Raw genomic sequence first — 70187 nt, 5'->3', positions numbered from 1 at the left:
AAGACTCAACCATGGCAGCCTCCTGGCATCTGTGCTGGTTATTTTGCATATTTAGTCTCAGATATAGCAGGGCTCAGTCCTTCATTTCTGTCATCTCCTCGCCCACCTCCGCCACAGATAAGAATGCGCTGCGCAAGGAGATGGAGGAGGAGTTGCGGGCTCAGATGCAGGAGAATGACCGCGAGCAGGAGGAGATGAAGAAGTCGTACGAGGAGAAGCTGAAGGCGGCCAGACAGGCTGCCGCCGCGGTACGGCGTCTGGGATGACTCTTCCATACAGCTGTGCTGTCACGCCAGCTTAGCTTCAGCGACGTTTGTGCATGTGAACGTGACGCTTCAAAAGCAAGGCTTGCGATGCGGAGATGGCCACGTGGGATACGCTAGCGATTTGCTGGGAAACCAGGGTGTTCACTAGGATGCGGAATCGACGAGCCTTCGGAAAAGTTTGCAGTCTGTTGCAGTGGTAGGAAAGAACTAAAGTTGGTGCGATCATGAATAAATCGCTGCGATTGCTACGCACCAGTGGCCCTGTCCCTGTATGGAGGACGGACTTGTCTATACTGGACCTCACTGTGGACAATGTTCGACCTCCAGGGAGGTCAAGCGGCGATCAACAAGGACAAGGAGACGAAACCACATATTTTCAACCTCAACATGGACCCCATGCTGTCGGGCCGCATCGTGAACGTGTTGAAGAAGAAGCAGACGGAGGTGGGCAACCGCAAGGGTGGCGAGAGCGACATCACCATGATCGGACCGGGGTAAGTCTGGATGACGGGTAAGGCCCTGGAGGGGGAGGGCTGTGGGAGGGGCTGGGGGAGGGGGATAGAGACCATACCGTACTGGACTAAGGATGTTGTTAGGCTAGGACGACTGGGACGCAGATTATCAGAATATCCCCGGGTTCATGTCGTTAATCTCTAATTTGAGCTTAAGACAAGAACAGAAAAAGTTAAGGTCATGGCAGTTTCGGTTGAATGGCTGGTTACAAAACGTAGATAGACATGTTATGCAATAACTCTAAATAGGTGAACATTGTACCTAATTTAGGTGTTTATAATATGGCTTCCTTCCCTTTACATATGCGCCGTAAAACCAAAAGATAATTGCGTAGCGGGTTTAACCGAAATGGAACAATGCGTTAAATTGCAAGGAAGTAATTGACCACTAAAGGACTAAAAGTTGTTCGGTCGGTTCTGTTTTTTTTGAGCGACGAGTCTGTTAGCACGTTGCTTAAAAGTTTCGCTACGTAATGGAAGAGCGAATAGCGGACCGTGCTCACCTATTCTAGGCCCTTCTGAAACAACACACTCAGCTAGATGGCCATAAGTCGTTCGTCGTTCGCTAGACCGGTCGGGGAATCGACTAATTATATTCACATGTCACGGTATCAACATTCCTTTACGTACGTGCGGAACTGATGGGGATATTCATCAGCGGCTGTCAGCCAAGCTGCCGCTGCCGCAGCGGCCGGGTTGGCGCCGCTTGATATCAACGTCTCCATGGCAACGTCGACCGGTCGGCAAATGCACTGTGTACGTGGAGTGTGCACACTCCGCCGCCGCGCTGCTGACTGTGCATCGATCCACCTCCGCATGTGGATCAAGGATCATCCTTGTGACCTTGTTTCTACTGCCCTGCGTGTGAAGCTGATGTCAGGCCGGCTTTGTTGGATTTCCTTTCAGTGTATCTTGAATGTGATTCCCTTGTTCCACTTGATAAAAGAAAAAGGAGCGTTCAGCTGTCGGTCTGTCAGCATTATGAGTTAAGAGTTATTTTACTGAATTAACGACCATAAATATACCAGGAGGTGCTGGTTAAACGAGGTGGTAATGCTAAATAGCGATCATATGGACGGTACTCAATATAAATCTTATTTAGCGTTGCATTTATGTTTACTGTTAAGCATGATATTAACTACCAAGGACAATGAGTACCGTCAATATAATCGTTATTTTAGCATTACAGCGTCGTTTAATCGTACGTACTGGTTTATTGAATGCTGTTAACTTATTTGCTACATTAATATCTGTTCACAACATGGTTTGAATGCCTGAATATTATAGCCATGCTAGCAAATTTCATCACGTTATCTCTTGCTTGGCCTGAGTAGCCGGCGCGCCCGTAAAGCCCCAAGCATCGTCAGCATCACAACCGGGAACCGTTTCCCAATGCTGTAGCGTAAGTGTACGGGATCGCAGCGGTTCATCCCGCTGTGCGCTGTGTGCCCCCTCCCCCCTCCCCCAGGCCATGCTCCCTAGTAGCTGAAGCTCTACTGTCTGGCCAGGCAGTGCAGTTGGTACGTCGGCAAGGTCACACAGCATCCCCTGGGCGGCTCCTTCCCGCCGCCCTCCTTTCCCCCCGGCTGTTCACAGCGCGTTCTCGCCATACGCCAGCCTCTTCCCGCCATTATTTGTATTTATTTCCCGCCGTCCTCCTTCAACATGCCCCGCGGCAGATCCCCAGCGGGGCCCCGTCCGTCCCCCGCCGTGCCGCTGCCCCTCCCCTGGCGATCGCCGTGGCCCCGCCCCGACCCCGGCCGGCCGCGACGGGCTCGCGGCCACACGGCAGTTGCCCGGCCTGCGGCGGCCCGTTGGCTCGCGACCATGCTAACACTGCCGGGAACGGCGCGGCCGCCCGGTTCGAATCAATGACTCGCCCGGCCGACCGGTCAATGCCAATGGCGCGACCACAACGCCACCCCTGCCCCTCCCCCCAGAGTTTGGGACTGGCGCCGCGCCACCGGTGTCAATGGATTTAATTTAGGTAACGGGGAGTTGCGAATGTCGGTGTTATGACCGCGGTGATGTTCGGACTGTCCTAGCTGTTGTGGGTTGGAAGGTCGTTTGGGTGATTCATGACGTTGGTTTGCAGTTAGCAGTTGTTGAGGGTTTGATAATAGTATCATCCACGTAAAATGTAATATTGTCCGGTTGAACTTCAACCTTTCCTTCCCTCCCATATGTATCCATGGCTCTTGATGATCATTTTACCGCGGATTTCCCGTGACTGAGTCAAAAATGGAAAGGTCGAGGTCGACATAAGCTACATTTCGACCACTGGTATTTTCCACTAGTCTAAAAACTTTACCACTAACAGCTGAGAACGTACTTCCGAATGCTCTCGAGTTTTCGAAATGTCGCGTGCTTAAACCGTTTTCGGACCTCTCTAAGCCAAATAATTTTTTGGACAGGCATGTGAATGCGTATTTAACTACATAGAACACACCATACTCTGTGCTTAGATGCGTGTTTGCACGCTAGCCAAAATATGGCATTTGGCTTAGCTTTTTGCCTGGCAACTTATCGGCTTGATAGTGTAGCCAGAGCGAGCTTGAAAAGTAAATCATGCGCCCACATTGCCCTGTGGTTAATCTGGAGTTAGTGTCACACCTGGTCATTTACGAGCTAGGGGCGTATAAGCCAACCCGATGTTTTTACATTCAGTGCATAACTTATTTTGGTAACCGATGCTTTTACAATTAGCTCAAAATTTGCTTTGGAAGCCGATGATTTCAGAATCAGTGCAAACTTTGTGTTTATGCATATCGAATGATGTTATTTGTGGTGACGTGGCATTTCGATGGGGGTATCATGAACGCCACGCGCAACGATAGTGTCCGGCAATAAACCGGAAGAGGTTTCTATGTTCTAGCCGAGTGGGTATTCCCCAGCTGACGGTCTCCGGTGTTCTGATAACGGGAATACGTTATATATTTTTACTCGGCTTTTCTCTGGTCCAGGTGCAGGTCTAGTAAGGTTACCTTATAATTCATGTATGATGTTTGACAATCACCTCTTGAATTATTGATGCATTTTGTAGTGCAATCCAGGCCAGCAACTGTCATTCTGAACGGAACGTTGTTGGCGCTGTTGAAAACGTAATGAATGGTCTGAACCTGTTCTGAGAAATGCGACAATGGTCAGTGGCGGCTTGTGATGCACGGGTAGCACATCAGCGATTGTGTATTGTTAAGTTAGCTGACCACAAATGCCACTTTTCGCCAGCATCCGGGTCGTGGTGGTTGGCTGCGCCCCCGGGCTTGCAATTGATCAGACGTGACACTAAGACCAGTAACTTTGCAAAGAATTACGCAATATTTCGTCGAAGCTTCTCTTCGCTACAAAACCAGCCCAACAGCATGGGCGTCAATTGTCGTTGCAAGTGCTACACGACGAAACCAGCCGTTTGAAAGAGCGCAAACAGGCCGTTTTCCGTTTCATCGCCAGGATCCAGGAGAAGCACGCGATCGTCGTGCTAGACGAGAAGGCCAACAAGGTGAACATCAAGCCGTGCAACACCGAGTGCCGCGTGCTGGTCAACGGCACCCCGATCCAGGGCGAGACGACGCTGTGCCACAACGACAGGTCCGTGCTGGTCGCCAAGGAGGGCGCGCGGCCGCGCCACCGTGCGATCCAGTGGGCGCTGCTGGTGGCGGGGGCTCCAAATGAGACACATTCGGGACGGGCACACTTCCTCCAGGGTGTCTCGAGCATACGCCATCAGTCGCCATCAACGGTGGGCACCTATTAGGTGTGGCGTTGTTACTGCTGTCTAGGCGATCGGTTTCTTTCATGCAACGTTACTGATGTGCATTCGGAAGCGTTCGAGTTTGTCACGAAACATGACCGGAGGCACTACTGCTACTCTGTTCAGTAAATGCATTTTTAAGTGTCATGACGTATAACCACGTCCCATTTGTCAGTCACTGGGCACCAAGTACAGGACGGTTTTAAGTGAGTCTTCGGAACAGCCCGTATTCTTCATTTCCTTTATTTATTTATTAGGCAGCTACAAGGCACTGACAGCGAGCTGCAGCTTTAATAGTGACACAACGGTTCGATTGTGACAGTGTCGCATGCGTTATGACTCATGTATTTCAGACTGGTGTTCGGTGGCACTCAAATTTGGGTGTTTGCAAATCCGCTGGAGGCTAAGCAAAGCAAGAAGAAGTACCCGTCTATCACCTACGAGTATGCTCAGGAGGAAATCGCCTCGAAGAACGGTCTCAAGATGGATAACACCGGGAATACCGGTAAGCTGGCTTTGGTTATCGTGCCGGGGGGGGGGGGGGGGGGTAAGCTGTGCTAAATAAAATTGTTGGCTTCAGATGAGGTAATTCGCTCAGTAGCTGCATCGTGACCCCGTGCCCAACGAGGCACTGTGGCTGCGCTCGTCGGACAGCCTGTGAAGCCGTCGGACAGCCGTCGGACACCCCGTGCCCAACGAGGCACTGTGGCTGCGCTCGTCGGACAGCCTGTGAAGTACGGTTGAGTTTGCTGAGATTTGTTCGGGACCATTTCAGCTCAACGGGATTAATTTAACAGCAGACCGTGCCAAAGCGGTGCTCTACGGTGGCTCAGATTTGTTGTAGGTACTTCAAAACCCGCCCTAACCTAGCTTCCCAGTAGTCCCGACGTGGTGTGCGGTGTTCCAGACCAGGTGGCGCTGCAGGAGGACCTGCTGGAGCTGATGCCGGGCGTGGAGGAGGCCAACAGCATCTCGGAGGAGCTGGACAAGCGTGTCAAGTTCGAAATCCTGCTGGTGTCGCCACAGATGATGGGCAAGACGACCGGCAGGACCGAGGTTGGTGCCCTGGCCGGACCGACGGCGAGGTCTGCAGGGTCTGCGGGGTCTGCGAGATTTGCGTAGTCTGCGGAGTCTGCGGGGTCTGCCGCATCTGCCGGGTCGGCAGGGTCTGCGGGATCTGCCGGGCGGGCCGGGTCTGCCCGGTCTGACGGGTCTGACGGGTTTGCGGCTGATGCCTGGCTGCTTGACAACCCACGCCTGTGATGGCTTGCGCTGTTTCTCCCACCAGGCCAGAGGTGATCACAGTGGCTATTTCAAAAGAACGTCAGAAGTCGCCCAGAGCTCTCGTGATTACATGACGCTGCCAGATGGAACGTCAGCAGCCACGGATGATTGCAGCATTGGCGATGGGTTCGGCTATTGCCCTCCCCCAATTGGTATGATGTCATCAGGAAAGACTGGAAGATGTGTTAGCTGATTCCTGCCATCTGCTCCCTCGTTTCCAAGTTTTGCCAGCCTGTATATGCGACATTACCACTCTAACGGCCTCATCGCCAGGTTTGCGTCAAGATGCGGAATCTGGCCAACAACGCCGAGTACGTCTGGCCCAAGGACAAGTTCCGCAACCGGCTGTACCTGATGCAGGAGATGTACGGCAACTTCGAGGACGATGACGACTGGGACCTGCCCGAGGTCAGAGACCCGACGGGTGGCGATGCCGTCGAGATGCATGGCTTCATGTGCACACCTCCGGCCGTGCGATCTGTGGAGAGACACGACATGTTAAAGCGGCATAAGTGATGGGGAATGGTTCGTGTTGTTCATATTGTTACTGAAAGATTTTCCTTGACGTGTCGGCTCGGCAATCGGCTCATCTCTGTAAGGACATTTATGCGCCATCTGCCAAACCCGAGTCTCCGTCGATAACGTTTTTGATGCAGATAAGCATGCCATGTTATGAGCTTGCACAAACTGCACCACACATGTTAGCAACCAAACCACAGACAAAAGCTCAGATGAAGCCAGACCGCTGAAGTACTTCAGGTAGCGCCCAGCACCGCTAGCCCCATCTGACACCGACAGCTGCGGCGTGACAGGGGACCGTGCGGCCTGTTGCAGAGCCAGGATCCGTTCCGCGAGTCTCCGGACACGGAGGTGCTGCTCGGCACGTGCCAAGTGTTCCTGCAGCCGATCGCCTTCCAGGTGGAGCTCAAAGACCAGTTGGAGATCGCCAACTACAAGGGCTCCGAAGTCGGCGTCATGAACGTAAGGCAACAGTCGGATGTATGATGATGATTGTTATTTATCATTTTGTTTGTTTTTTTTTTTTGGCACTCAGGAAGCCGTGTCCTCTGTATGGTGCTCACGACACGCACGATGCTACATGCTCTCGTCTTGCTGCCGTTTCTCATCCAGTTAGTGCATAAGCATATAACTGTCGATGTCATGTAAGGTGTGGCATTGTTTATAAGACAATATGCAGCTCTGTGACCACCAGCTTGCTTGGAGATATGCGCGCAGCGACGGCTTTCGCATCTGTTTTTGCGGGCCATCGCAGGCGTTTCAAAGAGCGTACGCCGCCTCCTCCCTTTCCGCCGGTTCTCGTACAGTTCCTTGGTAACAGACACGCCAGTTCATTTTGAGCTGCAAAGATGTGTTCATCTGCCTAACATTCAAGGTCGCGATGTTATTGTTATGTATGGTGGACAGATCGAGGTCATTCCGTGCGCCGCCAACGGGAAGGAGTACAAGGAAGAGGACGACCGGTTCGTGGACAGTCCGGACATGCTGATCGGCAAGGACGTCAACTTTGTGGTCAAGCTGCTCAACATCAGGGGACTGCCCAACAAGTATACGGTAATCAGGGGTCGGGAAATATTTCACTTCACCTTCAGGGAAACCGACGAATTATGCGTCCTGAACCACGTGGTACCTGCGCACACATTTCGACGGGATGAGAAACGCAATGTCTTCGGTGGTAATGGCCAGTAATGCTAAATGTTCACGGAATTAGAATTATGTCCTCTTAAGGCGGACAGAACACAGCTGCCTCCGCTGAACTGGCTGACTGACTGACGGCTCTAATGTGGCACCGTCTGCAGGACGTCTTCTGCAAGTACAAGATGTACTTGGAGGATGAGCACGCGACCAAGCACGTGCCTGACACCAACAACCCCGACTTCAACGACGCGAAGGTGTTCAAGTTCCCCACGGCCACCAAGCAGCTGGTCGACTACCTGCACAACAGCAGCATGAGCATCCAGGTCTGGGGCAAGCACCGGCTGCGGAACCTGTCCGGCTCCATCAAGCACCTCACCACCAAGGACATCATGAAGACTGACAGGGGCGTTTTCTCGAGGTACTTTTTGTGCGTCAGCTCTTTTTCCACGCAGACTGCTTATGTCACTCCTCAGCCTCAACGCCCTTGGTTTACACAGGACTGGGTAAATCCGACCGTGTTCATAAAAATTAAACGCATTTCATTACCATAGTTACTGACATATCACGTAGATGCTGGTGGTTGCTCATTTTGGTCAGTGCCCTTCTCACGTTAAGTTACAAACGGCCATGTTTGCGTGCTAGCGTCGTACAACGAGCCACTTCCTGCGAAAGTACCATCGCGCCGAAAGGCAAGCCGCATCTTTTGTCGCCACTGCGCCACGACCGCCTCAAACTCTGACACTAGCGCCACCGCCTCCCTGCGGCAGGACGGCGAACCTGATGAACGGATTCCAGATGAATGGTCGAGTGGTGGACCCGCAGAAGCAGTCCATCATCGTTGAGCTCCTGCTGATGAAGAAGACCCAGGCGCGCCTGCAGCAGCGAGTGGTAAGAAGGGGAGATATCACTGTTGAGCTGCCTGCGCGAACAGGACTGATAAAATCCGGTGGCGTCAATGAGAGTAGGATCTGCTTGGCAAGTCGTTTGGAAAGGAGAGGGGAGTGTTGTGTCGATCATAGGCATAGGAACGCCTCAGTATGGGAGGGGATCAACGCAAAATTTTGAAGTCGATGTTTTCAATGCATTTCTGTGGGCTTCATACCTGACGTCTTGGAGCAATGTGTGGGGGAAAGGAAGCATTGTTCCCTGCCCCCACCCCACCCCCCTTTTTCCTTCGCCTGCGGTGGAAATATATGCTTATGGGTAGATTTACCGATAGGTTAAGCTAATGAACAGGCTATCTATCGAATCAGCCGGCACCCTTTCCTATTGCAACCATTGCCTTGCATGTGGTGGCTCATCGTTGGTTTTGTTACTGGCTTGACGTTATAGTTACGGTATACAATGGTGTAGAAACTATTAAGCAGCTGGTTTGCATCACAGCAACATACTCGGCTCCTGTGAGGACTGCTGCCCCAGCGGCGGGCCGAGGGTTACACTCGGCTCCTGTGAGGACTGCTGCTCAAGCGTCGGGCCGGGGATTACACTCGGCTCCTGTAAGGGTTGCTTCCCCAGCGGCGGGCCGAGGGTTACACTCGGCTCGTGTGAGGGTGCTCCCAGCGGCGGGCCGAGGTTACACTCGGCTCGTGTGAGGACTGCTGCTCAAGCGGCGGGCCAAGGATTACACCCGGCTTCTGTGAGGACTGCTGCCCCAGCGGCGGGCCGGGGATTACACTCGGCTTCTGTGAGGACTGCTGCCCCAGCGGCGGGCCGAGGGTTACACTCGGCTCCTGTGAGGACTGCCCCAGCGGCAGGCCGAGGGTTACACTCGGCTCCTGTGAGGACTGCTGCCCCAGCGGCGGTCCGAGGGTTACACTCGGCTCCTGTGAGGACTGCTTCCCCAGCGGCGGGCCGAGCGTTACATTCGGCTCCTGTGAGTCCGCTGCCCAGCGGCGGGCCTAGGGTTACACTCGGCTCCTGTAAGGACTGCTTCCCCAGCGGCGGGCCTAGGGTTACACTCGGCTCGTGTGAGGACTGCTGCTCAAGCGGCAGGCCAAGGATTACACTCGGCTCCTGTGGGGACTGCTGCCCCAGCGGCGGTCCGAGGGTTACACTCGGCTCCTGTGAGGACTGCTTCCCCAGCGGCGGGCCGAGCGTTACATTCGGCTCCTGTGAGTCCGCTGCCCAGCGGCGGGCCTAGGGTTACACTCGGCTTCTGTGAGGACTGCTGCCCCAGCGGCGGTCCGAGGGTTACACTCGGCTCCTGTGAGGACCGCTGCCCCAGCGGCGGGCCGAGCGTTACATTCGGCTCCTGTGAGTCCGCTGCCCAGCGGCGGGCCGAGGGTTACACTCTGCTCCTGTGAGGACCGCTGCCCCAGCGGCGGTCCGAGGGTTACACTCGGCTCCTGTGAGGACCGCTGCCCCAGCGGCGGGCCGAGCGTTACATTCGGCTCCTGTGAGTCCGCTGCCCAGCGGCGGGCCTAGGGTTACACTCGGCTCCTGTGAGGACTGCTGCCCCAGCGGCGGTCCGAGGGTTACACTCGGCTCCTGTGAGGACTGCTGCCCCAGCGGCGGTCCGAGGGTTACACTCGGCTCCTGTGAGGACTGCTTCCCCAGCGGCGGGCCGAGCGTTACATTCGGCTCCTGTGAGTCCGCTGCCCAGCGGCGGGCCTAGGGTTACACTCGGCTCCTGTGAGGACCGCTGCCCCAGCGGCGGTCCGAGGGTTACACTCGGCTCCTGTGAGGACCGCTGCCCCAGCGACGGGCCGAGCGTTACATTCGGCTCCTGTGAGTCCGCTGCCCCAGCGGCGGGCCGAGCGTTACACTCGGCCCCTGTGAGGACTGCTGCCCCAGCGGAGGGCCGAGGGTTACACTCGGCTCCTGTGAGGACCGCTGCCCCAGCGGAGGGCCTAGGGTAACACTCGGCTCCTGTGAGGACCACTGGCCAGCGGCGGCCCGGGCGTGTTTGTGGCGACACCGTCCGTGAGTCCTGCCCTCCCGGCCGGCAGGACGGCATTCGCAAGCTGCTGCAGCACGCCGACAAGATGGCGCGCCACCGCGTGCCCGTCGACCTGCTGAAGCGGGCCATGGACGCCCAGAGCCCCGCCCAGGTCGACAAGTGCATCCGGGAGCTCGAAGGTAAATAGGTAAATACCTGCACTCCGACGTAGACGTGCGGTGGTGCAGTGGTTTGGCTGCATGTACGGATGAATTTGCACTGCACTTTCAAATTTTTGTCGGAATACAGAGCATTGGAACATGCTGTGACGACTGTCACTGGTCTTGATCCTGCTGAGACGCACAGGACCTGAGAAGGACTGGTCATAGTCGTATATGAGTTAATGCGTGGGTACTGATGACAGTCATGAAGCATGTTATCGCCTCTGATCAAGCGCATCGACAGGGATCAATCCACCTGAGCAGAGCTGTAACGGGGATTCATTAGAATTATGATGGAGATTTATTAGAATCATGGTGGGGACTCGACTACAGGCACCGTGTCTTGTGATGTGCGTTATTGTGACTGCAATCAACTGTTGAAAGGTCTACTGATCCTTGTATGCATTCATGTTTGCCGAGCTCCTCTCCGTCATGCATGAACAATAAAAGCACCATCAGGGCTCAGCTTATTCTACATCCAACAACGTGGGCTACCAGGAGCGCCGCTACTTTTGGTCATCGCCCATCGAGCTGTACGTAAATACTTAATTAGCAGCTGATGCTGCAAACACACGATACTCCAAGCTAATGGATGAGAAAGAACCTTAGGCAACAAAGAATGCGGTAAGCTCAATAGAGGGCCTTGAGCAGGGGTTAAGGGTATGTGGTAGCGTCTCGGTTAGTAGCCCTGGTAAAAAAATTAATGCAATTGAGAAATAATTCAAAACAGCTAGGCCCAAACATGGCTTCTAAAACATCTCCAACTCGGCCCCAGGACTGCCTACATCACTCTTGTTCCAGAGTGCTGAAAATAGGCATTTGGCTAGTGGATTGTGATGCCTTGGGGGCCGAGCTAGGTCGTTATACTTTAGCGCAAGCACGCGCTCAAAAGTCGAAACCACGCCAGGGTTCTTGCTTGAAGGCTATCTGTAGTCCTGATTTAATCATCGCTTTCGATGACATCCCGTTCCAGAAGAAACTTCCCTTTCCTTATCATGCAGTTGTTGTTTAGTTGGTTTCAATTACCCACAACACCAGACTTCTGCATTTTTCACGACAATGCTGGCATGCATTTGGGTTGTCTAAGTTTCTCTTTGCTGGGATCAAATGGTACGCAGTATTTTCTACACAACTAAAAAACATCGGAAACGTCTCTTTACAAGACTACGCCACCTTCCTTAAGATCAGACATCACTCTATATTCGTTCCACATCTCCTTCACCATGGCGGCCTGTTTTCAGACGACCGGGACGACGACAGCGGCCGCGGCAGTCGCTCCAGCAATGGCTCCAGCAGCTCCGTGTGCACAGTCATGTAGCGGCTCGGCTGGCACCGTCGTCACACAGCACGCACGAGACTCCGTCGCTTTGAAGCCTCCTCTGGCGTCAAGGCTGAAGGGTCTGCGTAAATGGTGCCCGTATCGCTCTCGGTTTCCTGTTGGAATGCTGTCTATGTCAAGACTCAGCATGCTTAAGTTCGTAAGTGGTGTGGCTGTCTGAAGCATGCTCCCAAAGTTCCACGTACGCCACTGTATGTGGTGCAGGTTTAGCAACCACGTAGTGCGCCGTTAAACATACGCATGACCCATTGAATGATGGCGCATCGAAGAAGAGAAGGAAGGGGTTAACTCCAGAACTGAAAGGTCGGGCACGATGCATTCGCATCAGATAAGTCGAGATGCCTTAAACCGATCAGGGAGGGACGCGAAGTGAGAGGGAGACGCGACACGCGACGGCCGTTGCTGGGGGCTGAGCGCGACCCCTGGAGGTCTTGTTAATGCACGACCATGTATATACGAGTGGCGTTTGTTCAGTTCCTAGTCACCGTGACCCATGCACTCACTGAAGACGACGTCGAATGCGACTCAGTGGCTCTGATCCCTTCAGGATACTGAGATGTGTAGTTGGACCTTTTCGTCTGCAGCCAGCCTGTTTGTGTTCTGAACCTGTTTGGTGCACCAAATGTGGCGAGTAATATTGAACAAAGCTGTCTTAAATGTCATCTTTTGACATTGGCGCGGTCTATTTTCCCAAATGTCGCCGCAAATGGTGCCTTCTCATCTCGGACGCATCCACAATGTTGCAAGTTGGCGTCCACGTTCCGTAGGACGTGCGGGTATCAATTCAAGTTCTGGTGCCTTAGGTCGGTATAGGCTGCTGGTGTTCTGATCTCCCACGGCAGCCCGTGCCAGTCATGTCACGCAATGTTGTTGAAAAGCCTGAGATCAGCTATGTTCTGCCTTTTTGAACCCCAGCTCTAGCATATTTGGTCCGTGTTCGATGGAGGCGAACGCTAGTCTCGGTCAAAATTGCAGATGCTCTATGACAGTGTTTGTAATGAGCTTCGGCAGTCTCGAAATTCCGCCTTCATTGAAAAACAAATAGACCCATGGCACCTGAGCAACAGCCCGTGAATGTATGCGCAACTTTGGAGACGTAACTTGTGGTGCCTCACAAACGCGTGCATACTTAACTAGCATTCGGACGTCTGTGGTGTATTTTCTGTCTGTGATACGATTACCCGAAAAAGAGTAGCACCGACAGTCTAGACAAATGTTGCTGATATCCCCATCGGTCAGTTTTCGTTGGATGTAGTCTTCTCCTGTGTGTAGCTATCAATATATTGAAGTTTTTCGGAAATATAACATCGGCTGTGTTTTTTGGTGCCAATGTGCCGACGGCCTGGCATCGAGATCAGTATGCAGGTTACCGAAGACTGCATCACACGACAGTAGAAGCTCACAGCAACGTGGAGGGTAATTCCGGCATAACCTTAAACCCTCATGTCATGTAAGACCTGAAGGGCCTTGCTTACATGCCTCCACTCCTTTGCATTGTTCACCAGGCCCTCCCGGGCTGCTGTTTTCATTAAACGCTCTCGTGATGGCTGGAGTGTTGCGCCTGACAACCCTAAAGATGTCGCTGCTGTACCCCACCGCATCCTGCAGGTGCCGCCATATGCGCTAACAGCAGCCTTCTGCTATGCAGATATCGCCTCGTTAGAGCACCACGGAACATACATACATACGTGAGCATCAGTGGCATTGCTCTGCATATTTCACCTTTGTTGGTGTAGGTCCGTGCTTTACCATATCACATGGGCCCATGCACGTCCGCTGATGCCGCGCGTCCACGCCTCCTCGGTGTGTGCGCCGGTCAACAGCGGCAGGTGGCGCCACTGTCGAGCTGCCGAGCGGTAGGCCACGGATCAGAAACGGATCGTCATCACAGCGTCGTTCTGCTGCAGTTAGTCGTCATGTCTGGGGGGGCAACGACACCAGCACCAGCGCTAAAGGGAGTTTCACAGGAGCATACTCAGTGGTGCGGAGCGGCGCACGAGGTGCGCGACGGCCGCATGTGCATCTTCACAAAACGATTATGGATGCTCAAGCAGTCACAGATGCTTAAATACTTAGGGCTGCTCCCTAGCCAGGTAGCCCATAGTTTACAGAACTTTGAGCCCGTGAAGGCTTTTGCCGTTTGCATGATTTTTGTGATGTTTGAAGACAGGTGGAGCTGGCCCGCTCGGTGCGCTTCTATTACTGCAGGTGCTTATGTTCCTTCGCCTAGCCCCGTTCCCGTCCTCTCCAGCCATTCATCACTATGTGTGATGAATCTAAGAGTTGTGGGTGCACAAGCTGAGCTGTGGGTGCCAATTCTAACATTGTGAGTGCCATGGGATGGCACCCACAAATGAATGGGTAAGCACATCCCTGTGCCGGTAATTCTCATGTTCGTGGATATCCGTGGTGGCGCATATGGTAGATGCGTAGCCCGCAGAAGCGCCCAATTAGCCCATGACATCGCGGAGCATCGTTGTTTACAAATTACCAAGGGATACAGACGGAAAGCGGCCATTGGCTGTCGTTTTCTCCAGGTGGTCTACGTCCGTTATCTCAATGGAATATGACCTATGAATTTTGTGCTTTCTAGCTTTAATGTATCGACCTAAGATTGTTTCCACATAGACAAGGGTTTAAGTGATAGTCAGCGATTTGTTTATCAATCCAAGCATGAGTGTTGAATTACAGCTCTTCTGATCGCCACCGAAGGCAGCCGCGTGGCGTCGGTCAGCCAGCCGCAGCCCAGGCGGCCGCCCACAGTGGCGGACCGTGACCGACCACGGCTGGTCGGCGGGTCGCGGGTGGGCGCCCTGGGCGGTGCCCTGGGCGGCGCCGCCCGCGTGACGAGGACAGCCCGGGCGCGCCGCGCCGCCGCCGTCGCCGCCGCTGCCGCTCAGTGCCGGCCGCGAGCCAGTGACGGTGGGGCGCGCCGGCCGCGCACCAGCACGACCGGCGGAGGCGGCCAGGCAGCGGGAGCGGTGCGGGGTTACTGCAGCAGAGCAGTGATACCGGAGCTGTCTGTGAACTCTGAAAAAGGTATGTGGTGAAGAAGCTGTCACATCTGAAGAAACCGCGCCAGAGTCGTCGCAGGATGACTAGCTGCGGATCAAGGGATCGTAGGAATGGAAATGGGGCGGGGTCAATAGTTGTGCTAACAAGGAAACTCAGCAATTGTCACCAAAAATATCCCAACGAATCAGGCATACATTGAAACAGAAACAGTATTAGATGAATCACCCATTACACGCAGAACATCCGGACAACTATATTGGCACGGTATGTTGGCTTCTGACCAGATGAACTTACAGCAGTAACTGAATTAGCTGATCAAGCGCTTGGCACGTCGTATGCATATTGGCCGTGTTCTCAACATCGGTAGATCAGTCAGCTAGCTCAGAATCTGCGATGGTCCGCGCGGTCGTCGCGGTCGGAACGTCAGGCGACCGAGCGTTCGTCATAGTTTAAACGAGACTGATGACGCCGTCGGCTGCGAAGAGAGTGAGACTCGCGCATCAGATCAGCAGAGGAGCAGGAGCAGTGGCAGAGCGGCCGACTGTGGCAGCTGCGGTAGCGCCTGTGATTCACCGTACACAGACGAGCCCGCAGAATCGTCGATGGCACCCTGTGTCAAGCATCGGCACGGCTTAGCATTCCTAAGATTACGCAAGAATGTCGGTTTATCGGCAGACCCTTCCCGCAATTTGTGGATGGCTGTCCTTAAGGCCAGACCATGTGACGTTTTAGCTGCAATCTGTACGAAACTGTTGACAGAGCGGAACCCCCCACCTCAGCAAACGGCCGCCTACCACATGGCCAGCGTTACACATACGGTGGTCATGGAAATGACAGTGCGTTCGCCTCCGTCTTCTGAGATTCAGAGTGCTGTCCCGCATCGAGAGCAGGTCTTCTCATGAAGACGAGCTTGTCGGCATCACTTACCACTGGAAAGTAAGCTGGCTGCATAAAAACTCGTCTGTCAGACAATGTGCACGACCCGAGGCACAGCGGTGGCTGCATTGTAATAGAAGAGTTGTTCGCGTAAAAACGCTGAAATGGTCTGTTATGAAATCACAACTTTCGCCAACTCCGACTCTCCACCCTGCGCTCTTGGGTTCGCCTAGTTCTGACTTCCCTTTGCTAAAACCGCTCCATGCCATCTGACCAGGTATTACCATATACAGTTCAGCATGTCTTGCCTATGGGATAAGGGTGAACCCACGAACATACATTTAGCTGCAAGAAGCTCACAGCAGGCGAACTTCGTCTGACAGCGGTGTGAAAGGAACTTAGTCTACCACAAATGTCAACCTCGAAATATGTCTGCAGACAGTTCATCTAACAGCGGCGTTAAAGGAACTTAGCCTTCGAGAAATATCAACTCGAATTATGTATGCAAACAGCTCATCTAACAGCGTCGTTAAAGAAATTTAGCCCTCCTAAAACCTCAACCTCGAATTACGCATGCATACACTTTTACTACCCGCGCGTCTCATTGCATCGCAAGATGGGGGATTTAGACGTGTTGCATCCGACATGTTTCCCTTTGTTTCGCAGGGGCCGAAAAGGGTTGATTGTTCACCTCAAGATGTGAATGAAGGCTATAAACGTGCACAGTGGGATAGCCAAGAGGCGGAAGCTTTTGAAAGCTCGATTTCTCCCGCATGGCTGACTGCGAGCTGATCGTGTGACTACTTTGTTGCATACTTTTGGATCAGCGTTACTTCTACATGGTGTATGAAGCATGTGTTGGACACCTGCAACAGTATTTTCCCGAATTATATTCGCTTATACCACACCATCGAAAAGAATTAGCCTCCGGGAAGCTGTCTACCTTAGGTATGGATTGGCCCAACGGACACTTGCCCATCATGCAACGTACGCGACTTGATCCGCTTTTGTGCGTAGGCAGGAGCGTGGAGAGCTAGAGTCTTGCCAAGGGGGAACACGGGGTTGACAAAAGCCCATCTTATCGTGCCCCTCCCCCCCAAATCCCCGGATATGGCTTACTTGTTAACAGGTATCACGGTTTTCTTTGCTTTATCATTATTTTTGCCTCGTAACCAGAACAGAAACCAGGAGCTATCGCAAGCTCAATTCGGTTTGCATTTTGAGGTCAATAAGCTGCAGAAATCAGGTGTTGAACGACGGCATGTAAGAAATCACCGGCGCTCTTAATTTACATTGGTTAGCTGACTTTAGACCGATAGAATTCAGAAGCTTTGTCAATTTTTTATCTGGGTTCTACAGACAATGAGGATATCGCGAAGGTAGATTGTAGATCGATATGTTTGATCCAAATTCGAAGACGAAAATTTGATTGATCGCAGATCGAGTGGTCCACAATGTGTATTAACAGGCCAAGTCATGTTTATCTGAAAATGTTCATCATTCAGTCAGGATCGATTAGTGGTGCAATTCATGTAACGTGTTTTTAACATGCCCGCTCGCAAATCTTAGCAACAAAAACCTCGACACCAGGCGTTGCAGTCTCCATAGTCCGCGGAACGTCAACCCAGCAGCTAGCATTTAGCCGTGGCTCACCGGTGGACGAAAAGGACGACGCTTCTGAAATGATTACATTCAAACACTTTCATCAACTAGTTATGCAAATTATATGGCGTAATTTTGAGCATGCGCGTGCAGTCTCCGTAGGCCGCGCAGCGTCGGCCTAGCAGCCAATATTCAGTTGTGGCCAACGGGTGGACGAAAATGACGACGCTTCTGAGAAATATCCTTGGACGCTTCATGACATCAGATCAGATCTTAAGGGAGATGGCTGGTGAACTAGGTAAATCGGCATGCATGTTTAATGCAGTGCAAAAGTAAGCCAAATGCAACCTTAATCTGAAAAGTGTGGGGGGGGGGGGAGAAGCCAGTTAACATTGCTGGCCCCCCATCTTGAGAAGTGAGGGGCATGGTCCCCCTGGCCCCCCTGCTCCTACGCCCATGAAAATGGGCTAACTAGCCTAAAGGTGCACCCGAATTACAAAACAGGGTTCTGTAGAGACAAGCGATGGAGCCCCCCTGGCTAAGAGGTCCCTCTTGGGTGAATCCCAGGCTTCACCACTGACTGTAGATGTGTGGCGCATGGAAAATAAAATCACTTAATTATTGTCAATATATAAAATTTTGAGAAACATATACAAACCCAAAGCCTTGTACTATTTCCTTACTGAGTACTTAAGCTGCACAGTATAGCGGCCTATGTGCTGTCGGTTTTTTATCCGTGCTTGCCTTCATTACATCTCACACGTCATGTCAAAGCTGCGACATTAAGAAACGGTCAAGACACGGAAGTGGCATCAGTGACGTAAATGTTTGTCACCACCGGCCGCCGGTAGTGTGGTATCAAAAGCCGGCGTCTCGTATCTGGGTGCATTTAAACATCTTTCCTGGTGAGCATGCATTTCTGTCGGCCAGACCGAACCGCGTCTCACTGTCAGGGAAGCGACCAAGAGGGAGCACTGTGCAAAATTTCTATTTCAGCGCAGTGTTCACCCTGCACTTAAAGTAGCTGCTACATCTGGCCAATCGCTGACACCCCCCATATCCCCGAGGACCACCCGGCATGTGTAAGGAACAGATTATGCAGGAGTTCACTAGTTATGGCGTTTTCAAACCAGGCCCCATGTCCTCCATCGATCTGTCGCATCCAAGGTGAATGAATCAGAACATTAGGACGGCGAATTCGTAAACTAGTCATCGAAACTACTATCAGTCTCACGTGCGAGCCTTCGATTTGTTCGCGCCTTTGTCAACGGTAACGCTGCGTCAAATTGAACTTCAGAAATGATCTGTACGCGTTGAAAATGGTGTGGCACCATTACCTGTGGAATGGTTTCATTCGCAGCCCATATCCGTGTGAACCGCATTTTGGCTACCTCTACAGTGATTCCTCCGTCGGGCCGTTCTAAAATGCATTAGCGTCACCCGCCCAAATCGCTTTAATTAGTCACCCATAACGGGGTCGTCGGTCGGCACGCGGCTACTGCTCGGGCGCCACGCTAGCGGTCTGGCCTGGTCAGGCCTGGTCTGGCCTGGCCTGATCTGGTTCACTGGTCACCAGGAGCGTAACGTTGATTGCTGACTGTGGCGTCGGGTGCTGGCTACCGCCGACAGTGACGCATAACGAGCCGCCCGCCCCCGGCCGACGCCAGGCTTGGTGCGGCTACCTGACACCGCCCAGCTGGCTGAGGGTGTGTTCGGGAGGACTGCTCGGCTCGGACGCCAGGCTTGGTGCGGCTACCTGACGCCCCCCAGCCGGCTGAGGGTGTGTTCGGGGACCGCTCGGCTCCGACGCCAGGCTTGGTGCGGCTACCTGACGCCGCCCAACTGGCTGAGGGTGTGGTTGGAGGGACTGCTCGGCTCGGACGCCAGGCTTGGGGTGCGGCTACCTGACGCCCCCCAGCTGGCTGAGGGTGTGTTCGGGAGGACTGTTCGGCTCGGACGCCAGGCTTGGTGCGGCTACCTGACGCCCCCCAGCCGGCTGAGGGTGTGTTCGGGTACCGCTCGGCTCCGACGCACAGGCTTGGTGTGCCTGACGTGCTCGGAGGACGGCTCGGCTTCCACGCCAGGCTTGGTGTGCCTGACGTGCTCGGAGGACTGCTCGGCTTCCACGCCAGGCTTGGTGTGCCTGACGTGCTCGGAGGACTGCTCGGCTTCCACGCCAGGCTTGGTGTGCCTGACGTGCTCGGAGGACTGCTCGGCTTCCACGCCAGGCTTGGTGTGCCTGATGTGCTCGGAGGACTGTTCGGCTCCGATGGTGGTTCACAATTCGGGTTACCTCACATCTAGGCTGAGGATGTACATATGCAAGCGAACACTCCTATCCAATGTCAGCCAGTTGTTAACCTCGCTAGATGTGCCAATCGCAGCCTTTTGTTGACCATACCATAGAAGCGATCCAGAGCTCATGGCCTCCGGGGCATCCAAGTGATATGTATGTTACGAAGGTCACTACCGTCAGCTGTGCTGAACGTCGACAGGTTCGTCTGCCGCACTTTTTGACTTAAGGTAAAATGTTACTGGACACAAATTATTTACGGGACGATGTTGTACCCTGTTTGGGTAAGGGCATGAATCCAGCTACATGACGCCTTTGCTCTAGTTTCTATATGGCACGGGTTATTAGCAAAGCATTGACACAGATAAGCCTTATGTAAGCATTTTTCGCAACCTCATTGTGCATCAGATCGTCATCATCATCAGCAGCATCAGCATCATCGTCATCATCATCATCATCACCATCGTCATGTTTATTAAACAAGCATACAGTAAAAGTCCAACGTAGATCAGAAAGGAGCAAAAGCAAAAACTAAGTCGAAGCGCCTTGTCCGAAACAAACAAACATCCTAAAGTTGCATCGAAGATCTCCGCACAGAGGAAACGTAAAGGCCGAGTGGTTAGCATGTCGGACAACCACGTCGGGCGTCGGTTCGTGGCCGTAAACCTCACTTACGGCCGTCCGATCTACGATACAGCGTGATGAACACACGGCTAACCTCCGTTGACCTCGACTGACCCCGACTGACCTCGATTGATCCCGAATGACTTTGATGTCCTGGGATGCGCCGCTTACTTTTGAAGTGTCGTCCAGTTGATGACGGCACTGCATGCGTGTGGACCGTTCTGGGGGCGATGAGATCCAGATGTCTTCGCAACTAGCACGGTGCTTGGATCCAGGTCGCTCCAAGCAGACTATTGGGTAATTGGAGGGCTATCTAAGCCGGTGGACGTGATGAACGACGCTCTTACTAAAGGTGCAGACGCGTGAATAGTGCAGCGTCGCATTGAAGGTCTATGCCGACCCCGGTGTGAGCTTAACTTACCCGATGTTTCCGCACGCCCAATAAATTATATGATATGAATGATATGATGATATCGATTGGCGTACTAAAATTTACGAACGATATCGTTATTTTCCCATCCGTGTAATTACTGAGAAAAGATAGTATCGCCGGTAAATGGCCTGTCCAGCTGACGGTTGGTGTTGCCTGTCCCGTCCAGCGGACAGTTAGCACGGCCCGTGTCGTTGCCGGGGCGGGGGCAGCCGTGGCGGACCAGCAGCGTGTGCGGGCGGTGGCGGAGCGCGTCGTTCCAGAACAGCACTGCGTCACGACCAGCCGCCCCGGCAGACGAAATTCTCAACGGAAACGGTACCGGCGGTGGCCGACCACCGCGCCGCAAGCGCCCGACCTACTTAGCAGACGTCACAGGCCTCCACCGGAACGCCGCCGGCTCCGCCCGGGGCGCGGTGCCGTCCGCGCCTGCGGCGGGGTTCCCGGGGCAGGCGCCGGGACGGGCGCTGCCTGCGATGGACAGCACGCGGAGGGAGTCGCCGGCGCGTGCCACGCGCGGTGAAGGCCGCGCGCCGGGCGCCTTGGTCCCGTGCCTCTCTCGCCGAAGTCTGCGCTGGCTTATCCCGCTGTCAGGGTCTGTGGTAGCAGCGTCCATCAGCGCTGCAGCGACTCCTGATGGTGTGTGTGCACAGTCCAGCCCCGGGCGCGTGATGACCACCCCCGGGTGTGATATAAGCACGGGTGTGATGACCGCCACGGAACAGCGGGCGCGCTGCGTGGCCGCGGCGGCCGCTCGCCGTAAACTGAGGCCATTACAGCGATGACCGTTTTCGTTGGACACGCCGCCGGCGAGGTGCGACCCGCAAACAAAGCATGAACTTGCGACCCATTTTGCTCCGATTTTTGACAAATGAAGGCGCGTGTTCCCGCGTTTAGAACGTGGCTCCCACGGACGGCGGCCGTTCCTCACTGGCGGCACTCGCACCTCGCGGAACGCCGCCGCCGCTACCGGCGGTCCCCACGCTGGGTCAACAAAGCTGAAGGGACGACTGCGTGCCAGCGCCGCCCCGTGCAGCCTCCGATTAGCGAGCCGGCGCTGCTCGGCCTGAGTAAAGGGCTCTGCTCTCCCATGACCGCGGTTATCACAGTCTGCTGCAGCTGGGTGACCGCTATGTCCGCATTAACCCCACGTATCCTCTGGCAGTAGCTGTCCATAACCCTAGCTAGCGTTCCATCTGCACGGCATTCCCACTGCACTGCCCAGCCGCGCGGTCTCGGTGCACTCCGGCCTCGTCCGCTACGTGGACGCAGCCGACTTCGGTCCCGACCAAGGCCTGTAGGGTGTGTCAGGCCTCTGGTCCCAGCCGCGGCCTGTGGGGCCTATCATGCCTTTGGTCGCGGCCGAGGCCGGCAGGGCCCGTTAGGCTTCTGGTCCCGACCGCGGCCTGAAGGACCCGTCAGCCGTGCGGCACTCTCCACGTCTCCCCAGGCCTTGCAAACGCATGTTAACTTCGGCGCGATCAGACTGGCTATTAAAGGCACGCAAACACACGGTGTACATGCCGAAGGGTGAACTTCAAGACCAGCATAGCTGCGTCACCATTGAAATGGTTCAGAGGTGGGCAGCGCTCGCCCAAACAAAGCTCGGACAGGGTGCAGGCGACTGGTTAAGGTTGGAGACATTTGGGGAGGGAGGAGCAAATATGATGGTCCTTTGAGGCATCCTTTGCGTCCAGCAGACGCAGAACAGCGGAAGTGCTGCTCCTTTCTCCTCATTTTGCATGAGTGACCTCCTGAAAAGCTTTCATCAGTAACAGATCTATACGCCGCTATTAAAGAGCTGCGACTGACTTTATGGTCAATGCTGACAACAACGTAAAAAGGTCAGGTAAATGGGTCAAATCAATAGGTCCGACCATTGGTCACGCGTACCAGCGCTTTAGATAACTTGGCAAGAGCCGAACGAAAAGGAACGGAGTTTGGTCAATGATGAATCTTAAGTAGTGACGGAATTTGTGTATAATGTATCAGGGTTCGCTACAACTGGTTCAACTGCTGACTGACTGATGACTTCAGTCATGCTTACACTGCCGCGGTAGGGGGAAGAGATCAATATCATTAAGAAAAACATCAAAATTTCCTTATCATTTTGCCAGCGGTTTGTGCTCATCTCACCAGGGCTTTTTAACAAGTACCCTCACTGTCTCACCACACACAACTTGGTCGATGTGCAAGCGTGGGCCAAAAGTCATCAATACCGACTGCATGTGGGCACACGAACGAGCGTTTGGTGACTTGCACCTTGTAAGCATGATGCTACGCCTTTTGTGACACGAAAACTAGCGAATTACTCCGTCATATGTTGATGCATACGGAAATGTGCATCCAGAAAGTAACTGATTAATCAGGGAGGCTTGCCTGTGCAGGCAAGCGGCAGTTGCCTCGTTCATTATCGCATTCCACATCGCCTTTCCGCGTGGTGATTGGGCGGAAAGGGATTGTGGATTGCAGTAATTGGAATGGTCATCAGAGTACAGCAAGCTGCAAGCACCCGTCTGAAACTTAGAGTACAACAGGCTGCAAGCATCCGTCTGGAACTCAGAGTACAAGCTGCAAGCACCCATCTGGAACTCAGAGTACAACAGGCTGCAAGCATCCGTCTGGAACTCAGAGTACAACAAGTTGCAAGCACCCGTCTGGAACTCAGAGTACATCAGGCTGCAAGCATCCGTCTGGAACTCAGAGTACAACAGGCTGCAAGCACCCGTCTGGAACTCAGAGTACAACAAGCTGCAAGCACCCGTCTGGAACTCAGAGTACAACAGGCTGCAAGCACCCGTCTGGAACTCAGAGTACAACAGGCTGCAACCACTCGTCTGTCATCGGAGTACAACAGACTGCAAGCACTCGTCCGATACGCATACTTCCCAACGGTGACTATCTGAAGCGAACGTTTATGCGTGATAACCTGCCTTTACAACATACTTTTTACGGCACTTTGAACTACACCCCAGTGCAGTGGAAGACCATAATATCATAACACGCTGTAGTTATATCGATTTCTCTTTACGTTAAGTTGTCTTCTTGCAAGAGGATCATGGCGGGGAGGTGTAAAAGTGTCGTTCTTATGCGTCGTCAGTAAATCGCAGAGCATTTCGTGGTTATTACATAGACATTTGACGATCCACGTTTGGAAGCCTCTACGTGAAAGATCAATATTTGCATGCAAGTTTATCTACTTCCTTGTTCCCAGCGTGCAAAGCAGTTTACGCAAACAGCCTATCGATATTCACGAATCTTTTCATCATCGGTCTAAAATGAGCAATCTCACCGATTTGCCCATAATTTTCCGCACCGTTAGCTTTCCGTTTTCCGCACATGCGGCGCGCCAGAACCGGAGTAGGTCTGGCCTGCGGCAGTGCGGCTTTTATTTGCACAGAAAACGCCTGGTGTTTGGGCTTACGAGTCAACTTCCACAGCGCAGCAAATCGTTCTTCTCTTGCCCTCGGAATGAAACAAAAGCCATCGATTGTACCACGTGGACAGAGGATTAAGGTGCAAAAAGCTAACTCTGCTCGGCGTGAACTACGATCCCAAAGCTGCCAATCTAAAACATTCGATCACTGGGACATTTGTTTTGACACAATGAAACTTCACGGATGACGTTTCTCAAGCAACTTAGATATCGTCGCGGGTCCTAATGATGAACCGTCTTCCAGACGTCTAAGGTTTTATATCGGCCGTTGAAGGGCTTTATGCTGATTAAATGGATCCGTCTACTGCTGGAACAGACACGTTTTAACTGGTCTGTATTCCACGCTACTCGCAGTCCACGTTACCGGCGACTTTTCTCCTTGTTGGGTTGGCTCGCCGGACCATTTAGTTACCGGCCCGTCTCTGATAAGACCCAAGGCCATAATTACCGCTGATTACAACTTTAAAATATCGGTGTTTTATCCTTTATCTAAATCGTAACGGAAGCCCCGCGATTAGCCCCGATACGGGACTCGATCAATCCAGAAAGAGAAATGCCTTTTGACGATTCCGGTCATGCGTCCTGCGGCCCTCACCGTGAAAGCGGCGCCCGGCCTGGCGCGGCGCGATTACGGACATTGTCTGCTGACTCCGGAATCCACCGTCTATACGGCGCCCTGGACACCGGCCGGCCCACGGCACCCAGCCGGAAAGCGCCGCCGACCTTTGTCCGGGGAGCGCCGGACCGGTGCTGAGCCCGACACCTGCGGAGGCCGCAGGCTGGCTCCGAGCGCCGCCCGCGGAGCCCCCCCCCCCCCCTCCCCTCTCCCTCCTCCCGCCACCGGTGACGGTCGGCGCGGTGTGATTGCGCACGGGTCGGCGACTGGCACGTCGTTTGGGCAGCGGCGTGGACAGTTACGGGCCCGGCTGAGACAGTTAGTCCTGCACTGTCGTACGCGCCGGTCGTTACGGGAGGGCGCTTTGCTCCGCTCTGTGGACACACACTTTCCCTGCACGTGCCGCGCGGTGTGACCTGTGCGGTGACACTTCTGTTCAAACCTGCTACTGGATCAATTGTTCCATACATATAGATGAAAACGCGCACCGGGTTTCAGCCAAAATAATTGGCAAATAGTCATGTTGGCTCATTGCGTCCAGACAACACGGAAGCCGAACCGCTGCAGCATAACCATGTTCACCAATAACCATCAACTGATACACTGCTGGCTTGTCTCACTTATCATGTACTGGACTAGGTGTTTATCAGAATATATATATATATATATATATATATATATATATATATATATATAGCATTGAACCTGGTAACCGCCATATTCTTCAGTGACACCAAAGTCTAGCGTCTGAAGAAGTCGTAAACTCGACTGACGTGTCCATGTTAGCCGGACGCCGGGACGGACTTCCGAGCCGCGCCTGCGGACCGCCTGCGTACCGCCTGCCCGCCTCCCGTCTATATTTACTCTCACCGCGGCTCACTCGTCCGCAGGCCACCGGCAGAGACCGGCGGAGGAGACCGCTGCGAGCGCATCGAGTGAAGCCACCTGAGGAGACCGGAGCTGCTGAAGGAGACCGCAGCTGGCCGGAGATTGTGACTCGTGGTGGAGACCGGGGCTGACTCTCGTGCTGGTACGACCTCGAGCGTGACGCCGGGAGGACGCCGGACCCACGTCCCGCCGATTGATCAAACGCCCTCCGCGCGGCGGCGGCGACGACGACGGAGGCGGCAGTGTGAGACCATGTCGGCTCAGGCTGGCAGCGTGGAGGGTCTGGTGGTGGCCCTGGGACAGCCAGGCCGTTACCAGGTGCTGGTGATGGTGCTGCTCTGCTTCAACTACGTGCCCGTGTCGGTGAACCACCTGCTGATGGCCTTCCACGGCTTCACGCCGGAGCACAACTGCCGTGTGAGTCGGACGGAGGGGAGAGCGGAGGGAAGGGAAGAGGGACTGAAAGGGAGGGAGAGCGGAGCAGGAGTGACACAGGGGGATGTGAACGCTTTGGGATGGACTGTAAAAGGAGGAGGAGTGGGGCATTAGTCCGAACTGGCGTGTAGGTGTGGGGGAAGCGGGGTGAGAGAGTTTAAGTTTGAGAGAGGAAAATGCACGAGTTTCCTCTCAATTAAAACCTTCCGCCTAACGTACAACCTGTATCTCCTACTGTTAAGTTTTCCTCGTTGTCATCAGGGCCGACCGTCACGTATTTCCGATTGAGCGTGTCCACGGCGTCCTTTTGTTAAGGGTCCTTCTCCAGGCATAGGAGTTTTGGTAAAAAGGGTCCACTCCAGTCTGCAATTTTGTATAACGTATACTTCTACCATATCCGTCTTTCTCGTTCCCGCACACATTACCACTTCCTTGTAATTGAACTCGACATAATGCATATAGAACACCACAGCCTTCCTTTCAAGTTTGGTATAGTTTTATTAAGTGGCTTTACCTATCCAGCTAATAGATACTCACGATTAAACACAAAGGGCATAAAGCTCGCAAAACACTTAGGTAGCACCTGATTTAAATCATTCGTCAATTAACGTCGTATCGTGCTCCCACTTGCATGCACGCCATTTTCGTCTAGTGTTCCAGAATCTGCTGACATAACATTACAGCAGTCACACATCTTTACGGGCTGCTCCATGACAGCGCGGCAAACAGCTGCTTGTCGAGGTTCTCCTGGTGAGGTGTGCCCACCGCGAAACAGTCACGGGGACGCGTGGATCCGAGCTCGCGACCCTGACACCGCCGACCGCCTGAAGGCTGGTCAGGTCAGGAGGGGAGGTCCTCGGTTAGGGTGGAGGGTCCTGGTCCTTCAGTTGGCTTGAGAAGAGAGACCCTCGGTCAGCCTGACGATGACCTCTATCCTGACCGAGTAGCTTTTCCTTCGGTCTGACTCACGGGCCCTCGTTCGGCCGGAGGGACTCTCGGTTATCCCCGAGGTTATCCGGTTAGCCCTAAGGCCCTTGGCTCGGCGCAGCGGATCTCGGTTGTACTGAGATATCCCTCGGTCGCGCGGAGGGACCCTCAGTTACGTGATTGGGCAATTGACCGTTTCGGTGACAGTGTCCATATGCGATCTTTCTGGTGCTCTGGGACATCCAGAACCGCCGAATAAGGGACCCGGTGGTGATAGTGGGTCCCGGTAGTGGGGCCATGGGCTTGGTGATGGCGGGCCCGATCAACCTCCCGACGGGGCTCGGTAGGCTCCCTCAACATTCACGAGTCTTTTCGGGACCCAAAGGGGGCATGACCCTGCGCCTCCTCTGGATCTGGCACAGCTCGGCTGACCCTAGAAGCCACTCCACCGGCCTGAGGGTCAGCCGGCCGCCAGTATAAGAGGACCTTCATCAGAGATGGACAGTCTGATCTAGCGTAACAGGGTCCTCATTCGGCCTGAAAGGAGCCGCGCGTAGTCTAGGGAGGCTCTTGCCTAGCCTGAGATGGTCCCGGGATGGACTGAGAGAAACTTCGATTCGTCCACCAGCCGGGCTGGCCGGAATGGACCCAGCTGGCGGTCAAGGAGAGGTAGCTGCCCCTACGACGCCTGCCCTGGTTGCCATGTAGCTACAGTCATGAACGCTGGTGTTGAACATGCATATTTGACGTAATGTTTACCATGGCTGACATCAGCCAAGTTAAGGAGAAGGAAATGGTTACAGAGGAGAGACACTATGCAGACATGGATGCAACGTCGGTGGCAGTGTTTTCGATTTTGTTGGAAGTCCAAGTAAACAGATATCTTTCGATTGTGTAAATGCTACTCACTTCTACTCCCTCCTGCGTCTATCGCCCCCCCCCCGCATACACATACACACACACACACACACACACAACACACACACACACACACACACACACACACACACACACACACACACACACACACACACACACCCACACACACACACACACACACAACACACACACACCACACACACACACACACCACACACACACCACACACACCACACACACACACACACACACACACACACACCCACACACACACCACACACACACACACACACACACACACACACACACACACACACACACACACACACACACACACATGCGTAGCAACCGACAACAAGCAGTCATTATCCCCCTCATACGACGGATAAACAGGTGAGCCATGTGCCCCATTTCGGACACAAACAAGCCCTCAGAAGCAGCTAGATAATGCCCGCCTGCCTCGTGGCCGACCGTGGGACAAAAACGCGCGGCACGCGATCCACTTCCGCGCGGCGGGTACCATTCTCTCTGGGCGCACGCCGCCACGGAAAAACGCTTATTGGATCTTCACTGTCACATAAATTCATCGCCCGGTCAAATGTAACAGCTCATTGTTCACGAAGTTAATGACAGCGGTCGGGCGTTAAGTATGACCTGCATGGAGGCCCCTGGCCGCGGGTGGAAGGAGTGATGACCCCGGCCGATAAACGCCCCTCGGACTGTCCGAGCACGCGGTCACTCATCGCGCTCAAGGCTCGTGGATGTCTGCTAAGGTGCACCTAACGGAATACAAATACAGGAGTCTTCGACGTCGCTTTCTTCGTTAGCATTCACTCGTTCGCTACTTTGCCTGCTCTCTCTCTCTCTCTCTCTCTCTCTCTCTCTCTCTCTTCTCTCTCTCTCTCCTCTCTCTCTCTCTCTCTCTCTCTCTCTCTCTCTCTCTCTCTCTCTCTCTCTCTCTCTCTCTCTCTCTCTCTCTCTCTCTCTCTCTCTCTCTCTCTCTCTCTCTCTCTCTCTCTCTCTCTCTCTCTCTCTCTCTCTCTCTCTCTCTCTCTCCTCTCTCTCTCTCTCTCTCTCTCTCTCTCTCTCTCTCTCTCTCTCTCTCTCTCTCTCTCTCTCTCTCTCTCTCTCTCTCTCTCTCTCTCTCTCTCTCTCTCTCTCTCTCTCTCTCTCTCTCTCTCTCTCTCTCTCTCTCTCTCTCTCTCTCTCTCTCTCTCTCTCTCTCTCTCTCTCTCTCTCTCTCTCTCTCTCTCTCTCTCTCTCTCTCTCTCTCTCTCTCTCTCTCTCTCTCTCTCTCTCTCTCTCTCTCTCTCTCTCTCTCTCTCTCTCTCTCTCTCTCTCTCTCTCTCTCTCTCTCTCTCTCTCTCTCTCTCTCTCTCTCTCTCTCTCTCTCTCTCTCTCTCTCTCTCTCTCTCTCTCTCTCTCTCTCTCTCTCTCTCTCTCTCTCTCTCTCTCTCTCTCTCTCTCTCTCTCTCTCTCTCTCTCTCTCTCTCTCTCTCTCTCTCTCTCTCTCTCTCTCTCTCTCTCTCTCTCTCTCTCTCTCTCTCTCTCTCTCTCTCTCTCTCTCTCTCTCTCTCTCTCTCTCTCTCTCTCTCTCTCTCTCTCTCTCTCTCTCTCTCTCTCTTTTCCACCTTTCTCCTCTCCCCTCTCTCTCTCCCTCCCTCTTTCTGCATCACATTGAACCGCTGACAGGCGCTTTCATGATCGGCTGATATGCACGCGCTTATTCTTGGCATGGTGCCTTTGTTGACAGCTGCCGGACAATTGGCCTAGGAACGTCAGCCTGCCGACGTCGGCTCCCTCTCAGCGCAGGCACCACGCAGTACCAGCAGTGCACCATGTATATTGAGCCGACCAATCACAGCTGGGGAACGAAAGAGTGCATCTATGGCTACGAGTTCCACGTCGATGGTCTGGAATGGACAGTTGTGTCCGAGGTAAGTGGGTCTCTGATCAGTGTGTTTGCCACTTTGTGAACATGCCTTTATCCACTCTGCCAATGTTGCATTGTTTTCTTTCACGCCACACCCTTGATCATTGTGTTTCGTGGTTCATTCGCTTTCAAGCGACCCTTTTCATAATACCAAGACTTCCGGTTCTGAGTATCGCACGGTGTAGTGCGCGCTAGAATGGGTGGGGCCGAGTTGACTCATCCCAAGATTGCCTTTCAAAAGGTGCAGCATAGCGATGTCAAACCCTCAAAAACTGTCTACGGTTTCATTGTGCATCTTGTGGGGCAGCAAGATAATGTGCACCTTCCAAGTTCACAAATCTGCAGAGGTTCACATTCATGCCATGATTGTTACTATGGGTGTAACTACTGGAGCAGGGCGTTGGGAGACAAATCTCCTCCAATGGCTCCAAGCTTCGAACATGCTTTCCAGGTAGTAAGCAATGGTCTCTCATCGCTTCAGACACCTCGTCACTTGAATGTAACTCAGGATATGGGTCTTATATCAGCAGACGTTTGCCGCCAATGCCCACGGTTTGCGACGTTCCTTGGGTTAAATAAGAGACGCTATGCCCAAGGGTCCGTGAAACTTACTGGCTCCGTTTACATGTTGGGTTAAACAGATGTGTTGTGCGCTCATGACTTTGTTTGCACTGAGACGTGATATCATTTAGATTCCACGCCATTTCATTTATTTTTCACGCCATTTTGTTTGTTATGCACGTCATTTTATTTGCATTGAGATTTAGCATAGCACAGAAACCTTTTTGGACGTCAAGTAAGTGTTACAAGAGTGTTACGAGGTACCAGAGACGAGAGCGCTTACGATTACGATTAGTTACAACATGAGGGCAGCTGCTCAACTCGTGAATTAAAATTGTAATATAGCTCAATACTAGTTTCATGATGAATTAATATATTCATCGTTTAAGCTTTCACTATTTCTGTGAGTTTTAGAATATACTAAACACTTTGACAAGGAAATTATCGTCTTCATGCGGTGTTATCTTTTTAAACATAATCAGGCATTCAGCAGCCAAAGCACATCTGTCCAGTTTAGAAGAACTTTATTACATGAAATCGGATTTTTATCGACATTTTTTCTTCAGCTTATGCTTTAAGTTCATCTGAACTCTAGGATAATACCAGGCTAGGGCGATCAGTCGTATGCATCGGTCAAGGGCGTTGGATCCTGGCTGTGTCAGCGTTGTTTACATCGGTGCTATCTGGAGCAAGGCGGGCTCTGAGATGATTGCATTAAGGATCGCTCATTGTAGATCTTGTTGAGGTATATGAGCCGTGTAAGCACTGCATATGTATGGCAGGAGACGTGGCCATGATAAAGGCGTTTGTTTTGTCGAGTCTACGTCAAACGTACAGCCGAATGTTGTTTTCTTTAAGTTTAGGGAGAAATAGATCCGGCATCATGCCCGCCATTGATCTTACTTGTAGCGAGCCAGCTGCGATTCTATAGAAATATGCGTCTTGACATGATTTTATAAAAACAATTTCAACGCATTTCTAGCCGAGATCTGCTCATTAAAATTCGTCCTTAGAAAATAATGATTAAACCCGTTAAAATAATTATTTGCATTTGCTAATGACAATACCCAAAACATATCGCGGTCAAACCGGATGATAACAGGTCCGACGGCATGCCTTGCAATGACAGCCCTTTATTCAACAGCACACAGTGTCGCAATCGATTTCAGACGGCCCTGTGCACTCTAAATCTTCGAACACGCCGTAGTTGAGCAAGTTTTCTCCCACACCGCGGTGTAGCCTGACTCATACGTCTTTTACATAAACACTGTGCAGCACATGCACATGTTTTCCACGAGCGAGCCGCCTGGCTGGGTGCATCAGTTACCGTCCGCTTGCTGCCCGACAGCGCCCGTCTGGTCCCGCCATGAGGGCGGCGATGCGGGAGGCCGAGGGGACGAAGGCGACACCCCACCGTCGGGATGCAGAACAGGCGGTGGTATGCGTCATGATGCAAGCAGGCATGCCTGAAGAAACCCGGCGCCGTGCGGGTGTCTTGCTTCACTCGAGCCGCTTCTGACACTCTCACCGCTATTGGTTACACATGTTGAGCCCGCCTAACTGGGCGTGCATTGGTGCCATGATGCAAATCACACGGCGCAGTGCTGGTTATGCAGCGCTGGCGCGACGCGTATTTACAATCAAGCATAAGCTCTCCATCGCTTTCGTGTTTTGCGTTGCTCAACGCGGATGTGGGCCCGTTCTGCATAATACACATTGCAAGCGGCGAAAACTAAAGGCTGTGGAATGCATTGCAACATTGCATAAGCGATGCAACGAAATGGTACCCGGCGGAACTCAATCGAATCACCATTGCCGACCCTAGTCTGGGGGGTCTGCTGACGGAAGGGCGGGGGCGGGTTCGGGGAGGGGCGGAAGCAGCATGGGAGTGTGTGGGAGGGGGGGTAGGCGTGCCTCCGCTGACCCTGCAGCAGGCGTCCCCGAACTCGTGCCCAGCCTGGCCGTGACCATGGCGGGAGGGGGGCGCGAGCGCACGACCGGAAGTGGGCGGGATCCGGCGGAGCAGCCTGACCCCGGCCGGTCCCGCCTGCCGGGCGGGCCACCGGAGCCAGAAGTCAGTACCCAGGCGCCAGGCCGGCCCGTCGAGGTGCACGGCCGTCACAGAGTCGCGCGGCAGAACTCAGACGGTCACGGAGTCATGCCTGCCATTTACGCCGCCACCGTGACCTGGCAGTCAGAGTCAAAGGCCGGTCGAGAGGGCACCGGCTTTTGGTCATTATTCGTTCGTGGGTAATCGGTGCAATTCAAATAAATCTTCCTGAATGATTCTAGCGATGGCTAAACCTTCGTCGTCATGGTGGAGACCGCAAAGCGGCCCAAAGACATAGCACTTCCGGGGCGACTCGGTGTGAAAGAGTAAGCGCAGGCTGCAACAGTGTCAGTACCACCCGGCTTATCTGAGTCTGGTACGTCCCGCTCAGGGACGCCAGTGCCGCTGGCAATGCTGCATGGCACACCCCGCCTGGCCGGGTACCCCAACGGTGCACCCGCCTGCCCGGGCACAAAAGCGGTACACCCCGCCTGCCCAGGTACCTCAACGGTACACTCCGCCTGCCCGGGAACTCCAGCGGCACACCCCGCCTGCCCTGGCACCAAAGCGGTACATCCCGCCTGCCCGGGCACCCCAGCGGCACACCCCGCCTGCCCGGGTGCCCCAGCGGCACACCCCGCCTGCCCTGGCACCAAAGCGGTACACCTCGCCTGCCCGGGTACCCCAACGGCCTGGGAACTCCAGCGGTACACCCCGCCCGACCGGACACCCGAGTGGCACACTCCACCTGCCCGGGTACCCCAACGGTACACCCTGCCTGCCCGGGCACCAAAGCGGTACACTCCACCTTCCCGCCCCCCCCCCCCCCCCCCCCCCCCCCCCCCACCCAGGTGCACCCATCCCGTGACGTCACCGGCCGGCAGCTCGAGGATCCAGCTAGCCGCTGGTGACCGGCGGGTGATGACGGTGTGAGCCCCCGCAGAGGCTGGCCACCCCCGCTGAGCCGGTCTCCCACCGAGGCGTCCGTCGACGCCACAGCGGGCCCGTGACGTATCGATGTAATCGGAAAATAACAGGGCACGGTGATCGACTACGCTCACTTACTAGGGTCGTGAACCCGTTCGCGAACGCGCCCTTCTTCTTCGATTGTAAGTGCTTGGCGACGGCCCATTTTGCTGGGACGTTGCAACATTTGTGCTGAAAATATCCAAGTGAGGATGGAGAATTATTTAACACGAGGAGGTAATAGGCAACTGGACTCCAGTTTGCTTAGAGGCTGGCAGCAACGTACTATGGCCAACGATGTATCACGCAATGTATCTTGCTGACACGTAGGATATTTGGCTCATGAAATTGATCATCGGTCCACAATTGCGCAGTCCGGCTCGCTGTGACGTCAATTTCACGGCAGCCGGCGCACCGCCGCCGGTTCGTTTCACGGCGCCCGGCCGCGGGAAGCTGGCATATGACGTCACCCAGGCTCCGGGTGCCAGCTGACGGCGGGCCCGCCCGGCAGTCAGCGCTCCGAGCCGGCGAGCGCACAATGACTCCGGAAACCGCAAACGATGCTGGTTCGAATGGCTCGCGCCGTCGCCGGCCGTAGGGCTGGCCAGCGCGGCGTCTGGACATGGGAGAAACAATGGCGGAGGCAGCTGCCACTCATTTGGCCGAGCGCGGATGACTTGTGCCGACTGCCGCTTCTCTCGATAGTGAAGCGTTTTGAGTTGCTGGTTTCCAGGCGGTGTAAAGCTCAGCATAAGATCTGCTGACTGGTGTGGAAAGATCATTAGGTATATGTTATTTTAGCCAGCATGAAGGTTTGTTGTTGCGTTACCAATAGCTGCAATTTTGGACAGGGGGACGCCATGGCAGCGATCCTGTGGCGAGGGTAAAAGAGATTGAACCTGTTTTAACCTAACCTGGGTAAAAGAGATCTAAGATCTAACCTAATGAGTAGTGACGTCATCTGTCTGCCGAGGAATGATACATTTCCGGATGGAAAGCACAAATCACCTTATTTTTTCTGAGGTTTGTTTTGGACACTGACTGGAGTGAATCTTGGAGAGTCACTCAGTGGCCCGATTTGACATGCTCCCCCGTGATACATTTAATGCTGGTTGGGCATAGCGGCATAGGTTGAGTATGTGGCAGAGCGAATGACCGATTGTACTGGCTTAAAGAAAGGAAAAATGTGTCGTTTTATTGATCACTAATGAGACAAAGCTGGCAAAACCTGGTTTCACGAAAATACTCGCTAAAGATCATGTAACAAATGAAAGACATTGTCCCCATTTGCACTGCAGCGTGACACTACTGAATTGTGCATTGTCCGTTTCCTTGGGATGCAGGCATTCGGAACCGTTCCTTCTGCTCGCATGACCGCATGCGCCACGGCACCACATAAATTCTTAGCGGCATGAAAACTGCGGTTACCCCGACCGTAAAAGCTCTATGCAACAGGAAATTGCGAGTGCGAGTCCAGTGGGCTCCTTCCACACAAGACGCTGTAAGACAAATAGCTGTTTTCATGGCTCTCCGGTGAATCGAGATCAGTGTCATTAATCAATCACAATTTCCATGCGTTGACAACGGCTAAAATCACAGAACCCGAAGCCTTTCTGAGACGCACAGGCAACCATAACCCAAACCACGGTTCGCTGCACACTTGGTGCACATGTAGTGAGGTCACCGTTCTATCTCCCTACAATGCATAGCTAGCATAGACCGCTGCACCTGTCATACGGAGAGGTGGGCACATTCCCTGGCTGTGGCCACGTCAGTGTGGTCGGCTGTGCCTGTCATACGGAGAGGTGGGCGCGTTCCCCGGCTGCGGGCACATCACAATGTGGTCGGCCGCGCTTGTCATACGGAGAGGTGGGCGCGCTCCCCGGCCTAGGCCACGTCACAGTGTGGTCGGCCGCGCCTGTCATACGGAGAGGTGGACACATTCTCCGGGCATGGCCACGGGGAAGTACCCTGTCTGTGTCTGTACAAGTCACAGTGTGGTCGGGGCCGGAGTACCCTGTCTGCGGCCGTCTCGCAGACCGCCGCCGGCCTGACCGGGCCTTCTGTCCGCACAGTGGGGCCTGGTCTGCGACCGGCGCTACCTGGCCCGCCTCATCACCACACTGTACTTCGCCGGTGTGACAGTCGGAGGCCTGGTGTTCGGCGCTCTGGCTGACAGGTGAGTCCTGCTCGCGACCGGCGGGCGTGGCGGGCCGCGCCCCGTCGGCCTGCGATGGGGTGATCACGCGGGCCAGATTAAGCAGGATTATCGATTAAATTCGCCCGTGGCTTCATGCAAACAGAGCGGTGCGTTTGAGGCGTACCATCCTGAGCTTGGCGGCAGCAGTATCGGTTGTGTGACGACGTATGTATATAACATCCCTGGCGGCCTCGACAGCGGCGGTGGCGCGCGACGCCGGCGGCGCCGGCCGTCGACGCGTTCTATCCGGCGTCGCAGAGCGTGACGCCCCGGTCCCGTGTGCGTCAGGTTCGGTCGGCAGCCCATGATGCTGCTCTGCCTGTACGTGCAACTGATCCTCGGGGCCGGTCTCTACTTCGTGCGGCGGCTCATCATCTTCATCAGTGTCCGCGTCATGCAGGGCTTCTTCCTTCAGGTGAGGGGCGTGCGGGCCGCACTCACGTGGCTACAGCGGCGCCGTGTCCTCGGTGTCAGGCTGCAGGGCGGCGCCGCCGCAGTGCTGCACGGGACATCAGCATACTGTACAGGCATGCTGCAGTGCTGCACGGGACATCAGCATACTGTACAGGCATGCTGCAGTACTGCACGGGACATCAGCATACTGTACAGGCATGCTGCAGTGCTGCACGGTTCATCAGCATACTGTACAGGCATGCTGCAGTGCTGCACGGGACATCAGCATATTGTACAGGCATGCTGCAGTGCTGCACGGGACACAAGCATGCTGTACAGGCATGCTGCAGTGCTGCACGGTTCATCGGCATACTGTACAGGCATGCTGCAGTGCTGCACGGTTCATCAGCATACTGCACAGGCATGCTGCAGTACTGCACGGGACATCAGCATACTGTACAGGCATGCTGCAGTGCTGCACGTTTCATCAGCATACTGTACAGGCATGCTGCAGTGCTGCACGGGACATCAGCATACTGTACAGGCATGCTGCAGTGCTGCACGGTTCATCAACATACTGCACAGGCATGCTGCAGTGCTGCACGGGACATCAGCATAATGTACAGGCATGCTGCAGTGCTGCACGGTTCATCAACATACTGTACAGACATGCTGCAGTGCTGCACGGTTCATCAGCATACTGTACAGGCATGCTGCAGTGCTGCACGGTTCATCAGCATACTGTACAGGCATGCTGCAGTGCTGCACGGGACATCAGCATACTGTACAGGCATGCTGCAGTGCTGCACGGGACACAAGCATACTGTACAGGCATGCTGCAGTGCTGCACGGTTCATCAGCATACTGTACAGGCATGCTGCAGTGCTGCACGGGACACAAGCATACTGTACAGGCATGCTGCAGCGCTACACGGGACATAAGCATACTGCGCAGGCATGCTGCAGTGCTAGGGCAGGAAGTATACTGCGCAGGCATGCTGCAGTGCTAGGTCAGGAAGTGTACTGCACAGGCATGCTGCAGTGCTACACGGGACATAAGCATACTGCACAGGCATGCTGCAGCGCTGCACGGGACATCAGCTGTTCGCGGACGTGACAGTCCCGCGGGCGTGCTTCCGCTCGCCCGCCGAACTTCATCTAGTTGTTTTGTGCTTGCGTGGCGTGCTGACTTTTAAACATAGCACATGTTAAAACAGATCGCAGCGACGAGTTTCAGAAGACGTCACCGCGTTTTGCAGTGGCCAGTTGGAAGCCGAGACGGAAGGCGATCGATGCGGACAGCGCTGCCAAATATTTGCGGCAACGGCACTGGCCATTCAAAAAGCCCTGGTATAAGGAATCCCGTGACGGTAATTCCAGTCACATCCAGCGCCGGCCCTGAATGCCGTCCGCGTCTGGCTAACACGGACGGCAGGCGTGGGGGCGCCGTCTGCCGTCCTCTAAACAAGCTGCAGGGTGACGAAAGTCCACCGATCAGGCCAATAGCAGGCCGTTGGGCAACGCTGGTGCGGCGTCGGCTGAAATTTGCCGAGCGACCGTGACACGCTGTCGGCGGTGGGAAAGAAGCGACCTTGCGGTGGCCATCACTCCCACGGAGTGTAACAGTTCCCCGGGAGTGTGTTGGAGGCAGACCGGTCGTCGCTGATGGCGGTGGGGTTTGCGGGAACGTCGACCACTTGGTCTTGGAGCGCCCAATATCGTCCGCTGTTGACTGTCTCATGGGTCTCAGGAGAGCGCACGCGAGTCTGCAGTCAGCACCGAAACACATTCGCAACGTTTCAAAGTCAGTTGAGTGACCGCGGTAAGTCGATGACAAGTGGTCAATAAAAGCTGTCTGTTGACACGAGCTACTTAGCTACGTGACAATTCAAATATCCAGAGGATATTAAAAAGCGTGCCCAGTATCCGGATATCTCGCGCCGGAAGCTGAGGACTTAGTCATTGAAGGACGGTATCACTGAAAGAGTACCGATGCTCTTGGTGACTCCGAGTTCTCGATTTTTTGTTTGCGTTGCATCTCTCTCATGCCTTTGACCAGCTGTGCCTACTCGCAGCGCTGCTGCCATGAGCTGCGTTTACGAGCTCCAGCAAAGCACTGCTGCACTCTAACTTGACCGTCTTGCTGACGTTCCACGAAGCCATGGATCAACGCCGTCGGAGAGATCGTTCAAGTCTCCTGCTGGAGGCGAACCATCGTCTCCAGCACACTGGCCGGCATTTGCAACTGAGTACAATGCTTCTATTCATCCACGATAGGGGACACAGCGTCATCCACGATTAGGAATATACATGTGTAATGCGTACCGCTGCTAGTACTATAATGCCCCGCAAATCTACAGCACCTCGCCAAGTTCCGATGCAGTGGTGGAGTGACAAATGCCTGGCTGATATCGCGCAAAAGAGGGCGCTGGGGAGATTCTTCCACTTCTTGACATCGCATAGCCGTATCTTGTTTAAACATCCGAGGGCACAGGCGAAGAAAACTGCACAAGAGGTGAAACGAACACCTTCTTACAGCTACGTTTGGGCATTACCCGTTTTACGTCTCTGAGGCTGGTAGGACCCCGCATTAAACGCCATTTCGGAGAGATGCTCCCCCTCGTTGGTTTCTGTACTGAGGATGGGTGGCTGCAGCAGCCACGAACACTGCATACGTCGCGGGCATATTTGACTGCGTGTTTTCGGAGTGGACTGAGCTGGACTCCTAACGTGTGGTATTTGCATGTCACTGTGCGTTTGTACGAACGGCATCCGGTAAGTGCTCACTCCGGTAAAAGTGAAGCATATAATGTCAGGATTGCTTATGGCCGAGCTGGCAGCCGCCATTGGAAGTACAAGAAGTAAGGCTCCAGGACCGGTGGGTATTACACACGGCTTGCTGAAACAAAGTTCCACAGCGTCGCCGCTGGCATTTCAGTTCTAGTTTTATCTGGGTGACCGATTATCTTCTGATGCAATGGGGGAGAATCTGTGGTCATACCGATTACAAAGCCAAACAAGATGGCTCGCTGTTGCAAGGCACCATTGACTGGCTGGGTGACAGAAGCCGTGAATTTAACAAGCCAGTGGAAACAAGCTGAAAACATCAAGCCCGGGATAGAAAACTGGGTGTTCCCTTCCCGGATGGTCAGAAAAGACGAAGTCACTCTGGCCGGTCTCCGCATTGGTCACTCGTACAGCACCCACATATTTCGACTGGAGACTCGGCGAACGTTCCGCGCGTAATCGATTCTGGTGCATGTTGGCCATGAAGCACGTGAAAACCGTTAAAACCACTTGCCCGTGACCAAAAACACGTGAAACCGTGAAACGCACTTGTCGACTGCACCTTCTGCACCTCTGACAAGCAGACTGCACCTCTGACAGCAAGTTCGAACGCCCTGCAACACTGATATTGTTCGTAGGTGAACTTCTCGAGCTAAAACTGTCGGTCATAACGCTCCGATCGGACTGAACGAGATTTAGTTCCCTGGCTAACTGATCAGCTGACCTTTATAAGCTAGCCGACTGATTTTAGTTCTTCCCCTGACCAGCTGATTAGCTGACCTTTATAAACTAATGGGCTGGTTAGCTTCTTAAGGTAAATAAAGACATTGACTGGGTAGATATGGCTGTCGCCGTATACTGGTATTCTGGCTGGCTGGTCTGTAGGTCGTGACTTCCTCTTTTTCTTCTTATCTTAACCTTTGACATTGAGCCATTGCCACACCAGTACAGCGCGAAATGGCTTCAACAGACGAAGCGTTGTCAAAAATCCAAACCAGCATCATCAACGGCAGAGGCGGATAACTTCATCAACTTTTTGCACGCAATACTCTGAGTGCACATCTCCAAAGCGGAGGTTCTTTAAGCGACTCAACAGCTGCCGATGATCGGACGGCCACTTGACGCGCCGCCACCTGAGCTCCGACCTCGCCGCTGTCACAGGGGCTGCAGACCACGACCTACACCCTGCTGATGGAGCTGTTCTCGCCGCGGTACCGCACGCTGGCCGGCGTGGCGGCCGAGGTGTTCTGGGCCCTGGGGCTGATCCTGCTGGCCATCTGCTACTACTTCGTCCAGCACTGGCGCTATGTTCAGCTGGCCATCAGCATCCCCACCCTCGTCACGCTGCTGTACATCTGGTGAGAGCCCTGACGCGCCCAGTCACACCGCGATTCGGGAGATGTTAGCGGAAAACGCTATGGTGAAGTGCCTGTGCTCCACGCGCGCTGCCTTCCTTTTCTCACAGTAGGCTGTCAGTCGTGTCGCGTCTGTCTGTCTGTCTAATTCCCATAACAGTCCAGTGCCCAGTCCTCGTACTGATCCTCGTCTGTGACCCCTCTTACTCCGATAGATCCCGCTCTGAATAAATGCCGATTTTCCTCGGACGCCTTTATGACTCCCAGATCTCTCCCAGACTCACTCATCTGACGTCGTTTTGAATGGCGCACCGATCTTTTTCTGATTCCATTGGAATTCCGCTGCAACTCAAAACAGATCCCTCTCAGAATCCATGGTAACCTTCCTCTGGACCATGCCTGGCCTTCTCATACGCCCATCGAACGCTGAATCTCCCGGGACCCGTGTCGACGCCCCTGACCGTTCTGTGACCCCAGGCTGATTCCTGAGTGTTCCGTGCCGACTCCCTCTGACCGTTCTGTGACCCCAGGCTGATTCCTGAGTGTTCCGTGCCGACGCCTCTGACCGTTCTGTGACCCCAGGCTGATTCCTGAGTGTTCCGTGCCGACGCCCCTGACCGTTCTGTGACCCCAGGCTGATTCCTGAGTGTTCCGTGCCGACGCCTCTGACCGGTCTGTGACCCCAGGCTGATTCCTGAGTGTTCCGTGCCGACGCCTCTGACCGTTCTGTGACCCCAGGCTGATTCCTGAGTGTTCCGTGCCGACGCCCCTGACCGTTCTGTGACCCCAGGCTGATTCCTGAGTGTTCCGTGCCGACTCCTCTGACCGTTCTGTGACCCCAGGCTGATTCCTGAGTGTTCGTGCCGACTCCTCTGACCGTTCTGTGACCCCAGGCTGATTCCTGAGTGTTCCGTGCCGACGCCCCTGACCGTCGTGTGACCCAGGCTGATTCCTGAGTGTTCCGTACCGACTCCTCTGACCGTTCTGTGACCCCAGGCTGATTCCTGAGTCGCTGCGCTGGCTCATCTCGCGGGGGCGGGTACGCCGCGCGCGCCTGGTGACCGAGCGTATCGCCTACTACAACGGCCTCCGCCTGAGCGGCGACCTGCTGCAGCAGCTGGATAAGCTGTGCCAGACGGTGGGCGGCCAGGCGTGCCACAGCTACGACATCCGTGACCTCTTCCGCACGCCCGCCATCCGCCGCAACTCGCTCGTCCTCTTCTTCGTCTGGTGAGTGGGACGATTACCTCGTCTATTCCCCTGGCCCGAGAATAATTTGGAATGCAACATCACTATAAAGACATGCCACTTAATTTTCCTGGATAACAGTGACAGATTAAAGAATTGAGAACATCGATGTGGCTAAATGGCCGGGAAATGTTTTTCGTGACGAAATATTACTAACGAGCTTCGATGACAATTAGCGTGGACGCTGCGACGCCCGCCACATCGCGACTGCCACCTGTAATAGCATTCTATTAGTTCTTTTCAGCGAGCCCTGCATGCAGTTCCACGTTAGTGTGGCCCCCTCCCCGTCGCCTGGTTTTCAGCGAGCCCTGCCTGCAGTTCCACGTGAGTGTGCCCGCCCTGTCGCCAGGTTTTCAGCGAGCCTTGCCTGCAATCCCACGTGAGTGCGCCCTCCTGTCGTCAGGTTCACCGTCTCCCTGACGTACTACGGCGTCTCCCTCAACATATCAGACCTCAGCGGCAACCGCTTCTTCAACTTCATGCTGGGCGGGGCGCTGGAGCTGGTGGCGTACCTGCTGACCTACCTGAGCCTCCGGCTGGTGGGCCGACGCACCTGCGTGGTAGCCTACTTGCTGCTGAGTGGTGCCCTGCTGATCGGCACCGTAGCCGCCCGCCGCCTGCTGCAGAGTGAGCTCAGTCCTCCGGGGTCAGGGGTCGTCGCAGTCAGCAGTCCCGATCGGAGGTCTCTTCTGTCAGAAGCTTAGGGTCACACTCACTAGCTCGGGATCACGATCGGTGAGCTGAGGTCACAGTCGGTTTTCTGCGATCACAGTCGATGTCCCGGGGGCACAAAGGCGTCCCAGTGTTCCCGAGCAGGTGCCGGCTGTGATCGACAGCACGGTGAGACGGCGGCCACCACCGGCCGATCCGACACAACGTCCGCCCACGGCGCGGCTGCCGCTGGTCTCTGATGGGTCCTGCCCCGAGTTGTGGTCTCTGATGGGTCCTGCCCGGAGTTGTGGTCTCTGATGGGTCTCTGATGGGTCCTTCCCTGAGTTGTGGTCTCTGATGGGTATCTGATGGATCCTGCCCTGGGTTGCGGTCTCTGATGGTCTCTGATGGGTCCTGCCCAAGGTCCTGCCCCTGCGTTGTGAGTGCTGTCGCTGTCAGCGCGTCTTTATGTGCGTTTTTAGTGTGCTTCACTGGGCTACCTGTAGCCATATTCGGGTCTGATCGGGCTGACCAGACTTCACTACCCTCTGTATCACGACCACCATGACAGACCCGATCGTTTCGTGTCCCAGTGGACACTACTGACCTGGCCTCCCGGCGAACCAGCGGACGTCACTGACCTGACCTACCGGCGTCCTGGTGGACGTCATCGACCTTACCTCCCGGCGATCCAGCGGACGTCACTGACCTGACCTACCGGCGTCCCGGTGGACGTAACTGACCTGACCTCCCGGTGCCCCCAGCGGACCTGATCGACGTGCCGTCGCTGGTGACGAGCCTCACGCTGCTGGGCAAGGCCAGCGCGGTCAGCACGTTCTGCTCCGTGTTCCTGCTGAGCTCCGAGCTGTTGCCCACCGTTGTCCGGTCGTTGGCCATGGGCGCCTGTATGTCATGGGCGCGCATCGGCGGCCTGGTGGCACCTCAGATCCTGCTGCTGGTGAGTCGGAGACGTTCGAGGCATTCTTTCAAACGGAATGGGTCAATGCCCATCCCTGACGCTTGGCGGCACCCCCCCACCCCTTGTCCGTGGTACCCTCGCCGTTGGCCGCCTTGCCATTGTCCCTGATGCTTGAGATTGGCCTGATGCGGATATTTCAGTGTGCGCCCTTGTCTCTGAATCCATGACCAGTCATGGTCTCTTCCGTTCTGGTCCGCCATTGTCCTTGTTACACGCGTGTACCGCGTGTATCACTCCTGCCACGTGCGTGCCCGCGTGAGAGCCCCCTGCCACATGCGTGCCCCACCTGCCATCGTCCCAGCCACATGCGTGCCCCACCTGCCATCGTCCCAGCCACGTGCGTGCCTCACCTGCCATCATCCCAGTCACATGCGTGCCCCAGCATGACACCGTCCCTGTCGCGTACGTGCCCTGCATGACACCGCGCCTGTCACGTGCGTATCCCGCCTGCCATCGTCGCTGACCCACCCGCTGGCCGGCAGGGTGACCTGACATACACGTGGCTGCCGTTCCTGCTGTTCGGCTCGCTGGCGCTGCTGGCCGGTTTCGTGGCGCTTGTGCTGCCGGAGACGGCGCGCCGCTCCCTGCCAGACACGCTGCAGCAGGCCGAGCGCAGCAGCAAACAGGACGCCGACGAGATCGTCAGCGACGTCGGCTACGGCAACTCGCCGCGCTGGATCGTGCAGGACGGCTTGATCGTCAGCCGGCCGTCGGACGAGACAGGCCCGCACGGTGGCGACCGGCGCTGGCGCTCGCCAGAGACCTCTGCCGACGAGTTCGACAAACACTCTGACTCGACGACGCCGGTAGATGGCAGTGCACCACTGCGGTTCCTTGTCAACGGCGAGCCGACGACGGTGCACAACGAGGTGTACGCCTACAAGCAACACATAGTGCTCTGTGATATTGACGAGACGAGACTGTAGGAGGACAGAGAGCTCGACGTCGAGACACGGCCCGCTTGTACCTTCGCTTTCACCGCTCACCCGCGGTGCGCTTCACAGGCTGCTGAGGGGAGGCGGCCTTTCGCTCAGCCTCTGACGCGCAGTGCCGCCAGCAAACCCGGCCGTGGTCCGTGAAATATGCAGTGTATTATCCGATGATGGTGTGATATATATATACCTATATATAGTCAGCCACTCAAGGCAACGCACGTGCGGCGAACCACTGGCGGGCTTCCCACTCCCGCGGCCACCGCGCGCAGACACACGGCACACACACGCACACACGAACGAAACAACAAACGGCACGGTCCCGGCTCTGAGTGGCGCGCGCGGCAGACCTCGGCGGGCGGCCCGGGCCGCGGCGCCGGCCTTATCACAAGGAGGTAGGGGGACAGGGTCCGCCCGCCGGCCAATGGGAGGGAGGGGGGGGGGGGCAAGGACGGTGAGGCCGGACTAGCGAAGCGAGCAGCGCGCGCGGGTACGTGGTGAGACGAGAGGCGGCGAACGGAGACGGCACAGGCAGCTGATTGTTCAAACAGCGCTAGGTGGGACGGCGGCTGGCGCCAGGGCGGCGCCGACGCCACGGCGCATGCGCGGCCTGCCTGCCATCCCCATTAGTCGGCTGGCCGCTTTTCCGAGTTCTTCTTGGTAAAGTCCTCGGCGTTCTTCATGAACTTCTTCTTGTCCTTGCTGTACTCCTCGGCCAGGTCGGCGCGCAGCGGGTGCTCCGGCTCCGGGTCGTTCACCAGCGCCACCAGCGCCTGGATCACTGCCGGAGGCCGGACGTGCCGTGTCAGAGGCCGGACAGTGCATCGCAGCCGCCCGCAGGTGGCCTGTGCTCGCACGACGCGAACCGGAGGCCAGCCAGCCGCGACCCGCGCTATGGGATCACTGTTCGCAGCCCCGACCCGGTGATGTCAGTACGTCACGGTCTTGTGCATCTGACCGAGTGGTCGGTTTATGGTCAAATGCGCGGTGGCCAACTCACAAACGGGGACGATTGCACCTCCCGTATCAACCAATATTGCAGCTTGAACTATGCCCTTCACGCTCGCTGCCAAAAGCTGAAAACGAAGCAAGCGCTCCTGTCATTCTTTGCGCAGACTCAGCCAACATTTTTGTAAAAGTTTATGAAGCTCGGACAGATGAAGCCACATTAAAGAAGTTCACCTGGCGAAAGGCGACCAGATTCCACGAAGGACCAATGGTAGGCAGCATTAAAAATTGCATACAAGCCACCACAATACCACACGTCGTGACATCACCCGGCTACCCACATATCGCCAAAACAAGACGGCACGCCGACCTACCGGACAAAGCTCGGCTCAAACAAAACACCACCTACAGCGAGGTGCGCGATGTTGCCACCACATGACATATGGTCGCATACTCCTTCGTCACCCAGTCCCAGGTCCAGGAAACGCCGAGAGCTCCGCACGCGCCGCCCCCACAACAGAGCGCCCTCCTGGGACGGGGTCCGCTCACGCGCGCGGACAGCGCCGCTCCGCCAGTTGTGTGGCGAAGCGGGTCGATACGGTGTCGTTAACATTCCGCGCCGCCCATCTGATTCTGGCCGGCAAGAGTGTGACCGAAGCGGACCTCAGCGCCGGCGGCGACACACTCCTTCCCCTTCCCCCTCCCCCCCCCCTGCCTCTCTAATGGCAGTGTACAAATAGCGCACTGTCAATAATGCACCGCTCTGTGGAGCGGTCGCACGCAACGCGAAGGTTGGGTGCGAGCCAAGATGCCAGGCTCGAAGCTCGCGGGCGCCGAGACGTGGCCGTCGAACCTTGTCAAACGACCTTCCGCGCAACATCGACGAGCTGCCTCCGACCTCCTTGCCTCGCAACGAGGCCACTTTGGCGCACTGAATAGGGTGCTCTGCTTGCAAACGCTGCAGTCCTTACGCCACGGACGTGCCGAATACCATCAACAACTGCATAAACAACTACACTGACACCCGCAATCCCCGCTCGCGCGTCCGTCGCAGCCCGGCCTGGCCCGCAGCTCGCCCCGCAGCGGGTCGACGGCCAGAGTCTGGCGGCCGCGAATCTGCCCGACCGGCGACCAGCGCCTACCTTGGTCCGTTTTGGTGGCCGGCTTCCAGTTCTCGGCGGAGATAATAGGCAGGCACACCTGGCCCCGTTCGTCGATGTTCGGGTGGTAAATCTTGGTCTTGAACACGACCTTGGGAGGCTTGAACGGGTACTCGGCCGGAAAGTTTATCTCTATCCGGAAGGCACCTTTGTTGTACGGTGGGCTTTCCTGTGATACATGTTTGATGTTAGACCGTTAATCTATTTCAGCGCTGTTGGTACTTTTCCATTAAAACACATGCAGAGTCAGAATTCTCGCATCACCCACTGTGGGTTTGGGTCCAACCAAGTGGTTCGCATTTGGTTCGGTTTGGTTCCAACCAAGCAGAGCTACCACCCTGACAATGTGTGCACCCTCCAGCATCCACTGTTGTGATGAGGTACAGGCGAGACCCAAAGACTGGCATGGACCAATACAAGGTTACTCATTTATTACGTACATTGTTAAGTGCACTTGCCAGGAGCATTATGCATATGCATAATACAGTAGCAATAGCCTTATTCCTCGTAGCAAACCAGGAGAATTGAGATATAGATGCATGGTATTTCGGCAACATGCCTTTATCGACACGACTATTGGTAGTAAACACAAAATTGTCTGCAGATGATCCTACTCGATTTTGCAGTTTTTTTTTAAACAGCAAGCCTTAGATTTGCAGGTTATCAGCATGCAGGGGATAAAACAAGGAACAATTGCCAGCCATTAGAACGATATAGCGCATATATAACTATGAACTAGAATACGCGAAAAATACGTGTACGTACAGCGAATTCAAGTAAACAGGCATTGCAAATCACGCGCCAGGCCTTGCTCACACGTTTAAACAATTTTCAGCTAGCACGCATCACACATAAAGGCACTTACCATGTTCGCGTAATCGGGCATAATGAGCCCTGTACGTTAAGGTCTGGTCGCCGATTTTTTACAAGAACACATTCTTTTGTTTTCCCGTCTGGATGGTCCAGTTGAGCTCCATACATGACTTTCAGCTCTAAAAGGGGTATAGGGTCTACACCTCTTTAGATTTACCCTACGCGTGTTTTGCCAAAGAATGGTGATCGAGAGGTTTGTTTTTATGTTTTTTTGGGGGGCCTCGCAGATGTTCATTTTATCTCAAACGAAGAGGGCGCATGAGCTCCCCGACAAAGGCTATGTTCCTTCCGGACATAGACTATGTCCTTATCTACTCTTATAAAAAGTCGGCGACTAGACCTTAACGTACATAGCTTATCATGGTCGAGAACACAAACGTGATGAATGCCTTGATGTGTGATCCGTGCTGGCTCAAAATCGCTCACATGTATGAGTGATGCCTGACGCGTGATGCGCGATGCCTGTTTTATTCAAATCGCTTGCATATATAATTGATGCACGATGTGTGATGCATGCTAGCATGATATGGACCAAATACTTCAACTCTCTTGCATGTTTAAATGAAGTGTGACATGTGGTGCCTGTTTACCTGAATTTGTTTGCATGTACACATATTTTTGCATATTCTAATTCTTAGTTGGGTAGGCACTGTGATGTGGTAATGGCTGGCAAGTGCTCCTTCTTTGATCCCCGGACTATTGATGGCCCGTAAAAAACTGTGGCTCGCTGATTTAAAAAAACTGAAAACCGAGTAGGATCATTGGCAGGCAATTTTCATTTACTACTGCTGTTTGCTTCCATAAAGGCATGTTGCTGAAATATCAATGCATTTGTATCTCCATTTTCCTGGACTTTCTATGAGGGATAAGGCCATTACCACCATCTTTTCTTTTCTCTCATTTGTAGTTAAAAAGATACATTGAGTTGGTTTAAAAATTATCTTGAGTACAGTCAAATCTTTGCACAGCAATACATCTCATGAAATGTTTGGTACCTAAGACCCTTAATACTTACAGGTACAATCAGTCCTTGCCATATCAGAATATTGCTTTCATCCACATGGATGTCCCTGAAAGACCTTATACCTGACTTCTGAATATCTTGCAGTTCCTGCAACAGAATTGATTCACAATTAGTTGGAACAAAATCCCATTGCAACCCCAAAAGCAGCCAAATTAAGCCTGCCATGCATTCTTCACATAATCTTCTTAAATATTTTGTTGTAAGATTTGGTTAAAACAATTTAACTGGATAAATTTCTGGGATCATACTTTATGCTAAGCAGCACTTGCAGTGTAAGCCCTAACCCCTACCATCTAATCGCAGAATCCTAGACCAATGCAGAATCTGGTGGTGATAGTAAAACATGTTGCAATAACCCTGTGGCCCATTATGCCATGTTATGTTATGCATATTATATGTCATGTTACCTGGACTTTGGTACAGCCACTGCCACCAGCTGCATGCCATTCAAATCAAGAGCAAAAAGTAAGCACCTGATGTGACTCTGACCCACTCCACCTTGTGTAAGTGGACTAAAAGGCTCTTATCATCTGAGCTATTGAGAAGACAAATGAAACACAAATTTAAGAGACCTTGAGAACAACTTTGAGAACTTAGGGACAGTTAGTTTCCAATGCACAAATAAAATGGGAACCACTGACAATCAAAGTCAACATGACACTTATTTTGTTATACAACACAGGCACTAATAGCATTGCATTGTGTTCTCTCTGCAACAGATGAGCATTATGATGCATCTGACAGCTGCTCAAATATTCAACAATTAAAGTGTACCAAGAATGTGATCAAAGGTTTGCATCTCCATAGGAAATACACATAAAACTTCACAATTAAAACAGCAGCTTACATTACCTAAAACATATGAAACACACAAGGCATTTCAACATGATGCATTTCCCAAAACTGCTAGCCATTTGTGCTCCATATGTGATCATAAGTTACAATTTTCAGGAGCAGACAACGGACAAGCATCTGCCTCTTCATCATGTCACACCAACATTTCATACACAAATATTGGCCATCTTGGATGTCTTGTTCTCCATAACAGAGCAACTAAGATGACTTACGATTTTTGAATGATTAAGATTATGTATCAACTACAGTAATCATTTACAACATGACAAATTAAAGTTTAGCTTGATGTCATTTCTTTTTCACAGCTTAGGCTGAATTTACCAGCCGCATGCCCTTATCCATTCAATATATATATACATATATATATATATATATATATATATATATATATATATATATATATATATATAATGTACCCATACCCTAGTTTTACCATGGTTTAGTGTGGAAAATCTCTGATTGACCTTCCTAGAAATGGATATTGAAGCTGCTCCTGTTTATTCCAATCCTTAGCTGCATTGCTTGGTTGATAACACTCATTCAGGGTAATACTTTCTGCAATGGTATAGTTAACCCAAAGTTGTAGACCAATCCCTTTGTCTTACTACAATCCTGGCAACATACTTGCACGTTAACCAGAGTTGTACCCATTTTAAAATGAGAGCATTTTATTTTCTAGGAATTAGAACCTAGAAAAATGGTTGTTTTCAGCAGATTCACATTATTTCCACACAAACTGGTTTCAACTGGTTTGAAGAGATAACAGGGCTGCTGACAAGTGTCTGGAATTGGTGATGTCTCATGAGTGGCACCACCAAATTTTCCTCAGATTAAGAACTTCATGACTATATTATGGGGATCAACAGAGAATGTTTGTATGGACTGATACAACATAGAGAGCAATTACCATGCATGTATCCTCCTTGCAGTTTGTGGCCTCTCATATGGTCACACATGCCCAGCCAGACATAACTACTTCTATGGCTTCCTGAATGTGCTACATACATGCATAAGCAATGGATGGGACATGATTTCTCTTCCCATTTTGCTGTTGATATTTACTTACCTTTTTGCTGACATGTTCAGCAATGCAGCTACTGCACATTTCTACCAGTGTTTTGTAACCAGTGGTTCCCATTATCCAATTTTCAGTGGTAAATGGCCCATCTATGCCACTTTCAATATGCAGTAGTCACTTCCAACCAGTTATCACAGGCAAAAACAAACTGGCAGAAGCCATTGAGGCTGGATGACAGATACTGAGGCTGGCTGAAACCCTCTCAGGCATCCATGAAACTATAATTTCCACATTGTGTGCAATAGGGAAGGACAAGGTTCAAAACAGAAGTATAACAAAGTCATAGCCTACAGTATTGCAGTATCTAAAATCTGTACATTGTGGATTTATGCAAATAATACAACACTAATACGTTTGTAATGTATGTGATATCACAGGGGCTTACTCGTCACAAAAAATGTGGGGACGTAGCGCGCCAAAAACGTCACACATCACAAGCCGATTGTTCATGGACCGCACAGCACGCTGTTCCACTAACATTCACCAGCACCACGCATTCAAGAAATCCGTAAAGAAGTTGACTACTGACGTATTGTTAAATACCTTTTGAAGTCTCCGTGTCGCAGCCATACCTCCCTTTACCAGGACCGGCCGCCGCCCACGACTTCCCCAACCCAACAAATGATAGTCGCCTGCTCTTGCCCGTCTTGACGCGGCCCTAAAGGTAGCGTGACGTCATTATGGCGTAAAGTTTTTTCGCTTCGGGGTAAAACTAAACTAAGAAGCGTGTGGCCTGAAACCAATAACGGTTCATTGGCAATCGAGGGGAAGCGGGAATCGTTAGCGTCCACCATGTGTGGTGACGATAAGTTGTAATCATGGAACTAGTTGGTCATGCTACAGCCTGGTACCGAAGCTGTCCGACCAATCCTTGTTCGGTCGGAGCAATATCCCACGCTGTTTTATCTGCATGAGTCATGCTTCAATCCAGCAGGACGGGTAAATTCAGGGTTTAGTCACGGGAGACACTCTTCACGTCGGTGTCCAATGAAAGTTCATGCCGTCGTCGCCCTCACAAAAAGTCCCCGGGTTTTGGCCACCTCCCTGCTTCTTATATCTTCGTCACAAAAAAATATTCTCGCTGCGGATCGTGGGGGTCTAGACGAAGTAAACATGTGGTGTGCACTCATTTTTTCCACAGACTGGTGAATCGTTATATTATGATACAAGCATTTTGACGGGCAAAGTAAAGCACAATTTAAAGGAAATCTCGGCCAGCATGTCCGACTACGATCCATGTCAGTACGAGATGAACAGTTGCATCAGCGCCATCAGGGCTCTCCACGCTTTTTCACGCGTGAAGATATTGGCGCAAGCACCAGATATGATGAGCTGAACTCATTTATACCTTTTTGAGTGCTTTAAAGTTGGAAATACTGCTCTAGACGACATAACTTCCCTGCTTAGTAAATATGCTCCTTAACGCCTCATTGCTTGGTTACATTATCGTGCCTTGCACAACACTGAGAGCCAATTGATGGCCGTTGTATCTGGAAATCGTGTTCCCAAACGCCAGGTGTGAGCGACTGGACAATGGCATCTCTATTGGCCTTGGACGCTGCATGACTGATGGGATGGATCTGAATCACGCTATTAAAACGCGCCAGGGTGGCCGGGTAGATACCCCTTACCCGCTCGGGTGGGGGGTCAATTTGAACCCCCCCCTGAGATCTCGGGAACTAAGAAAGCTAGAGGCGCCAAATTTGCAGGGTGTCTTGACCTGTATGTGAACTCACTTAGGTCAAAGTCTAAGGCTCCTAGGCCATGACCTTCAGGTCAAATAAGGTCAAACAAGGTCAAATTCTAGGTTGGCTACGAAAGTGTCCCCAGAGCCCAAGAAACTGTTTCTAAGCAGAAGATCAAAAGCCTATTTGAGGTCAGTGACCTTTTTACCTTTTGAAGGTCATGGTGACCAAAATCATACAAGACTGCTCTGAGTTTTGCATTTGAATAAGCGACAAAGATTACACTAGGCAGTATGTTCATAAAACAAAATGTCGACCCGGATAATCTTAGGTCAATGACCTTTTCTGACCTCTAAGAAGTCAACGGAAGATGTATAATGCGGTTCCTGCTGTCAATAAACTCGAAATGAGCACCACAAACTATTCCATACAGCAAGCCCTAGAGTAATGAATTAGGTTGCTTGTGACCTTGGTCTGACCTTCATACCTGACCTTAGGTCAACTTAATTTGCTCATTCAATATTGGTAGTGCCTAAGAAAGCACATCAGAGATGTATGGTTTCGTCAAGCACTCCGTTATTGTATCAGACTGGACGATTTCCTAGAAATTGCCTTCGCTGCAAGCATGGCCTGAGTTTGAACTGCCATAGGTTAGCGACCTTACAAGGTACATCTAAATTTTTGATGTCAAACGATCCGCTATTCAAATGTCTACAGCTATGCAAAATTTGGCGCGGCTACGCCGCACCGTTCGAAAACCATTCTGGACAAACCTTCGGGAGGGGGTCAATTTGCCCTCCCCCCACCCGAGCGCGTGTTACGACGTCATGGATGCCTAAATGACCTTGAAATAGTCCCCCCGAAATAATCTGCGTATCTTTGCGGGCGTGTAGGTCAGAAGCGAGAGGGGCTTAGTTAGGTCTTACGAAGGACAGGGCTGTGAACTGCACATAACGATTTTCAAGATGGCTATTTCAGTTCAAGTCCCATGTGGTGGAATTATTTTCCCTGGGAAGGGCAGGCAAAACACGACCATTATATGTACGTGTAAGCGAATGGCTCCACGACGCTCGTGCAGACATGCGCCAAATACAGCCTTGCAGTCATCCACATGCGGAGTGGTGGTTAGTCTTACTTCCCACGTGTGACACGTCACGCTTTAGGTTTCTCAAGGAATTGGCGCCCGTTGCTGAGCCGGGGTACGGATCTCATGAGCTCACGTGTATGACGCACAGACGATTCCCAGATGGCACGGATGGATCCAGAACAAGGCTGGGTACCGGACGCCCATTTGTGTCGTCGCGGGGCTCTGAACGGATTGCGGTATCGTCAGTGGCCTCCGTTTTTGCTGCTGAACTTGTTGCCATTTTGAACTGTTAAGATTACATTCTTCGACATAACCTACCGTCGTGTACAGTATCTACTGATCCGCTCAGCTCGGTCCCGTCAGTCTGCGGCGGAGCGGGAAATGGTAGTGCTGGGTTGGATTCTCAACCACGCCCTTGGTGTCGCTTTCTCAAGTTAATTGGGGGGCCAGAGTTTTACAAGTCGTCGTGAAGGGACGAGTGCGATAAACTGCTCGGATGTAGTCCACGTATGTCCTTGGTTTCTCGCTATCTATTATGAGATATATATATATATATATATATATATATATATATATATATATATATATATATATATGGGGGGGCAGGTGTGGGTTTGGGTCAGTGTGTGGGTGGGTGTAAGCTACATTTACCACATCTTTTTACCATCATGTGCGTAGCTGCAGCAATTACATATGGAAGCCTGGAAGTCTGTATCGGTTTCGTTTTAACGCACTTGTTTTGTGAAGCCGGAAGATGCGGTTACACCTCTCTCTTGTGAACTGAAAAGTGAAATCTGCGTACAATTCGCCATTATCTGCGTCTTCTTTTTCGTTGCATATATTTATGCGTTGACGAGGATGTTGTCCACAATACTTATATCTGGCATTGCATCGAGTTTATATGAAGCGTTCGGGCATTCCAATTTTTTTTTTGTAAACCATGCATGTTTTAGTTAATTTAAAGCAGCACATAGGCACGCCTACACGCATCATTTCAGAAAATTGTTCATAACGTTTCCCAAAACGCTTAAGCACATGCCCTCTTCTTAATATACTTTTCCCCGCTCCGTTCACCGAACACGTGTTGCGAGCCGCTGTTATTTAGGCAGAAATTGCCCCAAGCTGTTGTGCCACTGAGAGGGAAAGCAGCTCTTACCCACTTAAGCTGGAATGTATGACAAATGAAACGACCATAATGTCAATGTCACGCATAACTTGTGCTGATTGTAAAAGCGTTGCTAGTTGAGCTGGTTCCTCAGTGACCATGCTCATGTTGGAGTCTTTAACCTTTGTTCAGAACCGAGAAGAATAAAAATTGCATAACTTAGCACCACGCAAGCTCTCAAGCCCTAGAACAAAAACCTCGATGGTCGGTGTTGCAGTCTACGTACGCTATTTGACGTCGGTCCCTTGTCGATATTAGGAGGAGGCCGGTGAGAAGGCGAAAGTGGCAACGTTTGTGAAAGAAGCACTTCTGAGCGCTTTAAGATGTCAATTTGAACGCTTAGAATGCATTCCGGGACATGTTTCACCTGTGCGTTTCATATGTTCCTGACAGGAACGGGGCAGCATTTACAGCACTGCGAACATGTGACAGAATTTGGTGGAGGAACTAGACAAGTAAATATGAAATCACTGTTTCCTTGTTGCTGGCCCTCTGTATCTGTTCAGAAAGCATTATCAGCATTTGAATGTGTAATTTACGCCCCTGTCTAATTTTTGAGCGGTACGAGCTCATTTTGAAAGATTTTCGGAAACATTGTTTCAAGGCGGCTGTTCTCGCGCGTCAGGCGTCCCCACCCGGCGTTCGTCAGCTAACGCAGCGCGATTTCATGAAAGCTACAACCGCGGCCATCGGTTAACTCAGTTTTTTTTGTGAATTTGTTCGCATGTTGCTCCGGATTAAGGTTACATGCGAGGGTATAACTCTCTAAAATGGGTTGAGAGGCTGAACCAGCAAAGTTGACCCAAGCTACCCTCAGATCCTGATTTCTCTCTGGGCTTCGGCTACTTTGATTTCCGTCCCTGATGTCAAAATTGACATGAGGGTGTAGTCTTTACTGCTCGTCTTGCTGTAACTGCTAGCCCGTTCAAGGAATCGACCTCAAAATGGCACAGGTGAAATCCCCTGGCCAGGAGCTAAAGGACTCTTTCGTCCCAGCCCAGGGCCCTTCGTCGCTGTCGCTCTAGCAATACGGGAACCGGTGCCCACTAGTCGATCCGGAGGTCATCAGAGTCAGAAGGATATCAGACACCAGCTCCCTGGCTGATGTGGCAGGTCTTCTGACGAGGGTGTCTGGCACCGAATGGACACAGGATCCCTCCCTGACGCAAAAGGGTGTCTCACCGGCGCAGGGGGTCAAAAAATAGCTCAGAGGCACGAATTTGGGTTTCGACCTCTCGTTGAAACGGGGCGGAGGGCTCTTGTTCGGTGCTGCGGCCCCTGATTGACACAGGGCCTTTCCACCGCTTCCTTTTGAATGATTTCCCTTGAATATCTGTTTTCATGGTAAATTAGGACCCAATCTGAAGTCTTAGACTAGTTTCAGGCTGCTCCTGATCGGCGCAAGCGACCTCTGACTGGCATTTGACGGCCTGGCTCTGTGGGCTGGGGTCTATTCATGTGCCCTCCGGCCTGGCCTTCGGGCCCTTCAATCGGATTTGATAGTTGGTCCCGTGGTGCCCTATGAGCCCTTCGTGGTTTAAGTACCTAGATAATCACGTGCTCCTGCACCCTGCGTGCGCCACTGAGATCGGTATTCCCTGGACTTTGGTTCATCGTGAAAACAAAGTTGGTGTGCCATTTGTGGAGTACCCGGATTTATCACCACTTGAAAAGAAAGGTTATGTGGCCATGTATGATTCCCCTGGAACCTGCTGCATGCTTATAATGAAACTTAGTGTGATTTCTAAAAGGGAGTTTTTGGCTTACCGTTGCCAATGATATTTCCGCGAACTTACGGGATGCCAAAACCGTGTGGGTGGCCCAATGAGGTGGGGAGGGTGCCATGGCATGATGGCCCGCGCCTCTGGATCCCCTTGTCAGCAGCAATCGACGAGTCCTTTAATTTTTTTAGAAACTTTTACCAGCAATGCTCCATGACGCTATGACTCTTCGCGCAAAAGTATTTCGCGGGACGGCAAGTGATTTGGGGCTTTAAGGCGCACTCAGATGCTGAGGCTATGCAGCCATCAAGTGGTTTGAGCCTCGGGGGAAAAAAGTCAAACGATAGAAATCGACAAAAGTTATGCGTCGTATATGCCACTCGATTATATATATATATATATATATATATAATATATATATATATATATATATCAATCTTTTCGTTTTACGATGTTCTTGAATGCCTTTCTTGGAACCCACATGAACATTCATAATCGAGTGGCATATACGACGCATAACTTTTGTCGATTTCTATCGTTTGACTTTTTTGCCCCCGAGGCTCAAACCACTTGATGGCTGCATAGACTCAGCATCTGAGTGCGCCTTAAAGCCCCAAATCACTTGCCGTCCCGCGAAATACTTTTGCGCGAAGAGTCATAGCGCCATGGAGCATTGCTGGTAAAAGTTTCTAAAAATTAAAGGACTCGTCGATTGCTGCTGACAAGGGGATCCAGAGGCGCGGGCCATCATGCCATGGCACCCTCCCCACCTCATTGGGCCACCCACACGGTTTTGGCATCCCGTAAGTTCGCGGAAATATCTTGGCAACGGTAAGCCAAAAACTCCCTTTTAGACTCCCTAAAAAAACTCCCTTAACTCCCTATATATATATATATATATATATATATATATATATATATATATATATATATATATATATTGTCCGTTATGTCCTTTTTCAGAATGGGACTATATGGCCCAGCGGGGACAACTGTTTCTGATTTACCGGACATGATCGATGACAAAAACAGATACTTGTGGTATCCTATTGGTAACAAAATTGCGAAAATGAAACAAATTACAACATGTCAGACAACATCACAGTTAGACGAAATTCAAAGCTTATGATTGGCCTGTTCCCGGCAGCGCTTGCAGCGTGAGCTTATATAGCGTACAAGTCGAAACGTTGACGTTTCACTGTATAAGCAGCTTGAACCACAAGATGCTGTCAAACATGGTAGCTGAAATCAGGATAGCTTTTTAAAGATGACAGAAATGTACTACAAGCTATACTTCGTCAGTGCTGACGTCACAGATCAATCATCGCACAGTGTTTTTCCAATGTCCCTCAGATCAGTGTTTTTCACAGATGTTTCAGCCAACACGCACTTTGCATACTAAACAGTATAAAATACCAAATAACTGGGCTTATTACTAGCCGCAAGAATCGTGACTGTCCGCAGACAGCATCTTGCGACGAACGTGATTAGTCTGCCACTGCGGCGTTTTACAGCGTCGTGCTCTTTGAGGTAGATGGGCCCAAATACTCGCTACATGGTAATCAGTTGGGCTCAGTGCGCGTCCAGTGTAGGGTTGTGGGCTTGCCGTTGGTTGTGTTCATGTGGTGAGAAGCTGACTGGCTTGAAGAACGTAACAAATCGTCAGTTTCTTAAGGCGCTGCGCAGCTTTTCTAATAATCTAACACGGAGGGCGTCCCTAGAAGTAGTGTTAAAAAGCACTGCCGACCTGGATGCCTTGTTTCGTGAATGCATGAACTGTACCTTCAGAGGTCAACGGAGGACATTGGAACGACGCATGCGTCAAGGCATTACTGTGGCTTCATGTTGCTGAGAAGAACAGTGGCTTGAAGTAAGATGTGATTGCCGTGCCTGAGCATCGCTGGTGTAGGCCTCTCACACTGCCACTCGCGCCTCAGACTTGCCTTTAAAACGCTTTTAATCGTCATGTTGTCATTATATTGTAAAAAGAGGTGTTCACACCTGTCTTGTGCATCTCCTGATACCAATATTGCATGGGCTTTGTACTACATTCCGTTGACTGACGCTTTGTTAGGAAGTGCGTGTTCTGCGCTAGTAATGATTAAGCGAAGATAGGGAAGGTCGCTAACGTTTCCAGCTAATTGTGCGATGACGTCAAAAAACCATAAGTGATATTGTTTTCAGGTGTTTGTAGATCCACGTTGTCGGCAAATGTAAGGGCTACAGGTATGCATTTTTGTGGAATGCGTAGAGGTGAACGGGGGGGGGGGGGGTGCAGAAAGAAAAATGTCTGTGCGTGCCTCCGAAATGCACTTCAAACAATTTGTCTCCCAGATTAGGCGCGCTTTCTTTAGTTTGGAAGAGGGGACTCGAATTCTACAAAATGATTTCCTACGAAAATAAATCAATGCAAATGATAAATGAAAATAGGGAACTGTATTCTTGTTTGGGAGACACAACCCATCCATTCCCCCCCCCCCCCTGAGTCGGAAATGGAGCGAAATGGCGTTGCATGTCCCATCATCCTGACAGGGAGGACGGGTACCGCGAGGAAACGAACCCCGTACCCATGGTTTATCAGACGTTTGGTACAATATATGTACATTGTCGGCCAATAGTGTTCCGAAAAAAGCATCGTCTGGTACCGGATTGCTGCACGGTAGAGTGCTGTAAAACCCTTTGCAGCCCTGTCCGACAAGGTTATAGAAGTTATCCGACGAACTGGATCATGTGACCATTTGCTGGGATCAGGGAACACACAACAGTGTTCGCTTGGCATGAGCTTTGATAATAAAACATCTCTGCAAAGCATTCTGCCACTTTTTCAGTCTGGGGGGGGGGGGGGCGTGGAGCAGCCGGGTGAATATCAAGGGACAGGAGCAAACCACTGGGATACAGTCAGCAGCGGAACAACATAGCGTGATTAAAAGGGCTAGACCAATACGTGGCATTCTAGTTCAAGTATAGCTACTATAATGTGTCCAAGTGAATAGTCTGTCCACCTTGCCAACGTTCAGCACCGCGTGTTAGCAACCATGGGAACGGCATACAGCCAAACCCCGTGACGTCGGCTGATTTTGGCAGTGGATTAGTTTCCTCCGGGTCATCACTACCTTCCATCCGCTGACTCGCTGATGTCGTCGACTTTGGCTGATGCCGGCAGCGGCGTTCGGTTCCCTCCCGGTCATCACCACCGTCCGTCCGTCGACCCGCCGACCTTGCGCAACGTTCGGATACGCGCGTCGGCTAGGCAGGCACCGTGTATTGGCAGACGGGCACGGCTCCAGGGGGCGCCGTTGGACGGCGACTTACACCGGGGGCGCGGCCGAGCCAGCGTCGGTCACCGACCTGCACAACGCGCGCGCGTGCGAACACACACACATACACCGGATCCGGCGAAAGCACGGTGGCTGTAACGACGCAGATGGACATCTCTGCAGTCAACAGAGGTCACGTGACGAGAGGAGGGACCAATCGGTAAACTGGGTTGGGCTAAGAATCCTAAACTGTCAACGGATGAGTTCCAAGTAAAGGCTTCCTATTGGCCAGCTGGTTGGGGGCCTTGCAGAAAGTGTAAGACTAGGAGCTTGGTTCACTCTTCTCTCAGCTGCTCAAATCCCCCACTCCCACCCCCAACTTCAGAGGGAGTTAGGTGAAATCTGCAGAGAAGTCCGTTGTTCCGTTTTTTCATTAATAACTTGGCATTTTGAGAGCAGGTTTAGCCATTCTTCCCTGCTTAAATCATCAGCATATTTTGTGAAACTACATCCCTTGCAAGACTGAACACAGACAACACGCAATATCTGACGAACGGTGCTCTGAAATCTCCCTTTTTCTTGGACAGATGCCCGGAGAAGCGTTCTACAACCTCGGCGCTACGAGCCGACGTGTTTAATGACAAATGCCTTGCCTCGCCTTTGCTTGCTGGCATGGTCTGACTTGCAGCTACACAATATCAAGATCCAACTTCAGATCCACAGAATCCCAGCCCCCGTGTAACAGCCGAGACGGTGGTCAGAGCATCAGTGCGGTCACTTCACAGCAATGGTTGGGGACTTTTCTCGGACCTTACACGTGCGCATCCTAGCCGCTCCACACACACCGAACACACACTCCAAAAGTCCCCATCCGAGCAGGACTCGGGCACGATTCACCAGCTAACTGCACCGCTGCGCAAAAAGCAACGCTGAGCTACACTGGAGCGCGCTCGATCCTCTCCGTGGCGAGAAACTGCGTAGCAGCGTGAGTGGCCTCATCCACCAGAACCAGCGACCGATGACGCTGGCGCTGATGCGCTGATCCGGCCAGCAGATCCGCAGCACCAGTGACGTCATCAGCCGGTCACGGGAGCGCCAGCAGAATACAGCACGGCAGCTGCGATGAGCTTCGGTCATGTGGTGGGCGTGACAGAGGAAGACTAGAAGGGATTAGGCAATGCCGAGAATAATGCAAAACTGTGCAGATGACCAGAAAACAGGTCGCTGCCCGAAGGCCCAACGTCCATGCAGCTGCTCAATTTGCGCTCTTTCCAAAACCTGGCTTGCGCTTGTGCGTATGCAGTGCTCCTTTCATTAAGGCTACCATTTCTGTGTTTATGTACATAACCACGGTTTTAAGACACAAAGCAATAACAGTGGATGCTACAATGTAATTGCCTTCACAGCGAACCCTGAATGGGTCAACAAGCCTCTTGCAACAGGAGTTTCTTAAGCTTAAAGGCGCACTCTATTACCACACCCGTAGCTAAATACAGCTGCATAGTTTAATGGCTACCGGTATCATGCCCTTTTTCCAATCCTCTCTCGGGCAAATATGGCACGTTAGGAAGCCTGGTCGAACGACCACACTATGGCAGTGAGAAGTATTGAGATTCGAGCGCAACAGACTGAACAGCGACTTCGTACGGCAGTCTGGCAATTGCGGTTTGGCAGTCTACAGTATTCGGGAACCCTGTGCAATGCACGTCCACTTTGTGGCAGTAGGATGGCGAAACACGTCTAGCGGTCGTCGGCGTTAAGCAATAACGGAGCCTGATCAATGCTTCATTTGACGGGCATTCGCTACGATTCTAACCACGCTTATGAATGCGACGGTGAAGACAGCTGCCGGGGTTGATGCTACAATGTCACTGCACACCAGGAAAGCAGTGGAGAATATTGTTTGTATAAAAACAGAAACAAACAAACGGCTGGCCCTCGCCCAGAATCCTTGGCACCAGGTGGTCTCGCGAAGAGAGACAGCGCCGGCTGTGGCTCACTCTTGATCATTTGAGTTCACGGGTCACTCGACAGATGTTGCCACGTCTGCGAGACGACCGGATGGCATGACTAGCAGAGACGGATGTCACGATGTATGTACAGATGAGGTGCGATGGAGCCGACGCAGCGACCCTGCTGGCAGGGGAACAACGTCAGACACACGCCGCCGTCTAGGCAATGCCTGGACGCCGAGAAGTAATGGTCATCCAGAAAGCCGAATGACCAGTTCCACGCGTATAACCAGGTGGTTAAAGGGAATTATTCACATTTGAAGACAATGAAGCAAGTATCATGTATGAGGAAGTATGTTCACTTATAACAATAAATGGAAAAGACTTATCTAGACAGCACAAATTCTCTGTTTAGTACACATGCTCCCCAATGCGTCATGATTTGACTATGTTACCGTACCTTGAACAACATCGACTGAGAGCCAACTGGCGGTCGTTATATCTGGAAATCACCCTCAACGAACGCCAGCCATGAAAGCCTTGACAATTCCATCTTGTTTTGCCTTGATCACTGCATGGCTTATGAATGGTAGGATTTGAATGGCGTTGTCATGATGTCACGAATGCCAAGGTGACCGAAACACTCTTCCCGATAAACTTTCCCCCTTTTCGCAGGCGTGTAGCTAAGAAACTAGCGGGGCTTAGCTCTTAAGAACGGCGGGATGATTAACTGCACCAAAAGGTCTCTAGGGTGGCTTTTTCAGTTCAACACCCCATGTAACTGTGGAACGCTCCCTTTGACGAAATAATAATTTAGGCGAGTGATAAAGCATACCAGAGCACGCAGCTCCTTGTCATAGCTAAGACCAGCGCACGGAAGAAATATCATAAACCACGTGCTGCCCCTCGCGCGGCCACGCGTCTCATGAGTCGTCATGTGTGGTAGCGGTTTGATGGAGGCACCGCCACCTGCCCTCGGGGCGTGCATGCCTTGGCTCGTGCTTACCTTGCCGGCGCGGTGGCCTCGCTCAGGAGGGGTCCGGCTCCAGCTGCACGCCGCCGGGCGAGTTCGCCCGACACGTGCCGCAGAAGCCGCCGCACAGGCCCCTGGCGCCTGTCCGTGCCTGCCGGCACGTGCCGCACGGCCGTCAACAGCTGGTTAGCGCCCAGCAGCGGCGAGTAGAAGTTTTATGAGAAGGAGCCGCGCATCGCAGCCAGTTCATTGCACCCGCTGTCACTGATGCCAGATCTAGATGTCATGTCCTATCTTTTATCAAAATTACATCCTAATTTTGTACGCAGAGAGCAAAACAACCTCTGACGTAAAGGCCGAAATACATTGATGGTAAACCTCCACTTTGCCACAGGCCATCATCTATTTGACGTGGACGCTCTTGGTCCCATGCACAGTGAAGTAATGCAGTACAGCGTGTTCATCTTCAGCTCGATTTTTTGCCGGCTTGTCACGCATTACTTGACGACTGCTTACCAATACAGCGCAACGCTAGTCCTCAAGGTAAGTCAATAATCTGCATCAGTCCTATGGCGTCCTGCTTCTTTGCATCTGCATGGTCAGCGCTGAGAAGTGCTCGTGCGTCCACAATATTCTGTAAGTTCCCACGCCGCCAAATATCGGCAACCGGGGGGCTCGTCGGTCCGGCAGGGGGCGCGGCGGACCTTGTTCAGTGAGACGCGGACGGTGGGCTTGTTGCCGATGCCGACCCAGGTGAGGTTGGAAGCCAGCCTGAAGCCGGTGCCGGCCAGGTTGATGCCGAAACGGCCCTGCGGGCATCCTGCCGAGGAGTAGCAGTCGCCGGACTCGCCGAAGCTGACATGTCGTCCCCGCACCTGTACGGCGAACGTGAAGTCCCGGGCTGCGGGCAAGACGGGCAGGTGTTTGTTGGAGAGACAGGGGTTTGTGGGGGTTGGAGCAGCCAGGGTGCAGTCATGAAGGTGTGGTGAAGTCCTGGGCTGTGGGCAATACAGACAGGTGTTTGTCGGGGCTGGAGCAGCCTGGGTACAGTCATGAAGGTGTGGTGACGTCCCGAGCTGCGGAAAAGACAGGCAGGTGTTTGTCGGGGCTGGAGTAGCCAGGGTATCGTCATGGAGGTGTGGTGAAGTTCCGGCCTGCGGGCAGGAGCGTCCACGTGCTGGGCCGTCACGACCAGGGCGCAGTCATGGGGAGCGTGTCAAGAACTGGTCCTCAGTTGGCGAGATGTGCCTCGGTTCCGTGAAAGCCAGCGCAAGGCTCGGGACGGGTATGAAACGCCGCGCCGCGCGCAGGACAGGTTCACAGTCACGATGTGACAACCAAGAGACCAAAGCCCGGGATATTCGCGGTCGTGGCGACAGAGTCGACCGCACGCGAACACTCGTGACTGACGTCTCCACCACTCAAGCCTGGTCCATACCTATGATATTGAGTGAGGTGATGTTGAGTCGGACCCGCTTGAAGACGGTCATGCCCGAGTGGGGGCTGCGCGTGCGCACGCAGGCGTCACACTGGGACGGCCGCACACGACTGCCGTTGTAGGGACAGCTGGACGACTGCATCAGCCTGCCGACGAGGTGGTCGGTTGAGGCTGAGAGGTGCCCTGCAGCTCTGGACGGTGGCAGTAGAGAGCTGAATCCCATCACAAGCAACCGTCCACCAGTCATCGACTAAGGAGAACAGTCAGCAATTGACGGCTGCTGAATCCACCAAATCGTATTGACGGCTGAGCACGGGTTCGTCATTCTGCCAAGGTATGCCGTGCGCATCAGAAGGCATTTCAGCGGATAATAAGCAAAAAAAAATCAGAAAAGAAAACCAGACACCGGAAAACAATCGATCACAGGTAGAGTTGTGACAGGTTCACCTCCGTTACCGTTTCTCAGATATGCGCCTGGTTCAATTGTTTTTTTCCGAAAACCAGATTCTAGTTCCTGAACCAGAAAAACACCCAGAATAATAAAAAAAACACCCAGGTCTAGAATCAATCGAGAAATATAAAAGAACCAGGAGTGAGCTACCTCTTGGTTTTTCAGGGGGTTTTTTTGGTAAGTCCGTAGACGAAGACATTTGGGGCGCCATCACCAGACATGTTACAAGTTTGGACCCTTCACCAAATTTCTGCGCTACGTTAACGTTTATTGTATTTGTCTGGGCATTTAACTCGTAGCACATGAGCACTGCAACCGCAAGCCCACTGATCCGATATGCCCGAGCATATCATTCAAAGCTGAACACCTTTTTTCATTTCTTCAGTTTCATCCATAGCTGAATTCGAACCCGAGACCCTGGATCCGAGGTTCGGCCGAGCCACCAGCCGCGCCCCTCCGCACCGTTTGGGGTCGATTTCGGCGAAGTTGGAGTAGCGCCCGCGCCGCCGCGCCGGCAGGGTGATGTATTCGCGCGGCTGGCTGGTGTTCATGCCGTGGCAGTAGATGGAGGCGTTGTGGCCGGCCACCACCAGCCGGTACTCGCCGTCCGTGGGCTGGCTGCTGTTCTCGCGCACCTGGCGGCGGCCGGACCAACTGAACAACGCCCGGCTCCGGGAAAGCTGTGCCTGGTGAGGACTCGTCAGGCAACTTTTTGTAAGTGTTATAGCGATGCAGAGGGTGTAGACATGTGTATTGTGCTGCTATCCCAATAGTACCCGCACGCTGCGCATTCTATACGAGCACCCACAATACACTTGTGAGCAACATGAATTGCACCAGCACGTTGCTGTGGCTACAGATAGGGCACATCCGGCGCCGCACGCGCAATCGGGTGTGCCTGGCCTATCATGTGAATTATTCGTACATCAGACGTGCCTAGGCGTGATACCTCCCTCCACGGTGGATATTGTTACGTAACCTTAAGACCGCGTGAGAACGCCGCGTGTAATGCGCTGGTCCCAGGACTGAGACCCCGTAGAGGGTGTGTTACGCTGACCCCCGGGTGGTCCGCGGGTCCCAGGGCTGAGGCCTCGCAGAGGGCGCGTCACGCGGTCTCCCGGGCGGTACTGGGCCGCGGGTTCCAGGGCTGAGACCCCGCAGGGGGCGTGTCACAATGACCCCCGGGCGGCACCGGGCCGCGGGCCGTACCTGCGCGCAGCTGGCGGGACCGCAGGGACGCCGGTTGCAGCGGCGCCGGCGGGCCGGCCGCCTCCTCTTGGCACACTGGCGGCGCGAGACGCGCCGGCCGGAGCCGTTCACGCAGCGCACCTTGCGGTACCGGTAACCGTGCCGTCCGCACGGCTTGGTGCACTGCAACACACGGCGGCGCTGCCGTCAGCGGCGGGCCAGGCCGGGCTGGCATGCAGCCGCGCTGGGCGTCGCCCGCGCAGCAGGGCGTTGATGCTGGCGTTTCAAGTGACTGATGCGCAAGCAGAGCTTGCTGAGGACCTTTACAAAGAAGCTGTTAGACGTCTAGTTGTCTTTGAAGTATTACGCGATTGTAGCTCGAAACGCATAATAATCATCGCGAGCCGATCGCAGAACGCATCCGTGGGTGCTCTGCACACGGGAAAATACAGGAATAGCAACACGACGCCGATGCGCGCGCCGGAGCCCCTCTGGCAAGCGCGAAGAAAGCGCAAAGAAAGCGGACCGAGGAGGATGAGCACAGCAGCAGACAGACAGAGAAAAGGGAAAACAGAAGTGGACCAAGCAGAGGACACTGACGAAGCGCAAGCGAGGGCAGCGGACGGAGGGGAGGCTGCACACCGGTGGCACCACCAGCTGTGCCGCCCAGTGCCCGGCCGCCGGTCAGGCTGCCGGCCAGCCGGGCAGCCGCGGGCCACCAGCGAATACCTTGGACCAGCGCCCGGTCTTCCAGCGATACCGTGTGCCGCAGGAGCGCCAGCAGCGGCGCGCCGCCGCCGGCCGCCGGCGCTCGGCGCAGCCGCCGCCGGTCGGCTCCGGCAGCGGCCAGCCCAGCACGCTGGTGCGATGGCACGTCACCTGGCGGTACTGCACGCCGGCGCCGCACGACCTGGAACACTGCCGCCGCGCCGTGGCAACAGCGCTGACTGTTAGTGCGCGCCACCGCCACGAGGGAGCCACCGTCGCGGATGCGCTGCAGGCGGTGGTTAAACGGGAGCAATTCGGAAGCCGTGCAGACGCTTGCAAGCGATTTGACCTTAAGAATGGCTTTTTTACAGCCAGCTTCGTCAAAAATTGATCTCAAAAGAAAGCTAGGGGCGTCCAAAAGTTCGGAACTTTAATCTGAATCACAACCTGGCCGCAGTTGCTAGTCTTTGGCGTCACAGCGTCTGCACGGTTCAGTGGTTTGTTGAAAAACAATCTAAGCAGATGAAACCAAATCCGTGGACAACGTTATTATTAGTGGTTGACATAAATATGCCTAATAAGCCGCCTAGCAGTCGTATCACTAACTGTATGCACACTTGTATATGTATCCATTCGATCTAGCTGGCACTATGCACAAGCTCAAGGTTCTGGGAGCTTAATTGCCGGTTGTATGGACAACCTCCAGTAAAGAAATGTACCTAGGATCAGGGATAACGTAGTCGCCCATGGAATAGAATGATCATGCACGAAGTACATCAGGAACAATGCGAACGAGGTTCATGAAGAAAGCTTGTTGCCCCGAGGAAGTGCCTCGTCTAGGTGAGAACTCATTTTCTGAAAGTCGACAGTGAAACTTATTTTCTCCGAATTGCACTACTGCTACGTTTATTTATGGCAAATAGAATGCCTTCAAACTTAAGAGGAATACATCATGAAGAAAACTTTGGTTTCGCGTTCGGGGTTTTCCAGAGACGTGTCATGCGCGAGCCGCTCGCAAAGGACTCCTCTTAAAAGACGGCATAGAGTGATTCGTTTTAAAGGCGTAAGCACATACATATTTCCATGCCATGGACAGAGTCAGCAGAGTTACCGCCAGTGGACGGAACGACAGAGAAAGAGAGAAGAGGCGAAGAGAGCGAGAGTGAAGAGAAGAGCGAGAGCGGACAGCGGCAGCGTTAGAGTGTCTCTCGAAGCCCCGCCCTCAGCTGCGACACGGGCGGAGACACGAAGAGCGCGGCCAGACCGGTGCGACCGCCGTCGCCCGGGCACTCGCGCGCCGCGGCCGGAGCGCGACATCAGCGCCGCCGCAGCCGTCACCTTTGACCATCCGGAGGCCACCCACTGGTGAGCGCAGCGTGCTGCGCGGCAGGGTCGGCGCGAGCGGGGCCGCCGGCCGGCGCAGTGGCCCCTCGGCACGCGCGCGCCCGACCTGCCCGCCACACAGGACACCGTGCGCACCCGCACGCCGGTGCCGCACCGCTTCGAGCACTGCGAACAGCGGGCAGCGCTGGCAGCGTTGCCATGGCAGCCGTCGGCGTCCCAAGCAGAAGCCGAGCGAACCCGCGCCGGCTTGCTCGGCGCCTGCTGGCCGCGGGGTTTCAGCCCCTGCGCTGATTGTTTGGAGAGGGGAGGGAAGCCGGGCGGCTTTGGGCAGCCCCGCGATGACAAGCACACCCACACAGATCAGCCTCGCACTCGTGGAGTCGGCTGATTGAAGGCAAGCAGTTGCACAAGGCCCCCGTTCATGTCTAAGTGGCTTAAATGGTTCGTGGCATGTGGGCACAACGCGAAGCAAAGTACGCTCAAGATACGAGAGTTGCGAAATGAGTTTAAAACGCTTGATATCAACAAAGCATGCGTCGAAACTCTCGAAACAAACATGTTCGCAAGCAGAAATAGAAGGCCACAAACGATGGACTCCTCGCGACAAGCCAGACACGCACCGCGCATAACCAGCCAGGGCACTGCACGGTGCTCGAGAAAACGGCACTCCCAAGTTTGGCAGCCCTCAGCGCTCCTCCAGGACGGACCACCTCGCAGCCCGTGGGCTCCCTGCAGGCGGTGCCAGGCGAGCGCCAGCCATGCAGCCGGCCGGGGCAGCGGCAGCGAAGCCGGTCCACCGGGGGCTCACCTTGGACCAGGCTGAGACGCGCCAGCTGAACGGCTGGCCGGCGGGCGGCGGCGACGGCCGGCAGGCGGCCTGTCGGCAGGGCAGCACCTCCTCGGGCCGCGCCGCCGCCGGACACTGGTGGTCCGGCCGGGAGGCGCCCTGCGCGTTCCGGCAGCCTACCTGACGTAGACGGGTGCCAGGGCCGCAGCTGACGCTGCACTGCAGAACAGAGACGAAGCCAGCATTGGCGAATCACGGGAGGCTGGTGTACTACGGGGACTACAGGGACAAGGACCACAGATGTTGTGCTTGGGGATAGAGGGCATGATGTCGGACAACAGTGTAAGTTCAGGCCAGTGACAGTTTGGCACAGCCGGCAATTGCAAGCAGTCAGACCAACGAACCCAGCTGCGCTAGAGTTGGTTCAGCCGTTACAACCTTGCCGTCCTGATCAGAGGGAATAGCCAGTGGTAGGATGACATGGGCTGCTGAAATGCGGAGCATATATCCCTGTTTATGAACAACGTGCAAAATTCGCTCCTGTGCGAAATGTTTAGGGACGTTATCAGAAGACCATGGTCCCCTTCTGGACGTCATATGGCATAATATGGCCAATAAAAAGCTCGTACCACGACCACGGATTACACCCGGCCGCGGTCCACCATCTGGCCGTGTCCGGGCACGGGTGCCTACCTCTCCCCACTCTCCCGTCTGCCAGGAGGGACACGGTTCGGGGTTGCAGGGCTCGGTGGGGGTGGGCTGCTCGCTGGGATCGCAGCCCGGCGGCTCCTCCTGCCCACGGCACAGCACTAGCCGCTGCCGGAACCCGCCGCCGCAGCTGCGGGAGCACTGCAACACGGCCAGGGGCGGGTGGTCAGCGGTGGCCGGCGGCTCATCCTGCCCGCGGCACAGCATCAGCCGCTGCCGAAACCCGCCGCCGCAGCTGCGTGAGCACTGCAACACGGCCGGGCGCGGCAGGTCAGTGATGGCCGACGGTTTCTCCTGCCCGCGGCACAGCACCAGCCGCTGCCGGAACCCGCCGCCGCAGCTGCGGGAGCACTGCAACACGGCCAGGGGCGGGTGGTCAGCGGTGGCCGACGGCCGCGGCCGGAGAAACTATGGCGTCAGCTGGGTCACTGATCAAAGTGTCGGCACAGGCAGAGGCTGCCAGGGGTGTCGGTGCGCCGACGTGTCAAAGCTGATAGAGACGTGAGATGTGTCTTGAGCATACTGAGAGTCAGGGGTAGCGGGTGGTCGGGTTTGCCACGTGCATTACGAGGTCAGACATGGGAGAGCATCAGAAGTTGGAGGTGTGTCTCGGGGGGTTTGGGGATGGGAGGGCAGTGAGTGATCATAGTTGGCCACAAATAGCGCTGACTGCCAGTCCGGAAGCCCATCCCTCCGCGGAGCTTAGGACAGCTTCCCCCCCCCCCCCCCTCCTCGAACAGCCGGAGACAGGTGCTGGCCCTGCGGTCAGCCGGAGCCTCTCACTGGACCACTGACCGGCCCCCAGGCGCCGGAGATCCAGTGGCGCTCCGGCTCGCGGCCTCCCGTGCAGTCGCGCTGGCTGCGGCAGGCCCGCTCGGCGGTCGGCGCCGTCAGCGCGTCACACTCGCTGGCCGGCAGCGGCGCGCCGGCCGCCGCCGACAGGCACATCACTCGGCGGCGCTCCAGACCCTGGCGGAGGCGCGCGGAAGCATCAGCGGCGCGCCACGGCCGCCTCGCGGGCTGGACGATCATGCGTGACACAGCTCCCGTTCCCACATCCTTGTTCCCTTTGGTCATTATTCTTCTTGTGCGCATCCTCCCCAATCATTTTGATCCATGAATCCTGTTCTCTGTGTGTCTATGTCATCAAGACAGGTGCATTACTAGTCGTTTCAATGAGTGGACGCAGCTGTTGGTCAGTGCAAATGCAACCGTAAAACATCCCAACACGACTACGGCCATACACGGGGTGGCCATCACACCTGCAGGCGGCGGCACCCGGACCACCAACGGGCCCGCGGAGGTCACCCACCTGCCCGCAGGAGGCGCTACAGTCGGACCAAGCCGAAGTGTTCCACACGCCGCAGTAGGCCTCTCGGCACTGGTCGGTGGCTACGGGCCGCTCCACGTGCCGGCACGCGTCGTCGGCCAGCGGCTGGCTCGTGCGAGCGTTGTAGCAGACCACGGAGCGAGACCGCACGCCCTCGCCGCAGGGCCGTGAGCACTGAGGACCACCCATTGCACGGCGGTTACCCGACTGTGCCGCGATGTGATTTGATTCCGTCGTTTGATGTGAAGGGATTTATGGCCACAGAATGATGGCCACCTGATAGTCATTTTACATGTGCAGCTAGAAGACTTTTAAGAGGCACCTGATCCGGATTGCTGTTGGTAAAAACGAACGTAATGTACGATGCCAGCGAAGGAAAGCACGTTAGTTGAGTGCTTGAAATATTGCGTCTCTGTCTTTGCAACGCGATGGTACCGCACGGTACAAAACAAAGTTATCCTCGGCCCGCACTG

The 70187-nt window shown here is 53.7% G+C and overlaps 4 protein-coding genes across 5 annotated transcripts in view; 2 read left to right on the top strand and 2 right to left on the bottom strand.

The window, feature by feature from the left end:
* The window catches only part of LOC119090548 (kinesin-like protein KIF28P), a 24931-nt gene extending 11781 nt beyond the window's left edge, over positions 1-13150 (top strand). The window contains exons 10-21 of one of the 2 annotated variants that reach the window (XM_037213368.1): positions 118-248; positions 594-760; positions 4229-4366; positions 4883-5034; positions 5437-5585; positions 6087-6221; positions 6648-6794; positions 7239-7385; positions 7631-7887; positions 8237-8357; positions 10418-10547; positions 11810-13150. In XM_037213368.1, coding sequence (XP_037069263.1) covers positions 118-248; positions 594-760; positions 4229-4366; positions 4883-5034; positions 5437-5585; positions 6087-6221; positions 6648-6794; positions 7239-7385; positions 7631-7887; positions 8237-8357; positions 10418-10547; positions 11810-11886 — 1751 coding nt within the window. In that variant the 3' untranslated portion in view covers positions 11887-13150. Of the gene's footprint in view, positions 1-117; positions 249-593; positions 761-4228; positions 4367-4882; positions 5035-5436; positions 5586-6086; positions 6222-6647; positions 6795-7238; positions 7386-7630; positions 7888-8236; positions 8358-10417; positions 10556-11809 lie in introns of both variants that reach the window. The other variant, XM_037213370.1, reaches the window with a different exon arrangement.
* A 1674-nt stretch (positions 13151-14824) lies between these two features.
* LOC119089488 (organic cation transporter protein) lies at positions 14825-44181 on the top strand. Its single transcript, XM_037212212.1, has 10 exons — positions 14825-14946; positions 25690-26104; positions 29682-29865; positions 35514-35617; positions 35927-36053; positions 39979-40175; positions 41169-41402; positions 41824-42047; positions 42836-43029; positions 43533-44181. The coding sequence occupies exons 3-10, from the start codon at positions 29767-29769 to the stop codon at positions 43974-43976; spliced, it is 1623 nt and encodes a 540-aa protein (XP_037068107.1). The 5' UTR covers positions 14825-14946; positions 25690-26104; positions 29682-29766; the 3' UTR covers positions 43977-44181.
* Positions 44182-44303: 122 nt separating this feature from the next.
* On the bottom strand, positions 44304-50570 carry LOC119089489 (ubiquitin-conjugating enzyme E2 L3). Its single transcript, XM_037212213.1, has 4 exons — positions 50464-50570; positions 47979-48074; positions 46073-46259; positions 44304-44763 (listed from the first exon to the last, which is right to left on the bottom strand). The coding sequence occupies exons 1-4, from the start codon at positions 50488-50490 to the stop codon at positions 44609-44611; spliced, it is 465 nt and encodes a 154-aa protein (XP_037068108.1). The 5' UTR covers positions 50491-50570; the 3' UTR covers positions 44304-44608.
* An 8259-nt stretch (positions 50571-58829) lies between these two features.
* LOC119089981 (A disintegrin and metalloproteinase with thrombospondin motifs 20) overlaps positions 58830-70187 on the bottom strand; it is a 134440-nt gene continuing 123082 nt past the window's right edge. Inside the window, exons 22-31 of the mRNA XM_037212781.1 lie at positions 69697-69888; positions 69180-69353; positions 68370-68525; positions 67698-67895; positions 64859-65020; positions 64112-64284; positions 63199-63344; positions 62465-62661; positions 61794-61911; positions 58830-60968 (exon numbers count right to left, since the gene is read on the bottom strand). Of these exons, the coding sequence (XP_037068676.1) occupies positions 61816-61911; positions 62465-62661; positions 63199-63344; positions 64112-64284; positions 64859-65020; positions 67698-67895; positions 68370-68525; positions 69180-69353; positions 69697-69888 (1494 nt within the window). The 3' untranslated portion in view covers positions 58830-60968; positions 61794-61815. The remainder of the gene's footprint in view (positions 60969-61793; positions 61912-62464; positions 62662-63198; positions 63345-64111; positions 64285-64858; positions 65021-67697; positions 67896-68369; positions 68526-69179; positions 69354-69696; positions 69889-70187) is intronic.

The sequence above is a fragment of the Pollicipes pollicipes genome, unplaced genomic scaffold (assembly GCF_011947565.3).
Source record: "Pollicipes pollicipes isolate AB1234 unplaced genomic scaffold, Ppol_2.1 Scaffold_3087;HRSCAF=3621_pilon_pilon_pilon, whole genome shotgun sequence".
Lineage (NCBI taxonomy): Eukaryota > Metazoa > Arthropoda > Thecostraca > Pollicipedomorpha > Pollicipedidae > Pollicipes > Pollicipes pollicipes.
The sequence above is the reverse complement of the archived record's forward strand: the minus strand, read 5'-3'. Positions and strand labels throughout refer to the sequence as shown.

Bases quoted from the DNA above. Each gene is read 5' to 3' on its own strand.
- LOC119089488 (XM_037212212.1), top strand. From the start codon at position 29,767: ATGTATATTGAGCCGACCAATCACAGCTGGGGAACGAAAGAGTGCATC. The intron at 36,054-39,978 runs GTGAGGGGCGTG...CCGCTGTCACAG, and splicing joins TGCAGGGCTTCTTCCTTCAG to GGGCTGCAGACCACGACCTA. The intron at 41,403-41,823 runs GTGAGTGGGACG...TCCTGTCGTCAG, and splicing joins CTCGTCCTCTTCTTCGTCTG to GTTCACCGTCTCCCTGACGT.
- LOC119089489 (XM_037212213.1), bottom strand. From the start codon at position 50,490: ATGGCTGCGACACGGAGACTTCAAAAG. The intron at 46,260-47,978 runs GTAAGTATTAAG...CATGTATCACAG, and splicing joins GGCAAGGACTGATTGTACCT to GAAAGCCCACCGTACAACAA. The intron at 44,764-46,072 runs GTAGGCGCTGGT...GGCCTCCGGCAG, and splicing joins GGCCACCAAAACGGACCAAG to TGATCCAGGCGCTGGTGGCG.